Raw genomic sequence first — 72,089 nt, 5'->3', positions numbered from 1 at the left:
TGTCTCTGGCTCTGATCATTGTGATTGTGAGGTGTTCTTGTGCTTTCCCTGGTAGAGCATCAAAGGCAACTCTAGTGGATTGCACATGGCTTATGGATCCTCATCTTATGTTGGTTGTGCCACACCCGGTTGTGGGTTTTGCGTGTGATGCCAATTAGCGCGTGAACCTCCATGTGAGTGAATCGCCACAACGAGGACTAGCTTACCGACAAGCAAGTGAACCTCAGTAAAAAATCATTGTGTCATCTTTTGATTTCGAGGTGATTGGTCTTCATTGGTATTCATTCTTGTGATTAATTGGCTCTTTTCATGATTGGCTCATTCCTCACACGATGGTATAACACTCCATCCTTCCTACGCATTTACACTTCTTAGTGTAGCTTGGCCCTTTAGTGTAGCTAGTTTTGAGGACAAGCAAGAGTCATGTCTAGTGATTAGTGAGGCTCTTTAGTTAGTCTTTGAGAGCTCACTAATTTAGTGTAGTGACATAGCCTTTGAGTGCTTATAGACAATAGCAACTAGAATTGTGATAGGTGGCTTGCATTCTTAGTAGGCAAGCGCAACATTTGCTTCGCCTCATATTTGTCTAACCGCTTTGCGTAGTGTTGTTGTAAAAATTTTTATAGGCTATTCACCCCCTCTAACTATTAGGACCTTTTAAGTGGTATCGGAGTCATGGTCACCTTGATTTGAAGCTTAACAACTTTCAATGTCAAAATGGCTCAAATCAACAACACCAAGAAGCTACCCCAATTTGATGGCTCCAACTATCCCTATTGGAAGGCTAAGATGACAACATATATCAAGTCAATTAATAGGAATATTTGGACAGTGGTGGAGACCAAGATTGAGATTGCCAATGAAGAGGCTCCCACCGTCGTGAAGAGGTGCTACTCCAAAATAATGACATTGCTCTTAGTGGCATTCATGATGCTCTAGATGAGAGAACATTTGAGCAAATCAAGAATAGTGAGAGAGCTCATGAGGTATGAAAAAAGTTGGAGGAGTCATTTGAGGGCACTCAAGCCGTGAAGGGTGCTAAGGCATACATTCTCAAGGAAAAGTTTGCAAGCTTCAAGATAAAGGAGGGTGAGAGTGTGCCAGAGATATTCTATAGGCTTCAAGTGCTTGTCAATGATCTCAAAGCACTTGGAGAAGAGGTGAAGGACAAGGACTTTTCCTATAAGTTCTTGAGATGCTTACCTTCGAGATTTGGCACATTGATCACTATTCTAGTGAGGAGTGGTTTGGACACCATGACACCAAACTAAGTGTTGGGAGATGTGATGACCGATGATATATATAGAGATGATGATGAGAAGGAAGAGAAGAAGAAGAAGAAAGATGAGAAGAAGGATGAGAAGAAAAAGAGTGTGGCATTCAAAGCCACATCATCTAAGGGCAAGGCAAAGCAAGAATCATCAAGTAAAGATGAAGACTTGAGCTTTGATGAGATGGATGATGAGAAGATGGCTTTCTTTGTCAAGAGATCTAGCAAGTTCATGGTGAAGAAGGGCTACCGTGCTAGAAGAAAGAAGTCTTCATGCAAGAACAAGGAAGAGTCAAGGAGGTGCTTCAAATGTGGAAGCAAGGATCATCTTGTTGCTCAATGTCCATACAATAGCGACAATGATGATGATGACAAGAAGAGCAAGAAGAAGGACAAGAAGGACAAGAAGACCTTCAAGAAGAAGAAGAAGGGTGGTTCATATGTGGTCACTTAGGATAGTGATGCTTCCTCAAGTGATAATGATGATAGTGATGATGACAAGACCACCAAGAAGAAGGCTCTTGCAAGCATTACTATCAATGAGAAGACTTCTCTCTTCGACACTCCATCATGCTTCATGGCTAAGGCCACTAAGGTACAAACTTGTGATGATGGTTGTGATGAGGAACATGATAATGAAATTGAAAGTGAAAGTGACAATGATGATGAACCCACTAAAGATGAACTAATTGACATGTTAGAATATGCTAAAGAATATTATGACATTAAGAGAAGGGAATGCAAAGACTTGCGTAAGGAACTAAAAGCCCTTAAGCAAACCTTTGATGAGCTCAATGCATCTCATGAGAGGCTAGAGGAAGCGCATGAGAAGCTTGGCAAAGCTCACAAGAAGCTTAAAAAAGCTCATTACTCTCTACTTAATGAGCAAAATGAGAAGAGCATGTTGTAACATGTGACAAAGGCTTAACTTATGATATAATTGATGAATCATTCTATAAGCCTATCATTGTGGCTCCCACTAACCCTTCTTGTAGCACTTCCACTCCGACCTCATCTATTAGTGATGATTTCACTTGTGATGTCTCACTAATGGTTGAGAATGAGACACTCAAGAAGGAGGTAAAAGAGCTCAATCACACATTGGCTAAGGCCTATGGTGGTGAGGACCGCTTGTTTATTTGCTTGGGTATCCAAAGAGCTTCTCTCTACACAGAGGGATTAGGCTATACCCCCAAGAAAGGCAAAGCGGCCTTTGCTCCTCACAAGACTAGTTTTGTGAAGAACAATGGTCAGTTTTGCACAAATTGCAAGCAAGTTGGTCATGTAGAGCAAAAGTGTATGAAAAAGAAGTCTCAAGCCAATGTATCCTTAATTAAGCTTGATTCTTTCTATATGCTTACCAAGAGTACTAATGATGTGAAGGCTAAGTTCATTAGTGCACCAAGAATGGGCTCAAAGAAGAAAGCCATTTGAGTGCCAAAGAGCTTAGTAACTAACCTTTAAGGAACCAAGCAAGTTTGGGTACCTAAAAAGAATTGATCTTCTTTTGTAGATCAATTACAAAGCCATAGGAAGGCATTGGGTTCTTGATAGTGGGTGCACATAATACATGACTGGTGATGTAAGAATGTTCAACTCAATCAATACCAATGGCAATAATGGTTATGATAGTATCATATTTGGTAACAATGGCAAAGGCAAGGTCAAAGGGCTTGGTAAGATTGCAATATCCAATGACATCAGCATTTCTAATGTGTTGCTAGTTGAGAGCTTGAACTTCAATTTGCTATTCGTGGCTCAAATGTGTGATCTTGGATTCAAATGAATATTTGGGGTAGATGATGTAGAGATCATAAGTGTAGATGGCTCAAATTTGATCTTCAAAGGCTTTAGATATGAGAATCTATACTTGGTTCATTTCAATGCTAGTGAAGCTCAATTGTCAACATGCTTGTTCACTAAGTCTAGTATGGGTTGGTTGTGGCATAGAAAGCTTGGTCATGTTGGAATGAAATAATTGAATAGATTGGTTAAGCATGACTTAGTTAGGGACTTGAAAGATGTTGTATTTGAAAAAGGACAAACTTTGTAGCTCTTGTCAAGCTAGCAAACAAGTTGAAAACACCCATCCTAAAAAAACATAAAGAGCACTAGCAAAGCATTTGAGTTATTACACGTTGATTTGTTTGGGCCAACACAATACACTAGCATCGGTGGAAACAAATATGGATTTGTGATAATGGATGACTACACTAGATACACTTGGGTATTCTTTCTAGTGGACAAGAGTGATGTGTTTGCAACTTTCAAATCATTTGTCAAGGGCATACATAATGAGTTTGAAACAACCATCAAGAGAGTTAGAAGTAATAATGGTAGTAAGTTTAGGAATACTAGAATTGATGAGTTATGTGATGAATTTGGAATTAGACATTAATTCTTGACCAAGTACACTTCACAATCAAATGACCTTGTTGAGAGGAAGAATAGAACACTCATTGATATGGCAAGGTCTATACTTAGTGAGTATAATGTGAGTCAATCTTTTTGGGCTGAAGCTATCAACACGGCTTGCTATTATAGCAATCGCTTATATTGTCACCCATTGAAAGAGAAGACTCTATATGAGCTCTTGAATGGTAGAAAGCCCAACATTGTATATTTTCAGGTCTTTGGTTGCAAATGCTATTTCTTGAAGAAAGGCACTAGAATGGAAAAGTTTGACAAGAAATGTAATGAAGGATTCTTACTTGGATACTTCACTACCAGCAAAGTATATAGAGTTTGGAATTTGGCAAGTGATACTCTTGAAGAGGTGCATGATGTTGAATTTCATGAAACCAAGGGTTCCCAATATGAGAATAAGAACTCAGAAGATGTTAGAGGCATTTAACTTTCAAATGCCATGAAGAACATGGTTGTTGATGAATTAAGATCTAGGCAAGTGAATGATGAAAAAGATGATCAAGTGCAAGTGCTCTCTAACTCAAATGTGCAAGATGAAACAAATCAAGCTAGCACAAGTGACTCTCATGACAATGTACAAGATCAAGTGACTAGTACATTATCTCCACCCAATGATCAAGCAAGTGCAAGCAATCAAGTTCCTATTCTCCAACCAACTCATATTCAAGAGATCATCCATTGGACACTATTATTGATGATATGTCAAGAGGTGTGCAAACTAGATCAAGACTAGCTTTATTTTGTGAGCATTTCTCATTTATGTCATCCATTGAACCAAAGAAGATAGATGAAGCATTGTAGGATGTTGATTGGGTGAATGCTATGCATGAAGAATTGAACAACTTCACAACAAATCAAATATGGGAGTTAGTGGAAAGACCAAAGAACCATAATGTGATTGGAACCAAATGGGTCTATAGAAACAAGCAAGATCAAGATGAGATAGTAATAAGGAACAAAGCAAGATTGGTAGCACAAGTCTATATACAAGTTAAAAATCTTAACTTTGGAGAAACATATGCCCCGGTTGCTAGATTGAAAGCAATTAGAATCTTGCTTGATGTAGACTAGGCCCGATCTTCCGAAAGGTATGATAGCGTCGATTGGTGGAGACTCGATGTTCACGATTTAGGCTTCGAACCAAGACTAATTCGGACCCCCGCAACCATTACACCACTGCTCCATTGGTTATCAACCACGCGAACGCGATTGACCTCGCCGAGAAGGTTTTCCTGCAAGCGAATCGAGAACACAAGCAAGAACGGGATGAACGCAATCTGAAATTGCAAATAAATATAAGGCTTATGATAAACAAGAGTTCAAGTCTTTATTCAAAAGGACTAATCGCCACAGGCGAACAAGATCAAGAACTGGGGCCCTGGTTCACAGCAAGTAGCCTTGGCGGCATAGTTGTAGCAAAACGATGTATGTTTCACGAGGAAATCAAGAACTAAACAAAACCCCAAATCCTAAGGAGAGCGACGACTGCTATTTATAGAGTCTTGGACGTCACCCCCTGGATGCGCCCCCTAATTGGCCAAACACGATACACGGTCCAACGGATCAAAAGATGGTGTCGCAGCACCCTGGCAGATTCTGGAGGCTGAATTGTTTTGACAATTCCCATTGATTCTGACGGTCTTTTGACGTGAGACTAATTGTATTGACTTCCTTATCAAATTAGCTTTCCAACCATATGTGGATCATTGAAAACGGAGTCCGGATGCGTCCTGGGTGACCAGTTTAAGGCAGACTGGTCCTGGAACCTGAGATGGGCTCCAACTTCAGTTGGACTGGGCCTCCACCATGAAAAAGATGAATTGGACGCCCATGCTGGACCTCCTCCTCTCCTTGGCTTGTATGTGATGAAGAAGTGATGTCCTCATCATCCTCCCTTTCTTGAATTGAAGTCGTCCTCGACTGAAGTAGATCGTCTCCTCCATTGGATGACAGCAACGATGGCTCTAGAAGAAGACGTTCATCTTGGCACCCAATCCTTCGCAAAGGCGGCTGCCATGGTGGTTTCCACGGTTGGGAATTCATCCTCCTCCTACAAAAGGTTAGTACCAACAAGAGGCATAGCACTAGAAGCAGGACCAGGTGGACATATAGACGATGTACAAGTTAAAGCATAACAAGATTCATCATGATCAGCAAGAACAAATTTAAGAGCAAATAAAACTTCTTTCATGCTACTTGATGGTTCAATTGTTGGTTTGCTAAAGTCTTTAGCATGGTCTTTCTTTTTCTTTTCAGCAAGTTCCTTTTATATTGCACAATTTCTGTAGGAGTTAAAGGAAGTAAAGCGATGGTCTTTCCCTTAAATATAAAAGTATATCTATTTTGCCTACCATAATGTAGAACATTATTATCATATTGCCAAGGGTGGCCTAACAAAAGTGAACAAGCTTGCATAGGCACGACATCAAAATCAGCATAATCATGGTATGATCCGATAAAAAAATGCACACGAGCATATTGTGTTACCTTTGCCTTACCATGATTGTTGAACCACTGAACATGGTATGAATGTGGAAGAGCACGTGTAGATAAACCAAGGGTCTTGACAAGCTCAGAACTTACCAAGTTATTGATGCTCCCTCCATCAATTATAGCACGAACACGAAAATTATTGACAATGAGGAACATTTGAAACAAATTATGGCGTTGTAGCTTGTCTACTGACTCAACTTGTGTACTCAAACACGTTGAACAAGGATTGATTGGTAGTTTGCAGTGCATGTCACACTATCAATTACCTCATCAGGATCTTCAGCACTATCCACAAATTTATCTGCATAAAGATCAGTTGCAAGTGCAAATTCATTCTCTTCATCACTAGCACTAGCATACCCACCATCATCAGTAGCAATATATGCGCATTTGCTAGGGCATTCTTTAGCAATATGTCCCATGCCCTTGCAGCGGTGGCAAACAATTTTAGAAGTGTTGCTAGAGAAAGGTGTAGCAGATTCACTGGAAGAAGGTGTGATAGAAGAACTCTTCTTTACATGCGCTGGTGGTGTCTGCACATCAGAAAATTTACTCACCTTGGTTGGACGTGAAGGAGTGGACGGATTCGTGGAACGCCTAGGTTGTCGTCCCTATACTTCCCTTTCAACTTTAAGAGCATAATGATATAACTAGGAAAATCTAGTCCATTCTTTATAGTCAAGAACATCATGTATTTCATGACGCAAACCTCCAAAAAATCTAGAACACTTATCCATTTTATCCTCTTGTATGTTACTATGTGCAAGACCAATTAAAGCTCCTAATAATATTCCTCAACAGTCTTACTACCTTGATTTAAAACGTTGTAGTTTTAATCGCAGATCACGCTGATAGTATGGAGGAACAAATCTTGATTTCATTCGTCGTTTAAGTACAGTCCAGGTTTGAGGTATTTAAGCATTAGCATTAGCATTAACATTATTGCAAATATCATTCCACCAGAAAAGAGCAAAACTAGTAAACTCACTAGTAGCAAGTCTAACTCCTATATTCTTCAGGGACTTGATGGGAGCTAAATTTTTAATCTACAACCATCTCCCAATCTAAATATGCTTCAGGATCAGCAGAACCAGAAAAAGGAGGTATCTTAAACTTGGTTTTAGAGAAAGGATCATTATTACCTTGGTTATTACCTCCCATACCGTGGTGGTTAAGTTCAACTGATTACGGTTACATGCATCCTCAGCGTGTCGTTGAGCTTCGGCTTCAGCCTCCGCATCGCCATCCTCCTTCTCAGAGAGATCATCTTCTTCTTCTTCATGACGTGGTTCAGGATGTTGTTGTTCAACATCTTTAATCCTCTTGGCCAAGTTGGTGATTTGTTGAAGGATCTCATTGAACTTGTCATCAAGAACGGCACGAAGCTTATTCTTAGAAACACAGTCATTGAAATTTGTAGGTGTGTCCTCGTTTCCTTTGCCGTTGCCTTCCGCTTTTCCTGACATGGTTAGTAGAAAGATGAAGACAACACAAATAGTATTATCCCTGCCAACTACTTAGGTTGTGGACAAGGAAAAACAAGGCACTTAACTCTCAAGCGTCTTACCACGGTCTTACAAGTATTCTTACCAAAGCAATAGGCGGTGCAATCGGTCGTTGACTGTGATACCATTGTAGCTTGAGTGTAACAGTTGCAAGGTGAACCTGTACTTGGTTAGAAGAAAGTGGAGCTTGGACATGCACAATATAGTAGCAAGGAATAGCAAAATTCGCAACTGAATGGCAAAGCTGAATAAGTATCCCAAGTACTTGTCTTAGTTGCTGGCCTACTCACGTTCCAAGTACCAGATGTATGAGGTGATGTGAACAATAGGAATAAGATTAGGAACAAGGCAAAAATTAGCACACGCAAACATAGCTCAAATGGCGCTCTCTACGTGCTCCTCTAGATATTGTTCCATTTTTGCCTCTCTCTTTTCTCTATTTTTGGGCTGTCGTTGTTTTTTGGGATTCTTTGACTTTTTATTTTTATTTTTTTTATATTTTTTCTTCACTTAGGAGCACAAAAGAAGTAACCATAGAAAATATGAGCTTAAACAAGTGAAAGGCGTGGCCTGTGGAATTTTCAGTAGACGTGCTCAAAATCGACAAAAAGCTTGTGACCACGAAAAGAGGATCTTGTGACTAGTTTTTGACCAAAATAAAAATCTCCGACCCTGACAAGGCAGGGATGGACGGATCCAAAAAAAATTCTGATGGATTTTGATATATGGAACGTCGAAATTCGAGTTCGTATGCGAAAACTAGACCAGTTTTACGAACTGACTCCGAATTAGAGGACAAAACGGGAACAATACGCGCAAAATTGGTCACGGCGGCAAGGATTTGATGGAAATAGTAAAGACAAGTATAACAAATTAGTTGGCGTGGACTAGGGTTTGATGGATATAAAGGAAACACAGCAAGACTTGAACGTGTTCACGGATTATGATGAAAAACAAAGGAAAAAACATAAACTGGACTAAAAAACGATCTAAAACCAGCAACCAGAGCTTGACCTAGGGTACAAATTCAACCACGCGACACAGAGACAAAATTGCACAGCACAATGAGGGTATAGGATAGGGAATATGTGGCAGTGTATATTTTTTTGGCTTTTTGTGGACTATAGGTAATGCAAAAACAGTAACAATCTAAAGGGAAAAACAAAGTTATACCTAACGGGCAACAAGGTCTATGATACTACTTGATGTAGACTAGGCCTGATCTTCCAAAAGATATGATAGCGTCGATTGGTGGAGACTCAACATTCACGATCTAGGCTTCGAACCAAGACTGATTCGGACCCCCGCAACCGTTACACCACTGCTCCGTTGGTTATCAACCACGCGAACGCGATTGACCTCACCGAGAAGGCTTTCCTGCAAGCGAATCGAGAACACAAGCAAGAACAGGATGAACGCAATCTAAAATTGCAAATAAATATGAGGCTTATGATAACGAGAAGGAGTTCAAGTCTTTATTTGAAAGGACTAATCGCCACAGGCAAACAAGATCAAGAACTGGGGCCCTGGTTCACAGCAAGCAGCCTTGGCGGCACAGTTGCAGCAAAACGATGTCTGTTTCATGAGAAAATCAAGAACTAAACAAAACCCCAAACCCTAAGGAGAGCAACGGCGGCTATTTATAGAGTCTTGGATGTCACCCCCCTGGACATGCCCCCTAATGGGCCCAAACACGATACACGGTCTAACGGACCAAAAGATGGTGTCGTAGCACCCTAGTAGGTTCTGGATGCTGACTTGTTTTGATAATTCCTATTAATTATGAAGGTCTTTTGACATGAGACTAATTGGATTAGCTTCCTTATCAAATTAGAGTTCCAACCATATGTGGATCGTCGAAAACAAAGTCCGGATGCGTCCTAGGTGACCAGTTTAAGGCAGACTGGTCCTGGAACCCAAGATGGGCTCCAACTTCAGTTGAACTGGGCTTCCACCATGAAAAAGATGAATTGGACGTCCATGCTGGACCTCCTCCTCTCCTTGGCTTGTATGTGATGAAGAAGTGATGTCCTCATCATTGCTAGCCTATACTTGTGCCCACAACATCAAGCTCTATCAAATGCATATCAAGAGTGCATTTCTCAATGGCTACATCAATTAAGAAGTTTATGTTGAGCAACCTTCCGGTTTTGAAGATGACAAGAAGCCTGTCCATGTGTACAAGTTGAAGAAGGCATTGTATGGCTTAAAGCAAGCACCTAGAGCATGGTATGAAAGATTAAGGGACTTTCTCCTCTCAAAGGGATTCATAATGGGCAAGGTTGACACTACTCTTTTCACCAAGAAGATTGTCAAAGACTTGTTTGTGTTGCAAATCTATGTTGATGACATCATATTTGGATCAACCAATCAAGACTTTTGTGAAGAGTTTGGAAAGATGATGGCTAATGAGTTTGAGATATCCATGGTTGGAGAGTTGAGTTACTTCCTTGGACTTCAAATCAAGCAATTAAAGAATGGTACATTTGTGAGTCAAGGCAAGTACATCAAAGACATGCTCAAGAACTTTGGCATGAATGAGAGCAAAGTCATAAGTACACCAATGGGAACAAATGACAATTTGGATAGTGATGCAAGTGGCAATATGGTGGATAAAAAGTTGTATCGGTCTATGATTGGAAGCCTACTCTATGTGACCGCATCAAGGCCAGATGTCATATTTAGTGTGTGCATGTGTGCAAGATTTCAAGCCTCACCAAGAGAAAGTAATTTGAAGGCTACAAAGAGAATATTGAGGTACTTGAAGCATACACAAAATGTTGGTTTGTGGTATCCCAAAGGAGCAAAGTTTGAGCTAGATGGTTACTCTGACTCAGATTATGCAGGATGCAAGGTTGAAAGGAAGAGCACATCGGGCACATGTCAATTGTTAGGAAGATCACTTGTTTCATAGTCATCAAAGAAGCAGAATAGTGTTGCATTATCAACCACCAAAACCGAATACATATCCATCGGTAGTTGTTGGGCACAAATTCTTTGGATGAAGGCCACATTGAATGACTTTGGAATCAAGTTCAAGAAAGTGTCATTGCTTTGTGACAATGAGAGTACAATCAAGCTAACCAATAATCCGGTTCAACATGCAAGGACAAAGCATATTGATGTCTACCATCATTTCATTAGAGATCACCAACAAGGAGACATTTGCATTGAGAGTGTGGACACCGAAGATCAACTTGCCGATATATTCAACAAGCCATTGGATGAGAAAAGGTTTTGTAATCTAAGGAATGAGTGGAACATATTGGATTTCTCAAATATGTGTTGATGCACCCCCCCCCCACTTATATAACATACCTCTCCTTCGAGCAACTAAGGTAAAAGTTGATTGGCATGTCATACATCCTTGCTAAGGACATGTCTAGTCATTCCTCATGTCTTTTAGTCTCATTCATGAAAATCAAATGAATTTGATGCTTGTATGGTACCACTATTGCTTCTATGCTTGACTTGATCTAGTGGTAGTATATGACATATTTGTGGGCTTTGTGAACCTAGTGTTTGATTTAGAAAATGAGCTATAAGTGTTTAACTCAACATGGTACAAGATAACCCTTATTTGGAGGTGTGAAGAAGCTTGTCCTCGGATCAAACCAAGTTAAATATCTTTGGCAAGTGTTCTAGATTGGACCAAATTTGGGAAAATGATCCTCACCCCATTGATTGACATTGATAATCTTAACCCATCTAAAATTGAACATTTGTGGTAATTGATGACAAAGGGGGAGAAATTGCACAAAGATAAGGTTAAATGACAAAGGGGAGAACTTTGACATAGGGGGAGAGATATGAGAAAGTAAGGGGATCAATTAAAATTTTGAGCACACAAGTAGGGGGAGCAAGCTCATAAACTTGATTGGTGCATTTGGATATGCATTTCATATGTTTGCTTGGCACAAGTTTTAAATTTAAAAATTCCATGCTTGTGTGGTGTATGCTAGTTGCATGTTTGAATGATGAAACAAAAAACTAGCATGCTTAGGTTGAGTAACTAGACTTATGTTTATTTTGAGAAACTAGACCCTTGCTTCTAATGTTGATCTCACGGGGTATTCTAGTTTTTGTGTATGTCTAGTTATTAATGGTGCTAAGGATGGTATATTGGTGCACTCCGATTGGTATCACGCTTTAAAGGTCCATCTCTTATACCTTAGCATCATTTGGTAGACATTACTCTCCTACAACTCAATTCCATGCATATGTGCAAGCTTTCAATCCAAACTCTTAGCACATATATAGGGGGAGCTAATGCTACCATTTGGGGTTCATAAAACTTGTCCATATCCTTTTATAGATGGTAAATATGCTTGGGCAAGCAACATGAATTCAATTGAATTTCAATTCATATCTTTGTAAAAAGGGTTGTCATCAATTACCAAAAAGGGAGAGATTGAAAGCTCTAGTTTGGTTTTGTGAATTGATGAAACCCTAAGTGCTAACCTAGTTTATCAAAGTGATCATGAGATAGGTACCACCATTCCAAGTGATGGAGCAATGGTGAAGATCATTATGATGGTGTGGTGACCATGATGATCAAGTGCTTGGACTTGGAAAAGAAGAAAGAGAAAAACAAAAAGCTCAAGGCAAAGGTGAAACTTAATAGGAGCTTTTTAGTTTGGTGATCAAGACACTTAGCGAGTGTGATCACATTTAGGATAGATGGTCGTACTATTAAGAGGGGAGCTATTATCGGAAAACTCGATCATCTAGTGCCACTAGGTGTTAGAAAACTTGCATATGCATTTTAGGCCTAGTGCACAATCGGTGAGAAGTGAATAACCTTTGAAAAATGATTGTGAAAATGCTAACACACTTGCACGTGATATTAAAACACTTGGAGTGTTAGCACATTTGCAAAGATGGCGAGAAAGGTGAAGAAAAGGAGGCATTGCTGGGCTCGAGGGGGTTGCCATGGGGGGCACCGCCACCCCCTGTCCGGTGGCACCACCACCCTTAGGTCGGTGCCCACCTGGACGTGGCCGAGAAGGGCTGGTGCTAGGGCTAGCACCGGAAGTGGCGGTGTGCACCGCCACATGTGCGACGGTGCACCACCGTGGGCACCGTCACCCTATTCGATGGCACCGCCCCTTTTCAATAGAGTGTGGGTGAACTAGAGTTGGGCACCGCTGCAGGCACCGTCACCCCTAGGCGGTGCACCGCCCAATTTTTCTAGAGAGCATGAATTTTGGGGTGTTGGCCGGGGTGGCACCGCCACCCCCTATCTGGTGCCACCATCGCCTGTCCGGTGACCGCTGACAGTCAAACTAGCCATTGGATTCAACCATTGGGGGCCACCGCCACCCCATGTCCGGTGTCACACTGACATGTCCGGTGACCCCCGCAGAAGCTGACTCAAAGGGGTAACTACTCTATTTGCTTGTGGGCATATAAATAGAGCTAGTGGCCAGTCTTGGCCACTCTCTTGGCACTTCTAACAGCTGCATACACCCTTTGAGAGCTAAGCACACCACTCCACTCACTTGCACACTTGATTTCATCATCTTGAGTGAGATTGGAGAGCCTCTAGTGCATTGCTTAGTGTTCCAACATCTTGTGGCATTAGTTGGGTGATTTGGGCTGGTGGAGATCTTGTTACTCTTGGTGTTTGCTGACACCTAGATGGCCTAGTGATTGGTGGATCGTCGAGCGGAGGAAGGTGATTGTCTCCAACTCCGATCATTGTGATTATGAGGGGTTCTTGTGGCTTTCCTGGCAGAGCATCAAAGGCAACTCTAGTGGATTGCGCGTGGCTTGTAGATCCTCATCTTGTGTTAGTTGTGCGGCACCCGGTTGTGGGTTTGGCATGTGATGATAATTAGAGCGTGAACCTCCAAGTGAGTGAATCGCCACAACGAGGACTAGCTTGTCGGCAAGCAAGTGAACTTTGGTAAAAAATCATTGGTCACCATTTGATTATGAGGTGATTGGTCTTCATTGGTATTCATTCTTGTGATTGATTGGCTCCTTTGGTGATTGGCTCATTCCTCTACACGGTGGTATAACACTCCATCCTTCCCGCGTATTTACACTTCTTAGTGTAGCTTGGTCCTTTAGTGTATCTAGTTTTGAGGGCAAGCAAGAGTCGTGTCTAGAGGTTAGTGATTGAAAGGTCCTTGTGTGGTTTTGGTAACTGAGTGACAACCTAGGTGGACTAATTGTGTTTATCTAAGATACACAGGTGATTAGTCCACAAGTACATGTGTGTGAGCAACATATGCCATGAAGGTGGAAATGGCTCAAAGATGTTGTAAAGCTGACACATGTGATGATGAAGGAGCTCATTGCACATGAGACATGACATTGAGTCATGTGATCAAGGTGGAGAAGATCAAGACAAGACTTAGCTTGATGGACCAGTTGCAAGCGTGAAGGGCAAGTCGGAGGCTTTGGAGCGATGGACCGCATGGCAGTGAAGCTTGAGCATGACTTGGCATGGATGGACGAAGGTAATGGTGAAAAGCAAGTGTAGTCAAGATCGATGAACCAATATGGTCACATGATGATATGAAGTGGCGCACATCATTGTTGATCTTGTTGGTGCATGTGTTGCATCGACATTGAGGAGATGGAATGGAATGCACAAGGCAAAGGTATAACCCAGGGCATTTCACCGGTCATAGGTGTGTAGAGAAGTTGATGACCGAGTTTAGGATAGATGGCCATACTATCAAGAGGGGCAAACTTGTTTGCATATCGGTCATCTAGTGCCACTCGAGTGGTCTAACTTTGCATCATCGCTAGGATCAAGTGGCAGTTTCGGTCTCATGACCGGACGCTGGCACAAAAATTGACCGGACGCTCAGGGCCTGAGTCCAGTCAGTCTGATGTATGATGACGTTGAGTGACCGGACACTGGGTGTGTCCGGTCAAGCATGACCGGACACGTCTGGTCATGATTTCTCGCTTTGGGATGCTTACTGGAAACGATCGGACATTGAGGTCCAGCGTCTGATCACTTCTTAGCAGCGTGTTTGGTCTTCACTTGACCATTAGGATCAGGCGCTCAGTATTTGAAGAGAGGGGACATGTGGCATGCATCGCACGACCGGACGCTGAGGTCCAGCGTCTGATCAATCTGACCAGCGCGTCCGGTCAGCCCGTGTTCAGTGCAGTGAGGAGCCCAACGACTCTATTCATGGGGGCTTTCTATTTAAGCCCCATGGCCGGCTCAAGCTCACTCTCTTAGCCATTTCCATTGACATAGCAACCTTGTGAGCTTAGCCAAAGCTCTCCCACTCATCTCCATCATTGATTCATCATCTTTGTGAGATTGGGAGAGAATCCAAGTGCATTGCTTGAGTGTTTGCATCTAGAGGCACTTGGTGTTCATGTTTCGCTTGTTACTCTTGGTGGTTGCCGCCACCTAGATTGCTTGGAGCAGCGAGGATCATCGAGTGGAGGTTGGTGATTATCTTCGGCTCCGATCATGGTGATTGTGAGGGGTTCTTGACCTTTCCCCGGCAGAGAGGCAAAAGGTACTCTAGTGAATTGCTCGTGGCTTGTGTGATCCTCATCTTGTGTTGGTTGTGCGGCACCCTATTGAGGGTTTGGCATGTGATGCCAATTAGCACGTGAACCTCCAAGTGAGTGAATCGCCACAACAAGGAGTAGCTTGCCGGCAAGCAAGTGAACCTTAGTAAAAATCATTGTGTTTACCATTTGATTCCGAGGTGATTAGTCTTTATTGGTATTCATTCTTGTGATTGATTGGCTCCTTCCTCGACACGGCGGTATAAACAAATTGCTCACTCTCTTTACATTACCGTAAACTAGTTGTCAAGCTCTTTAGTGTAGATAGTTGTGAGAGCTTGTTAGTTTGGTTAGTGTGGCTCTTTAGTTAGCCTTATAGAGCACACTAACTTAGTGTAGTGACATAGCTATTGTGTGGATAGAAACTATTTAAACAAGAATTGTGGTAGGTGGCTTGCAATTTTAGTAGGCTAGCACAACACTTGCTTCGCCTCATAATTGTCTAACCGGTTTGTTAAGTGTTGTTGTAGAAATTTTTAATAGGCTATTCACCCCCCTATAGCCATTAGGACCTTATAGGTACAACTGCTCTATTTTCATGGGGGCTATAAATAGAAGGTGGTTTTGGCCATGGCAGGTGCTAAGCACCTTAGGGGACTTTGTGTCCATGCTTGAGAGTGCTTGGGAGCCCTCCATCTCACATATGCTTGATAGTGATCATTTGATTGTGTGAGAGAGCGATTCTAGTGCAATTGCATCGTGAGGTTGCATCGAGTGGCACTAGGTGATCGAGTTACAAGCCGGTGATGCTTATTACTCTTGGAGGTTGCCACTCCAAGACGGCTTGGTGGTGGTCTCCGTCGAAGCCCGTAAGAAGCTTGTGCAGTGCTCCGGAGAAGAGCTTTGATAAGGGCATTGTGCTCGCCCCGCAGGAGCCATGAAGAGCAACTCTAGTAAAGCGAGACATGAAGGGCGACAAGTGCTAGAGCTTGTGGTAAGCACTCCATGTGGGAGAGTGTGACTTGTGGGTCACCACTAGCAAGAGGACCGGCGGCAACCTTAGAGCTTGTCTCAATGGGGATTAGCGTGTTGGCAAGCACGTGAACCTCAGGAAAAAATCATCGTGTCATCCTTGTATTCCCATTGGTTTGCATCCTCGTCACACAAGATTGTAATTACTTTCATATACATTGCGCTTGTGTAGTTGCTCTTGTGATTAGCAGCTTGTGTAGCTCACTAGTTACCTTCTTGCTTGTGTAGCATAGAAGTAGCTCCCTTACGTGGCTAATTTGGTTTGTGTAACCTTGTTAGTCATATTGCTTAGTTTGTGTAGGTAAGTATTTGCGCTCTCTAATTTGACATTGGTTGCCTTGTTATTGAGCATTGCTAGTGAGCTTAGGTGGCTTTATGCTTTTGCTTACTAGCATGTGTAGGAGCTCTCTAGTTGCTTGAAGTACTAGTGGCATACGTTTGTGTGACCTTGCTTCTAAAATTGGATAGGTGAGCTCTAGCTAGCCTGGCACCTTTGTTGCCTAATTAGGATATGTAAAAGGTGCTTGTAAACTTCAATAGAGGGGGTATAGTCTTGGCTTGACCAATTGTATTAATTCCATATTTGTTTCGATTAGCCGACGCAATTAGTTTTAGTAATGACTATTCACCCCCCCTCTAGTCGCCATCTCGATCCTACAGTGAGGCTCTTTAGTTAGTCTTTGAGAGCTCACTCATTTAGTGTAGTGACATAGCCTTTCAATGCTTATAGACAATTGCAACTAGAATTGTGGTAGGTGGTTTGCATTCTTAGTAGGCTAGCGCAACATTTGCTCCACCTCATATTTGTCTAACAGCTTTCCATAGTGTTGTTGTAGAAATTTTTATAGGCTATTCATAATTCCTCTAGTCATTAGGACTATAAGAAAAATGGACCCTAGGCCCATTTACTTTGGATTTTGGTGTTTGATGACCAACACAACCAAATTGGACTAATGAATTTGCAAGTAATTGCTTTGTAGTTCAATAGGGTGCAAGACATGACTTGGACGAAGGCGACATAATGATCCCACGATCAACACCATAAGCAAGACCCTAGAAGCATAAGAGAAGACCCAAGATATCAAGCAAAGTCCAAGCACAAAAATAGGAACCAAGCCGGACGCAAGATCATGAAGAAACCATAAGCAAGACGCGGTCCTTATAGCGACCGAACGCGTCCGATCAAGATGCTCGGCAACGGTAGGTGGAAGTAGCAGTGATCAGACACTGAGGATTCAAGTGACTGGACGCGATGATGACACTGTTCACTGTTGCAACAATAGCTTAGTACTGACTGGACACTGGAGGGTGATCGACTGGACACAGAAACTGCAATGTCCGATCAAGTCCAGAGAGGTTCCAAAGCGGTGCCAATGCGACCGGACGCGTTCAATCGACAGTTACCGGACTCGGCCTAGAGTTCGATCAACGCACATACTCCAATGGTCAGGACGACTGGAAGCGTTCGGTCAAGACGATAGCAGCGTCCGATCAGTAGCAGAAAGGTGGGTTTCGTCCCCAATGGCTACTTTCTCAGTGAGGCTTATAAATAGACTCCCCAACCAGCCATTTGAGTGGAGTGGAGCTGAGGAAACATACCAAGGGTGTTAATACACTATTTTAGTGATCTTCGCTTGCATAGTGCTTAGTGATTGTAGGGGACCATGACGCCTAAGAGGGGGGATGAATTAGGCAACTTAAAATTCTAACTCTAAACTATGGCCTCTTTTTCTAACCTTAGCAAAACCTATGCAAAAGATAAACTATCTAAATATGCAACTACGGTTTTGCTAGTGTGTTGCTATCTCTACCACAAAAGGAGTAATACAATCAATGTAAATGCGGAAGCTAAAGAGCAAGGTAGAGATATGCAAACTCCCATCGACGACTCTGGTATTTTTATCGAGGTATCGAGAAGCACGCAAGCTTTCCCCTAGTCCTTGTTGGAGCCCTGTCGATGCGGGACCCACATGATACCCTGCAAGAGAGAGAGAAGATCTAGTCCAACTAGGATTCTTCCCATGTAATCTTAGTAGTAGGACTATTAAGTAATCCTACTAGGAAATCTCATTGTAAACCGACTAGGACTCTGGCCTCCTGACTATATAAAGGAGGGCAGGGCTCCTGAGACAGGGAGACAACAATTGTACAACACAACACTTGACAATCAATCCAACGCAAAGGCTAAGGCCGACTGGACGTAAGGTTATTACTCGATCTACGATCGAGGGCCTAAACCAGGATAAATCGGCTGTCTCTTGCGTTAACCATCGAGTTCGGCATACGCCGAAGCCCGAACATACTGCCCCGGGTACCCCCGTGATAGGCTATCGGTGGTAAAACATCGACAGCTGGCGCGCCAGGTAGGGGATTTCGGCGACTTTGCTTCCAAGAGCTCGATGGACCTCGACAACATGATTTTCTCGATGGGATCAACTTTCATCTTCGGCTCATGGATCTGCGAGGCAGACAACAACGGCAAGCTTCAAAGCCATCTCCTCGAAGATCCAGATCATCTAAAAGAAGTTCCTATTTCAACAACTACAACGGATCAGCTCACCAGAAGATTCGCGCAGCTCATAGTATCCGAATCAAATCAGATTTCACGACCACTCGTATCCGATTCGAATCCAAACTCCAAGACGAAGTTTTATCCGAGTGCTTTCAAGAAACCGAGTTCTTTTTTGGCAAGATTCCAGAGCATAACCCAAAACAACTCGGATTACCCTCAGAGTTCTTTCAAGAAGTTGAGTTCTTTTCCATTTGGGCTCGACAACATGGCAAAATCCTATCAGGGACAGTTCGAAAGATCTTTCAATCCAAGATTCGGGATACCACTGATAGGAGCTTAGGAGGGGCTCGTGCTAACAATAACATCGCAAGACTGTATCATCCACTGGCCAGGTTCTGTTCCAGAAGGTAGCGGAACCCAACTAGTCGGCACAACAACAACTAAGAAGGAGACTCGATCTACGACACCGAGGCATCTACTAAAGTTATCAGCGACTCCGACAGCATGAAAACTAACGCCAATAACATAACGACTCACGCACGAGAAGTGCTCATGGTTCGACGTCCGCGGTCACCATTAAATCCCCCAGAAGCACCTGATGTCAGATCATCAGATGAATCAGAATCCAACATATCACCCTTTGCCCAGGGCTACGATGGAGAAACCGAAAGTCAGAAACAAGCTAGAGAAAGAAAAAACAAGTTGAAGCAAGGGCGCCAACACCGTGCTAGGTAGCGTAGGGAAGCTTGGATCAGATATGAGTCAGAATTGGCTGAGTACGACAAAAGAAAATCGCAACGAGAAGTCGAAGGGAGACGCACGGCGAATACGCCTTAGGATAAGATTCGAGAAGCATTAGAAGAACTCGGAGCAACTTCGCATCCTGGTGAGAAGTATGAACAGCTCCAGGACTTGCTCCGATCGACAATCCCGAGAACGCATGAAGAGAAAACTCGATCAAGACCACCCGCCAGATCAACAACCCACCGGCAAGAAGATCAAAATCAAAGGAAATCTGCTTTCGAAAGACTTGGGCCGGGTGGAAGCCATGACGGAGGAAGTAGGAAGGAACATAATCAAGGCCACTGATTTGAACAACTAAGGAAGAATAGGAGCAGGGTTCCTACCCAGACAACCTCGCAAGATTGTTCCCATCAGAACGACAGTTGGCCAGAGGAAGGCGCCGAATCTGAATTCAAAGAAACCAAGGCACACGACAGGTTCCCCTGCTTCGCAAACAGGCTCGCACTAGTGCGATTACCTCACAAATTCAAACCATCTAATCACTCCAAGTATGATGGCAAAACTGAACCAAAGCAATGGCTCAGAATATATTCACAATCGATTGAACTAGCCGGAGGAGACGACGATATCAAAGCCCTTTTCTTCCCCATGGCACTGGAGGCCATGCCCCTCTAATGGTTCGATAAACTAAATCCAGGATCTATCAGAAATTAGGAGGATTTGCAGAGAGCTTTTTGTGAGAATTTTGCATGAATCATCGCACACCCAATCACTCATGCAGAACTAAAAGGACTCAAGCAAAGGGGAGGTGAAAGTCTCAGAAACTACTATCGACGATTCGGCAAACTACGAGCTCAAGTGCATGACATAACCGAACGAGAAGTAATTGAAGCTTTCTCTCACGGAATCATGGCTAGATGGCAATTTCAAGACTTCTGCAAAGAAAATCCGAGAAACAATGAAGAATTCAGATGGACAGTAGAAAAGATGATTACTGCAGAAGAAAAAACGCGAGAGAGGTTCCCGGACAGAAGCAACCAAGACAACCCGAACAAGCAAAGTCAACGAAATAGCAGACATCAAGAAAGAAAATGTAGACCAGACAATACTGTGGCAATGGCCGACAAATCAAAGAAGTTTCCCAAACCCAGAAGATATGACGACATTGAAAACATACGTTGCCCATTGCACCCTAGTGGGAGGCACACCATCGGAAATTGCTACACTTTCAATGATCGATACACAAGAAAAGATAGTAAGGAAAACACCAAAGAGGACAATCAGAAAAGAGAAGAAGACAACCACGAGGACAAAGGATTTAAAAAACCTAGGGGAACGGTAGCAGTGATTTTCTCAGGGGCTCCGGATTGCAGAAGCAAACATCAAGAAAAACTAGCACTGCGGACCATTATGACAGCAGAACCGGCTACACCAAGATACCTCAATTGGTCACAGTATCCTATCCAATTTACCAGAGAAGACCAATGGACTAGCGTAGGAAACGCAGGCCATTATCCATTGGTTCTGGATCCGACTATTGCTAGTATGACCGTCACCAAAGTACTAATCGATGGAGGAGCTGGGCTTAACATCATCTTTTCAGAAACTCTAAGGAAAATGGGACTACAACTCACCGGGATGATTACGCCAACAAGCACACCTTTTTACGGAATAGTACCCGGCAAAGCAGCCATGCCACTCGGACAAATTACTTTACCTGTTACCTTTGGAACTCCTTCAAACTACCGAACAGAGTTTATCAAATTTGAAGTCGCCGACTTCGATTCATCATATCATGCAATCCTCGGACGTCCAGCACTGGCCAAATTCATGGCAATACCACATTATCCGTACTTACTGCTTAAGATGCCAGGACCCAACGGTATCCTTTCTCTTCGAAGCGATTTAAAGCGCGCTTTTGACTGCGATGTTTAGGCGATCCAAATTGCAGCTAAAGCGCAAGCCGACAATGGAAGAAAAGAAATAGCCGCAATCGCTGCAGAAACAAGCCAAGAAGAATTAGAAATACCGGCTAAAAACCCAGTATCATCACACCACCAAAAGAAGCCGACGTCAAGCAAATCGACTTAGGCACAGTCGATACCTCCAAGACAGCAACTATCAGTGCTCACCTCTCGGCAAAATAGGAACTCGCGCTCACCAACTTTCTTCGGGACAACAAAGATATCTTCGCTTGGAAGCCAGCCGACATGCCAGGAGTCCCAAGGGAGTTGGCTGAGCACAGAATTGATGTTAACAAAAGCTCCAAACCTGTAAAACAATGGCTACGACGATTCTCACCCGACAAGAAGGCAGCAATTAAAAAGGAAATAACAAAACTGATGGCAGCCGGATTCGTCAAGGAGATCCTACACCCAGATTGGCTAGCAAACCCGGTTCTCGTACAGAAGAAAAACACGAACGAGTGGCGTATGTGCGTCGATTACACAGATCTCAACAAACATTGCCCAAAAGATCCGTTCGGGCTACCACGCATTGACCAGATAGTTGACTCGACAGCAGGATCTGCGTTATTATCTTTTCTCGATTGCTATTCAGGATATCACCAGATCGCACTAAAAGAAGAAGACCAGAGCAAGACATCTTTCATCACCCCATTCGGTGCCTACTGCTACAAGACCATGTCGTTTGGACTAAAGAACGCTGGCGCCATGTACCAAAGAGCTATCCAGACTTGCCTTGGGAATCAAATCGGTGAAAATGTGGAGGCATACGTGGACGATGTGGTGGTAAAAACAAAGAACCCAGACACTCTAATTGAAGATTTAAAGCAAACCTTCGAAAACTTGAAGAAATGGAGATGGAAATTGAACCCAAATAAATGTGTATTTGGAGTTCCCTCAGGACAACTACTCGGATTTTTGGTCAGTCAGCGCAGGATCGAAGCCAGCGCCAAGCAAATTTGAGCTATAATAGAAATGGGCCCACCTAGAAGTGTCAAAGATGTGCAGAAACTAACAGGATGCATGGCGGCCCTCAACCGTTTCATATCAAGACTCGGCGAAAAGGGGTTACCTTTCTTTAAACTACTAAAGAAGACAGACAAGTTCGAGTGGACAATAGAGGCCGATGAAGCTTTCAAAAAACTTAAAGAATACCTCACTTCATCACCTATCATGACACCTCCAAAGAAAGATGCAGATATGATGCTATATATCGCGGCAACTCCTACCGTAATCAGCACAGCAATAGTCATAGAAAGAGAAGAACAAGGGCGCGTGTATAAAGTGCAACGTCCAGTATACTACATCAGCGAAGTACTGTCAGAATCAAAAATCCGGTACCCGCATGTACAAAAACTACTCTACGCTCTACTCATTACCTCACGGAAGCTTCGCCACTATTTCGAAAGCCACAAGATTACCGTAGTGACAGATTTTCCACTCGGAGACATCCTACACAATAAAGACACCACAGGGCGCATATCCAAATGGGCAGTTGAAATTGGAGCTCTTGACATCAATTTCACCCCACGGAAAGCAATCAAATCTCAAACCCTCGCCGATTTCGTGGCTGAATGGACAGAGATTCAACAGCCCTTATCAGATACAATCCTCGACCACTGGAAGATGTACTTTGATGGATCACTCAAACTAAGCGGGGCCGGTGCAGGCGTTCTCCTCATTTCTCCAGAAGGAAAACAACTCAAGTACGTCCTTCAGATATTATGGCAAGCTACAAATAACGAAGCAGAATATGAAGCCCTCATCCACGGGCTACGAGTCGCGATTACCCTCGGAATAAAAAGATTACTCGTATACGGCGATTCAGCAGTGGTCATCAACCAAGTCAACAAAGATTGGGACTGCACCAAAGAAAACATGGGTGCTTATTGTGCTAAAATACGAAAACTTGAAAAACACTTCCAAGGATTAGAAATTTTACACGTCCTACGCGATTCTAACATTGCAGCAGATGTCCTTGCCAAGCTCGGATCAGACAGAGCAAAGGTTCCACCCGGCGTATTCATAGAAGAGCTATCAGTTCTCTCTATCAAACAACCCGGTGAAATAACACATGAAATTCAGGCTAAAGGCATTCAGATCTTGATAATCAACACTTCATGGACCCAAGTTTTCATCGACTATATCAAAGAAAACAAATTACTAGCAGATAAGGCAGAAGCCACACAAGTTGTTCGCAGAAGCAAAAACTACGTTCTAGTAGGAGATAAACTTTACAGAAGAGCAGCATCATCAGGAGTACTTCTAAAATGTGTCTCATTTGAAGAAGGTAAAGAGATCCTAGACGAAATACACTTAGGATGCTGTGGAAATCATGCCGCCTCAAGGACACTGGTTGGCAAAGCATTTCGCACCGGATTCTACTGGCCAACTGCTTTGAAAGACGCAGAAGAGCTTGTCATAAAATGCAAAGGTTGCCAAATGTTTGCAAGACAAGCCTATGTACCAGCTCACAATCTTATCTGCATCTCACCTGCTTGGCCTTTTTCCTGCTGGGGGCTAGATCAAGTAGGACCCCTGAAAAAAGCAAAAGGCGGCTTCGAGTACATCTTTGTAGCAATCGACAAGTTCACCAAGTGGATTGAATACAAACCACTCGCGAAATACAGCGCAAGCAAAGCAGTCGAGTTCATCCAAGACATTATGCACCGCTTCGGCATGCCCAATCGAATCATCATAGATCTAGGCTCCCCCTTCACAGCTACAGAATTCAAGAGCTGGGCACAAGACTGTGGTTTCAGTATAGACTATGCGTCTGTTGCACATCCAGAAGCCAACGGACAAGTAGAAAGGGCTAATGGACTCATACTAGCCGGATTAAAACCAAGGTTATACGAAGAACTAGTGGACTATGGGTCCAAATGGATTGAAGAATTACCGAAAGTAGTATGGGGGCTACGAACTCAAATAAGCAGAGCAACAGGCCACTCACCCTTCTTCCTAGTTTACGGGTCAGAGGCCGTACTACCCACCGACTTGATCTGGACATCCCCAAAAATAGAACAATATGATGAAGGAGAAGCAGAACACACAAGAAGATTAGAACTCGACAGCTCAGAAGAAGTCAGGATAAATGCTACCCTTCAATCAGCCAGATACCTACAAGGTTTAAGACGGCACTACAACAAGAGTACCCAACCTCGATCACTACAAGTTGGAGACTTAGTGCTAAGAAGGATACAAAAGACTGATGGACGACATAAGTTACTCAGTCCATGGGAAGGCCCGTTCATTGTCACAAAAGTCACCGGACCAGGCACATACAAGTTAATGACCGAAGATGGAAAAGAAGTCAGCAATACATGGCACATCAGCCAGCTAAGAAGATTCTACGCGTAAAAACAACTCAAGAAAAAACAGATATGCAAGCCACAAGGGACCTACGTTCACAATCAACGAAAGACAATACTCTTCAACAACATATGTATTAGTTTATACTCATGATCAATAAAGATGATATTCATCCATAGCATGTCTTGTCATGACTTCCAACGAGTTGTTTTCACGAAACAAAAAGCAAAATGGCTGAAAACATGCCTGAGCATCCCGGCCGAGAGCAAAATAGCTGAAAAGACGCTTGAGCCCGCCGATGAGGGTAGCTAAAAGCTAACACCCAAAACAAAAAGCAAAATGGCTGAAAACATGCCTGAGCATTCCGGCCGAGAGCAAAATAGCTGAAAAAACGCTTGAGCCCGCCGATGAGGGTAGCTAAAAGCTAACACCCGAAACAAAAAAGCAAAATGGCTGAAAACATGCCTGAGCATCCCGGCCGAGAGCAAAATAGCTAAAAAAATGCTTGAGCCCACCGATGAGGGTAGCTAAAAGCTAACACCCGAAACAAAAAAGCAAAATGGCTGAAAACATGCCTGAGCATCCTGGCCGAGAGCAAAATAGCTGAAAAAACGCTTGAGCCCGCCGATGAGGGTAGCTAAAAGCTAACACCCGAAACAAAAAAGCAAAATGGCTGAAAACATGCCTGAGCATCCCGGCCAAGAGCAAAATAGCTGAAAAAACGCTTGAACTCGCCAATGAGGGTAGCTAAAAGCTAACAAAAAGCAAATTGGCTGAGTCGACCGAAACTTAACTTCAAAAGACCCTCCAGCACTTCGTTCCAAAAATCAAGAGGCTCGGGGGCTACATCCAGATAGGAATACTTTTTCCTCACAAAAAGCACAAGCACCACTCAAGAAAGCACTCGGATGCCGAAGTTTGTCGAGGCAACATTCTATACCGAGTAGTTTTACATAGCGCAGGCGAAAGGTTGTTAACGCAAAGATCTACATCTAACAAGTCATAGCACGGACAAAGCACTCGACGGATCACAAGGGAGGAAGAAAAGAAAAGTACTCGACAAATCGAGGGGCCTCGTCAGAATAACACACAGAGTTGTTTTACGGAGCAGAGACGGGAACAGGACAAGGTACTCAGCAAGTCAAATAACTTCAACCGCACCCAGGCAAAGAATACATCAATAAAAATAAAGAATCTTCATTTAAAAAGGAGTGTAATATTACAAGGGGATGCTCAATCGAGTCAGGCATTGTCATCAGAAAGGGAAATGTCAATATTTAGACTATCTACAACCCTACTGGCCAGATCTTCGACCTCAGGCTCCATCCTTTCAACGGCGTCAAGATATTCTTGGCTTTCAGCTTCTTCTGCTATCTTGGAGAGAGGCGCCTCTGGAGCAAGGACCCGGACCTGGGCCAGCACATTCTTGGTACATACTTGGGCACACCTCTTCGCGAACTCTTGGAAATGAGTCGAAATCCGGGGAATGAACTGCGCCCAAGATTGCCCGTCATCCGCCGAAGTTCGGAGGACATCGGCTACTGAACGAAAAGATTTCCACAAAGCATTCCAATTCTCAGTAGCCGTCGCCAGCTTCCCGGACAAGCCTTCAATAGTTTTTTGGGCCTGCACAAGATCTCTGTCAGCTCTGCGCCTAATCAGCTTAGCAAGGGCGAGTTCTTCCTCAGCATGAGTAATTACCTCCTCAGCTCTATTATGGCTAGAATGGACAAGGGCCCTCATTTCATCAACACTCTCCGAGAGCTTTTGCTTCTCAACTCGGAGAGCTAGACAGGACACCCAAGAACAAGTCAGCGGAAAAAGAAGTCAAAATACAAGAAAAAACAGGCAGAACCCGCCGCACCTTTGCATTCATTCTTTGCAGACTCCACCGCAGCATCTCTCTGTTTCTCCGTCTCCACTACCCGGGCGCGAAGAGCTTTCTCCTCCTTTTGGTGCATTTGACACTCCGTCTCCAACTCAGCACGGAGGAGGTCAAGATCGGCTTTCAGAGCGTCCACCTCCGAAGACAACTTCCTCTCATTTTTAGATGAGAAAAAGAAGCCAGAATGATCACGAGAAAAAGAGTGAGCAAAAAGAGGCAAAGAGAAACAAGGCGTAAGGATAGAAGAAAAACAAGCATAAAAAAAGGGAGTGGCAGTAAAACCTACCTAGAGCTTTTCACCAAAAGAAGTCGCGAGGGTTGACAAGCTCCCCCAGGCTGTGGTCAGCTCCGATAACCGATGAGTGGCATCGAACTGTTGCACCACGTCACCAGAAAAGGAGGGGCCGCCGGAGACAAGAGAAGGGGAAGGAGAAGCCGGCTGGGGCAAAGGAGGAACGACCAAAGCAACATCCAGGGAAGCTGGAGCCAAACCCTCAGAAGAACCCGGCGCGACGGCCACAGTTACCTCCGGAGCGACTAAGTCCGCAACTCCACCAGGTAGTTCTAAAGCCCCCGCGGCGACTTCATCAACATAATGTTGTGAGTCTCGAGGCTCGGAACTCATTGGCACGGCGGGAGGCAGAGAAGAAGTCGATGAAGAAATTAGAGAAGACGAAACACTGAAAAGTGATAAAAGGAAGCACCAATAAGAACCAGAGGAAGGAAGATAAAAGCCAAAAAGATAAAGCTAGAATCTACTCACCCGGCTACTTTTTTCTTCGCAAAGCCAAGAGAAAGCCTCGCAGGGGGAACCACGACGGCGAAAACGTCCCCACCACCCGGCGACGGGAGCGGGACAGCAGACAACGGAGCCGCGGAAGAAGCCGGGGCTGGAGCTGTGGAAGAAGCCGGGGCTGGAGCCATGGAAGAAGCCGGAGCTGGAGCCGTGGAAGAACTCCGCACCGGAGGAGCGGTACAGCTCGGGACAGAGGCAACCAAAGAACTCGACACCAGAGCTTCAGAAGAAGTCGGCGCGGGAGCATCGGAAGAACTCACACCCGACCTCCGATTACTTCAAAAAGTTCAAGACTAAAATTCAAAACAAAAAGGAGAAATTCAATGCAACAAGAATATGAAAAACAACTCACCGCCGCATGATGAGGGGGACTTCATCATCCTCTTCTCCCTCAGCCAACGAAACCAGAGCACCTACTGAAAAGGAGATGAAAAGTACTCGGTTCAAGAGAGAAACATGAAAATAAAAGAACAAAGAGTATTAAATGTGCTCACCTAAGAGCATGCTAGCAACAACTGGAGTACCTGAAGGAGTACTTGGTTTGCGATGCTTCTTGGAGATAGGCAAGCCAGATGAAGACCCATCCATTCGCCCCCTCTTTGGGACACTGCGAGGACCGCGAGGGACTAGACGAGGAACATACTCTTCATATACATCAACAAATCTGAAAGAAACCCTAGGAAGGGCTGTAAAGGTTTGAGACTTACTAATTGCAGAAGTACCAGCTAGACGATCCCCAGTCTCCACCACGGCAGGGAGAACATCAAGGGGGATCGGATCGACAAAGTTCCGCCCAAGCTCCTGCAAAAAAAGATAAAACACCAAGACAAGAAAAAGCTAAGCAAGAACGGATGCAGCAAGAGTACATAAAGAACTCAAATAAAAAAGATAGACAACTCACAGCTGGAGGCGGGTTGATGGCCGAGAACTCAGAGACGGCAGGAGGAATGACGCTCACTCCTTTCAGCATCTTCTGGAGGCGCTCGAGTACCTCCTCACCGGTCAGCTCAAGAGCTGGGACCATGCGTGAAGGATCCTCGGCCCCAGAATATTCAAAGCCGAGATGTTCCCGCTCCTTCAAGGGCTGAACCCGGCGACGAAGGAAGCTTGAAACAATACCAAAGCCGGTCAAACCCTGCTGTTTCAGCATGCTAATCCTATCAAGGAGTGGCTGGATCGCTTGAATCTCAGCAGGTGACTCAAGCTTCTTGTCCCATTGGTCATTCACCACAGGACCGGATCCGGAGTGAACGACAAGAGAAGGGATCAAATTGACAGCGTAAAACCACTCGGCACACCAATCTTTGACAGAATCGACCAGGTCATAATCAAAAAACTTAATTTTGAGACTCTGGCGAAACTGAATCCCGCAACCGCCGAGGGCGCTGGTTTCTTCACGGCGGGGTTGAGGTTTCAGATGAAAGAAAAAGCGAAAAAGAGATAGAGAAGGAGGGATCCCAAGGAAGGCTTCACAAAGGTGAACAAAAACAGAAAGATGGAGAACAGCATTGGGGGTTAGATGGTTCAGACTAACCCCGAAATAACCAAGAAACTGATGAAGGAAGGCGGAAGCAGGAAGACAAAGTCCAGCGCGGACAAAGGAAACAAAAAGGACAATCTCACCAGGACCCGGAGCCGGAACCCGATGCTCGCCCGGAACTCTCCATTCAGCGATGACTTTGCTTTGGATCAAGCCGTCACTAACAAGCTCGCGCAGCTGGTCTTCGCTTGTTGTTGGAGCCGGCCAAACCTTCTGAGCTGCCCTCATGGCCACGAACTCCTGGTTTTCAATCAAAGACAGGGATGACTCCTCGTCCACGAAGGTAGCCTGAGACTTGCTTGCGGTTTTCTTCTTTCCCATGAACTGGCTGAAGCAAAAAAGGCACTAAGGAAGATGAAGCTAGAATGATGGTGCTCGGGTGATGGCGACAATGACGGCGGCGGATTTCTGAGAGCTAGGGTTTAAAGGCAAGAGCTGGGCGACAGGGAAAGGAAGATAAAAGGTCTTTAAATAGATTTTTTCCAATAAAAACGGCCCACAAGGCCCGTTAAAACGCGGTGTGAGAACACAACGGTCCATTTACCGATGCAGCTAAAACAACGGAGGGCACAAATCCACACAACGGTACAAACCAACGGGTAGATTTCAGACTTATCCGCACAGCACCACAGCAGGGTTATCAGATAGCCACAAGAACAACTCGTCGAATCAAGAAGAAAGAAAGGGCTACCTCATGAGGAACAAAAGAACCCGGTTATGTAAGAAAGAACTCGGTAGTCTCATGAACAACAGGGATCACAACAGAAAAGTCAAAGACAACTCAGAAGACAAGATTCGTTACATTACAAGCGACTTCAAAAATAGAAGATTACAAATCTTACAAGACCCAACAAACTTGGCACCACGAAAAGCAAAGTAGCAAAGAGGAACACGGACACGACTAGGCTCTGGAACGACTACATGTCCCAAATTGCTACTCGGAAGGACAGACCGCCATCAGTTACACTGTTTTCTTCAAAGGACGGACGCAGTGCATCCAAAGCAGAAATCGACAGCACGGCAGGGCAACATGGAGCATAGAAGGCCAGCAGGCATCTGTCTACCCAAGACCGATGTGATGCTGGATATGGTGTTGATCTGCACCGGACGGTCTCAAGACAGGCGACGAGGATCAACCCAGAACTACCGGATGAAGGAACGAAGCCCACATCACAAGACTTCCTCTAACTACCACCACGTACATCCTGGCACAATGCTGTCGCGGGATTAGCCTACCTCTAATCCCTATCACAAGACTTCCTCCAGCTACGACAAGACACACAGGAACTACAAAATATGCCCGGGGGCTGCTCTACTTCACAAACAACCATGTTCACAACCGCGAAGGTTTCAACAGAATGTCCAATGGATGAAAACAAGCACTCCGGGATAGTATTTATAGACCAAAGGATCGGCGCACATGGACCAGGAGTACCAACGAAATAAGCCTAACAAAGGACACAGTGAAAAGACAGGACTCAATAATGGATGACTCAGGTGAGAAGAAACAGTACTCGAAGACGGGTATATTCGGAAGAATATACCAGCACAGTACAACCCGTGAACAAAAGGCATTTACACTCAACCACCACCATACAACTACATCTGACAACAGCAGACTATCAAAGAATACGCCAAGACCTTGCATCTGAGTTCTTCCTGAACAAAACAACACGGATATACGCTCGGGGGCTCGGCCAGCATCATAGCTTAATCAACACTAAGCTAGGGAGCTCGGCCTTCATTTCAACTACTCCCGGAGGCTCGGAACCAAAGACAAAGGACCAAGAATACAAGAAACTCAAGACTACAATGACGACGACACATCAAGACTCTTCATCCGACTTCTTTTCTAAAAGAGAAGAACTCAGAGAAAGCGGAATACATAGCCATAGAATTTTTTGAAGACAAGAATCTGGACCCTCCAACTTTTGCAAGCAAAAGCAAGAGGCTCGGGGGCTACACTCAGTGAGTGCAATTTTTACGAAAAATTGCACCCAACCAAAAAGAACCCGGACATAAGCTCGGAGGCTGCATGCCGCGAAACTACTCGGATGATGAAATAATCCAAGTCTCGGGGACTACTTCAGAACACAAATTTTCAAACAACATAAAGGATCAAGACCCTCCAACTTTTTGTTCCAAATAGCAAGAGGCTCAGGGGCTACACTCAGTGAGTGCGCTTTTTCGACGAAGACCACTTCAAGACATTACGACAAAAAGAACCCAGAACGAACCATATTCGAGTTCTTTTTTATAAAACTTCAACGAACAATCAGAGCAACTTCAAGACAAGATCCTCCAGCTCCTTGTTCCAAATAGCAAGAGGCTCGGGGGCTACAACCAGATGGATGTACTTTTTCTTCAAAAAGCACTCACCACTCGAAGATCCCAAGAAGCGCTACAAGGTTTCACTCCAGAAAGCACTCGGATGACATTTTGTTCCTACTCAACAAGACTTGAAGGAGCAAAGCGAGACTTTCAGAGCTCAACCATGAAGTGCTCGGGGGCTTGTCGATGCGGGACCCATAGGATACCCCGCAAGGGAGAGAGAAGATCTAGTCCAACTAGGATTCTTCCCATGTAATCTTAGTAGTAGGACTATTAAGTAATCCTACTAGGAAATCTCATTATAAACCGACTAGGACTCTGGCCTCCTGACTATATAAAGGAGGGCAGGGCTCCTGAGATAGGGAGACAACAATTGTACAACACAACACTTGACAATCAATCCAACGCAAAGGCTAAGGCCGACTGGACGTAAGGTTATTACTCGATCTACGATCGAGGGCCTGAACTAGGATAAATTGGCTGTCTCTTGCGTTAACCATCGAGTTCGGCATACGCGGAAGCCCGAACATACTGCCCGGGTACCCCCGTGGCAGGCTATCGGTGGTAAAACATCGACAAGCCCCTCATAAGGAATCACTCGCAAGGGCCAAGCTCCCGGTCGGGTAACTCCATGGATAGCCTCGGGCCTTTCCCACATGCAAGTGCGTCTCTGACGTGCCTTCCGGCAAGGCTCTCTCGGATGCTCTCTGCCATCTTCACTATCAAGCTTCTGGCCGAAACGCTATGGGCCTTGTTCCCACCAGTACACGGTGGCGCCCACACCACAACCACAGTTGGTGTGATCTTGCAAGACTACAAGCCTCTCCGATGTACAACAATGGTGCGCGCAAGCACCGAGTGGTAAGAGGTATGCAAATCTCACTAAACACTAGGCCTAAACCTAGAGCAAGCGCATAAGTGGTGGTCTAATCAACCTAAGCACTTCACAAAGCACCTACGCTAATCATCTAATGAATCACTAAGCACTATGCAAGTGGAGATCACTAAAGTGGTGTATCAACACCCTTGATATGTTTCCTCAGCTCCACACTCTTCAAATGGCTAGTTGGGGGGGTCTATTTATAAGCCCCACTAAGAAAGTAGCCATTGGGGATGGAATCTCGCTTTTCTGCTACTGACCGGACGTTGATCATGTCCTGATCGAATGCGTCCAGTTGTCCCGACCGTTGGAGCTATGATCAACTGATCGGACGCTGCCACCGTCTGGTCGCAATTTCGCCGCTCTAAAACCTTTCTATACTCGATCGGATGCTGTAGTCCTATGTCTAGTCAATTTGCTGCTAGCATCCAGTCACTACAGCTGACGCCTTCTGTTGTCGAACCTCTTGATTAGAGTGTCTGGTCCAGCATCCGATCACCTTGTGAGCTCGTTTCTTTGCGATCTTGCGTCCAGCTTGGTTTCTATCTTCGTGCTTGGACTTTGCTTAATATCTTGGGTCTTGTCTTGTGCTTCTAAGGTCTTGCTCATGGTGTTGATCATTGGATCATCACGCCACCTTTGTCCAAGTCACGTCTTGCACCCTATTGAACTACAAAACAATCACTTATAAATTCATTAGTCCAATTTGGTAGTGTTGGTCATCAAACATCAAAATCCAAAGTAAATGGGCCTAGGGTCCATTTTCCTTACAGTGATTCATTAGGTGATTAGCGTAGGTGCTTTGCAAAGTGCTTAGGTTGATTAGACCACCGCTTATATGCTTGCTCTAGGTTTAGACCTAGTGTTTAGTGAGGTTTGTATACCTCTTATCACTCGGTGCTTGCGCCCACCATTGTTGTACATTGGAGGGGCTTATAGTCTTGTGAGATCACACCAACCATGTTTGTGGTGTGGCCGCCACCGTGTACCGAAGGGAACAAGGCCCATGGCGGTTCGGCCAGAAGCTAAATAGTGAAGATGACGAGGAGCGGTCTAGGAGAGGCTTGTCGAAAGGCACACCGGAGACCCACTTGCGCATGGGGAAGGTCCGAGGCTATCCATAGAGTCACTCGACTAGGAGCTTGGCCCTTATAAGGGATTCCTTGTGAGGGGCTCCAACAAGGACTAGAGAGAAGCTTGCACGCTTCTCGATACCTCGGTAAAAATACCAGAATCGTCGACGGGAGTTTGCATATCTTTACCTTACTCTTTAGCTTCCGCATTTACATTGCAATCTTGGTGTGTGCTTTACTTTCCTAGCTTAGTGATAGGCTAGTTGATAGGTTTGAAACCTAGGATGCATAACTCCTTTTACGGTAGAGATAGCAACATACTAGCAAAACCATAGTTGCACATTTAGATAGTTTATCTTTTACATAGATTTTGCTAACGGTAGAAAAAAAGGCCATAGTTTAGAGTTAGAGTTTTAAGTTACCTAATTCACTACCCACTTAGGCGTCACGGTCCCTTTCAATTGGTATCAAAGCCCGGTTGGCTCAATTTGGACCTTTGGCTTCACCGCCGTTGAGCCGACGCTATTTAAAGTGGTTGGGATGGATACCTCTAGGCCTCCACACTTTGATGGCACTAACTTCCCCTACTATAAAGCTAGAATGGCTTGTCACCTTGAGGCGGTAGATTTGGGTGTTTGGAGAGTCACTCGTGACGGGATGACCAATAAAAGCTCTAAAAACCTCATTCATTAAGCGCATGAAAGTGCTAGGTGCATTGGTCAAATCAAAAGGCATTACTAACCACTTATACAACCCAAATGTGGTTTTAAATGCGGTTTTAAATGCGGTTTTCCATTCATCTCCAAGTTTCATTCTAATTTGGTGGTAGCCACTTCGCAAGTCAATCTTGGTGAAAATTATAGAACCACACAACTCATCAAGCATGTCGTCTAGCATAGGAATAGGATGACGATACTGAATAGTAATATTATTGATGGCTCTACAATCAACACACATACACCAAGTTCCATCTTTCTTAGGAACCAAAAGTATAGGAACAACACAAGGACTAAGGCTTTCACATACATACCCACGGTCCAAAAGGTCTTGGACTTGCCGCTAAATTTCCTTAGTCTCTTCGGGATTGGTTCAATAGGCAGCTCGGTTGGGCAAGGTTGCTCCCGGAATTAAATCGATTTGATGTTCTATCCCTCTCATAGGTGGCAGCCCCGGGGGTATCTCAGCTAGAAAAATATCCTCATACTCCTGCAAAAGGTTAGTGACAGCAAGAGGCACCGAGCTAACAATATCATCAAGCGAAAACATAGCTCGTTTGCATACCAAAGCATAGAAAATATCATCATCTGAAATTTCAGCAAAGTCACATTTTGTTGCAAGCATAACACCACCCTTCAATTTAATCCCCTCGGCCTTAGAATTAGATGTAGACTTATCCTTTTTAGGTGGGAGAATAGAATTAGCAACTTGCTGATTTTCAGATTGAACATCATTCAAACTAGCAGCGTGTTCTCTATCAGCTTGTACAATTTGAGCAGGGGTCAAAGGTACCAAAGCAATTTTCTTTCCTTTATGCACAAAAGTATATTTATTACTTCTACCATGGTGTGTAGCATCATTATCATGCTCCCAAGGACGACCCAATAAGAGTGAACAGGCTTGCATATGTACCACATCACAATCAACAGAATCAGCATAAGAACCAATAAAAAATGGAACTCTGCAAGTTTGTGTTACCTTTGCTTTTCTAGAATCATTTAGCCACTGAATATGGTATGGACGTGGGTGCCGCCGTGTGGTCAAGCCAAGCTTCTTGACCAAATCAGAACTCACCAAATTATTGCAGCTACCTCCATCAATAACGACATGTGCTCAACGGTTGCTAATAACGAAAAAAATCTAGAACAAGTTATGGCGTTATAGCTTCTCAGGTTGCTGTACTTGTGAGCTGAGCACCCGCTGTATAATGATGCTCCTATAGGCCGTCGTGGCCTCATCACCAAGGACTTCGCCATCCTCCTCATCTACATCTTAGTCTTCTTCATCGTCAATGTTGGAGGTGCTGATGTAACCATCTTCTATAGCAATATATGCCCGCTGACTTGGGTAGTCCTTCTACACATGGCCAATGCCATGGCAGCGGTGGCACTGAATGCCCGAAGTGCGTCCCGTCGATGCAACAGATGAGACACTCTTGGTAGGCACCTGCAAAGAATTTTTACCTGAATCTGAAGGTTGTGTGGGAGGTGCCTTAGGTGTAGCAGAAACTCCAGAGGCTATTGGTCGCTTGCTCGCTGGTGGAGGCACCCGAAAAGTGGTTGGCTTGGTCAACCCCGAAGATGATGCCGAGCATGGCGTGTATGTGGTGCTGACCTTGCTCTTACTCTGCTGTTCACGCCCCTACAATTCCTTTTCTGCAAGCGTAGCAAACTAAAACAACTGGTTGACAGTGTTAAATTCTTTATAATCAACAATGTCCTAAATCTCACGCCTCAAACCTGAATAAAAACGATAGATGACATCTTCGTTCCCCTCCACAACACTACAGCGCATCAATCCCTTTTGGAGCTCACCATAGTAATCCTGTACAGATTTATCTCCTTGTTCTAAACATATCAATTTCTTACGCAAGTCTCTATGATAAGAAGGGGGAACAAAACGATCACGTATAGCTACCTTAAGTTCTTCCCATGTACCAGGTAAAGCATCCTGTGCAGCTAGCCCATTCCACCAAATAATGGCAAAATCCTTAAACTCACTAGTAGCTTGTCGAACTCTATGATGCTCAGGCACGAGGTGGGCACTAAACTTTTGTTCTACTATCATCTTCTAATCAAGATATCCCTCAGCATCATAATGACCTGAAAAAGATGGTATTGTGAACTTAATCTTAGCATAAGGATCATCGGGCATACGGTGATTATTACCTTGATGGTGGTGGACGCCACCCATATTTGTTGTGTTGCGGCGAAGACGTCGTCGTAATCTTGCTTGACAGAATGCTGCTTGATCTATGTTCCCACTAGCATCATGCACCGTGTCTTCTAGCAAGAGACCATCGGTGTTGCTGCTGGAGACGTCGTTATTGCCCGCCACAAAGGTTTCCAACTCAGTAACCTTGTCGGTTAGCGTGGAAATTCATTTGTTCAATCTCTCCATACTGTTGCCAATGTTGAGTTCAATGAGTGCGTCAGTGACGGCCTTCCTGATGGCCTCATTCATCATTTTTTGGACATCCTCTACAACAACTTGCAGTTGCTCTTGGCTGACACACTCGTTTAAACCCTTAGGATTGCTATCTCCAGTCTGTTCATCTTCTGCCATTGTAAACACAAAAATAGGAACAAATAGTGAAAGTTATCCCTACCAAATGACTATGTGGTTGCAGTTGTAGTGGTGTCACTTTTCACAGCAAGTGGAAGCATCTTACCAAGCTCTTACAAAGTTCTTACCAACACAAGCAGTGGGCGGTACAACCGATGGCTGATTCGTGATACCTATGAGGCAGTGGTACCGAGATTGCAAGGCCCTTTTTCTGTACTGGTCTGAAGAGTTTGTAGAGCTTGGAAGACACACAAAGAATAATATGTATATCTGGCACACAAGTCAGAACAGAAAGTAATGCTGAATTATAGTCTAAAGTACTTCTTCTCGTTGCTGGTCTAAAATGTTCTAAGTACCAGATGTGTAACAAACAAGTATGGTGGATAGCAAGGTGACAGGGGTGTGAAAAATAAGTATGGTGGATGACAACAGTAACACAAACAAAAAACCAGACAGCACAAGCTAACATAGTCACTTTGGTCTTCTCTATGTGCTCCTCTAGATATTGTTCATCTTTTGCCCCTTTTTTTTCTATTTTTAGGCTGTCGTTGTTTTTTTAGGAAATTTTGACTTTTTCTTTTTATTTTTTTGATATTTTTCCTTCACTTAGGAGCACAAAAGAAGTAACCACAGAAAATATGAGCCTAAACAAGTGAAAGACGTGGCCTGTGGAAATTTCAGAAGATATGCTCAAAAACGACAAAAAGCTTATGACCACGAAAAGAGGATCTTGTGACCAATTTTTGACCAAATTAAAATTCTCCGACCCCGGCTAGGCCGAGGATGGACGGATCTAAAAATTTTTTTCTCATCGATTTTGATATATGGAACGTCAAAATCCGAGTTCGTATGCGAAACCTAGACCAGTTTTAAGAATTGGCTCCGAATTAGAGGATAAAACGGAAACGATGTGCGCAAAATTGGTCACCGAAGCAAAGATTTGATGGAAACGATGGGGAAAACACATGAACTGAACTCTAACACGACCTAACCAGCAACATGACCTCGACTAGGACACAAACTCAACATGACGGACTCTGAAACTAAAATATGCAAAGGCTATGACGTGGAAAGTTCTAGGACAGGAAAAAACAAGTATGACACTGGACTATGGGACAAATGCGAAACACTCAAAACTAGGGAATAAATGTGAACCTGACGGTATACCTTAGCTCTGATTACCACTTAATGGGGACGGGGGTCCCGATCTTCTGTCAGGTAGAGGTAACTATCGTTGTGGCGGAGAATGACACACCGATCCGGCTTCAGATCGAAAGATCGAACCCTGCAATCTTAGCACCACAGCTCCTCTGGTTATCAACCAAGTCACGGACTAGGTTAACCTCGCCAAGAAGGTTAATTTCTATCTACGCAACGAAGAACACAAGCAAGAACAAGAAATGACACAACCAAATTACAGATGAATGATTAATCTCACGAAGTTGGGGTCTCACAAACCGATGAACGGCGAAACTGTTCTTGACAGAATAATCTAAGCAAACCCCCCAAAACATAATAGCGGCGGCGGCATATGATTATAAAGGTCTTAGGGTCGTCGCCTACCCTGGACGCGCCCCCTAATGGGTCCAAACACGATACACGGTCCAACGGACCAAAAGACGGTGTCACAACACCATGGCAGATTCTGGACGCTGGCTTGTTTCGACGATTCCCATTGATTCTGAAGGGCTTTTGACGTGAGACCACTTGGATTAGCTTCCTTATTAAATTAGCTTTCCAACCATATGTGGATCGTCGAAAACGGAGTCCGGATACGTCATGGGTGACCAGTTTACGGCAGACTGGTCCTGGAGGCCGAGACAGACTCGAAATCATGTTGGATCGAGCCTCCGGTTTCTGTTGGACGTCCTTGCTGGTCATCATCGCCTCCACCACGTCCTCTAAGTCCCTCATGACCCTCTCCAACGTTTCTAAGCAAGATAACATCATTAGGTAGTAGTCTATTATCAAAAGTATGAAAAGGATCGCTTAAGAACGAGCTCACCTCTAAATTGAGTTGACGCATTCGAGCCCGGGTCATTGGACCTTGCATGACGATTGGAGGATCAACGGGTACATCCGAAGGAGTGATGTCCTCATCAGGCTAGTTGATAGGTTTGGAACATAGGTTGCATAGCTCTTTTTGCGGTAGAGATAGAAACATACTAGCAAAACCGTAGTTGCACATTTAGATAGTTTATCTTTTGCATAAGTTTTGCTAAGAGTAAAAAAAGAGACCATATTTTAGAGTTGGAGTTTTAAGTTGCCTAATTCACCTCCTCTTAGACGTCCCGGTCCCTTTCAAAGACCTTTCAATGGTCAAGAAAGCATGATGTGTAAATTATTGAAGTTTTTCGTATGATCTCAAGCAAGCGTCTATGAAATGGCATGCGAGGTTCGACGAAACCTGAATGTCTATTGCTTTATTTTGAAGGAAGCTGATAAATGTATGTAGTATCACTATAGCGTGTAGAGTATGTTGACAATATACTCATCTTTCGGATCGCCCTCCATACAATTAAGGAGGTTAAGAATTTATTCAATATTTTTGAGATGAAAAACTTAGGAGCTGATATTATTCTTAATATCAAACTATTAAGAAAAGACAATGGCGAGGTTATACTCGTACGATTCCAGTATTCTATAAGTCATATTATGTTAAGTTTTAGATCCAAACGAAATAATCCAACATTAGGGCACAGTCACCGGTACATACTTCCGTCTGCATCGTCCAACTCCCATTGGCTCAATTTCCAGATACACAAGGAATCCTCCATTTCAAAATAGGTATTGCTATGATATTAATGGCAACATTTATATCTTTAAATAAGTCTATTTAAAAAATAGATTCAACAATATATTTTATAATAATAATTATATACTTTCTTGTATATATATTTGGTTAACCTTCTCGGGAAGTAAGCGCGTGTTTAGTTTCAGGAATTTGGAATTTGGGGCTACCGTAATACTTTTGTTTTTATTTGGTAATTAGTGTTCAATCATGGACTAATTAGGCTCAAAACGTTCGTCTCGTAATTTTTCACCAAACTGTGTAATTAATTTTTTTTCATCTACATTTAATGCTCCATGCATGAGCCGCAAACATTCGATGTGATAGGTACTATAGCACTTTTCAGAAATTTGAGGTGGAACTAAACGATGCCTAACCATTGTTTTGGGTCGGAGGGAGTATCCTCTTTTACCATTCGGGCCACATCGTCCTGACCCCACCGTTCAGTCAATGTGCCGTGAACCTCTCCCGGAACACGCTCTCGACCCGCACGGTTGGTCATCGTGTCGACTGGTTCGTCTCCATCCGCCTCTCCTCCCCTTTTTGCTCCATCCAGCGTCCCTCGCGATCTCGCCTGCAGTAGCTACTGCCTCGCGCGCCGGCGGCGACTGCGCGCGCGGTCGGTCAGTCTCCGGCGTGCGCGCGAGATCTCCTCAGAGAGGGAGGGAGGGAGCGGAGCGGTGAGGGTCGGCCGGGGCCGATGGGCGGGGCGGTCTCCGGTGGCGCGGCGGTTGGGGATGCGGCGGGGGCGGCGACGTACCCGGTCGTGCTCAACGTGTACGACCTGACGCCGATTAACAACTACCTCCACTGGTGTGGGCTTGGCATCTTCCACTCTGCCGTCGAAGGTAAGCGCTGGGTCCGAAATGGCAATTTTGTCCGGATGGGATTGTTCGGGTCCGTAGGTTGTAGTGTTTTGTGAACTTAAAATTTTGCAATTAGATGCAGTTTTATTGGAACTCTACGATTAGATGCAGTTTTATTGGAAGTCATGCATTTGTTCGGCGAGTTGCTTCTAGGAATGGTGGGTACAACAGGATCTTGAATGCTGTTGCGTACTTTCTAGTTGAGATAAGCTAGATGAGAGGACCTTGGATGCAGTTGGGTACTTTCCAGTTCAGTTAAGCTAGATGACAGATTCAGAGGATTCAGAAGGGAAAGATTAAATCCCATAAGCCATAGTATGCATAAGGCTGCGACTGGACATATCAATTGTTGCTTAGAAGTATCACAATAGATATTTTATGTTTTTCTAGTATTTCCTAGTATCCATAAGGCTGAGACTGGACGTATCTATTGTTGCTTAGAAGTATCACAATAGATATCTTATGTTGAAGGAGCCTTTTTCAGTTAATGATCAAAGCTACCTCAATAGAACTTTGCCACTCTTTTTCGAAAAAAATGTTACTTTCCTAGCTTAGTTATATGATTACATCACATTTCTTGTGAATGTACGGTATGATCAATCCTTTTACAGTTACAATTTTCTGTTAAAAGTAGCAAACATGCCTGTGTGTTGCAATGGAGCGTACAACTTGCTTCACGATTAACTAGATGACTTGTTGCTCGGAGATTTATGCAACGATTGTGTCAACTTTTTCAATACATCTTGGAATCGAACGTTGTGCTGTGCATGGACTCCTGATGCTTTAACTCATATGGGTACGGGAGTTTTAGAGATTTATCAATGATAGCATCATGTGTTCTAATTTGTTTTGAGATCGGACTGCGTGCTGCGCCTGTACAGTCTGCTCTAACTCAATAGGTGCACAGGAGAGAGTGGCAACCATGGAAACACTCCGTATTCTAATTCGTTTTGGAATAGGACTCCGCCCAGTGCTTAGACACACTACTCTAACTTGTATAGGCACGTGAGAAATTGGATCCATCGGATGATTGTGAGCGATAACGGAACAAGAAATCATCCTCTCTTTAATATTAGGTAGAGAAAAAAGAATTGCAAATAACTCAAGTGTAGTTTGCAAAACATTATGTGGAATTGCAGTTCTTAGAAAGTCAGTTTAGAAGTGTGGTCTTGTGCTAGTTTGAGCGATAATGAATCTGTAGTAAATTATACAGTTGAACTTTTTTATAATATAATACACCTTTGCTGGTTTATCAATAGATAGGGTTATAATTCAGTCCACTTACTTGAAAGCACCCAAAAAACTTGTGTCCTTTTATTTTTGCCTCTTATGCTCGTGATTTCATCTTCTTAGCACTGTTTGACATGTAACTACTTAGTTACATGCTTTAATGGTAATATTTAAAATTGTATACTTTGTTTGTCAAGGTGCATGTTCTTGAAAAGTGCATCACTCTCTAAGTATTACTATCTGCAATCCAGTTTACTTGGGCATTGCTATATTTCATGTAGAGAATTAGGGGAACACCACACACCCAATAGGGAGGGGTGGATTTTATATATATAGTCAAGATACAGCTTGGAGTACAAGTTACATGATATACATGTGTTAGACTATACATATCTCTAATACCAAGGGCGTCAAATTCGATACAACAATGATTATCACGTGTAAACTGACGAATAGAAAGAAGATTGCGCACAATTGCAGGTGCAACCAGAACGTTATTGAGATGGAAGGTGGTGTTGGCTGTGGGAAGGATGGAAGTGCCACGACTAACAATAGGTATAGAATGACCATTGCCTACAGTTATGGATGAAGAAGGAGGAAGGCGGGTGAGTAATATACCATTCGAAGAAGCCATGTGAGATGTGGCACCGGTGTCCAGAACCCAGGGACTAGCACCCTGAAGTGCCATCTGTTTCAAGGTCGTGATGAGACCCTCCTGGTTCCATCCACCTGCGTGAGGACCCGGTGGAGGAGGAAACTGTGGCTGCTGGACGCAAGCCAGAGTGGAGAACTCGGCTGGAGCGAATGCCGAGTGTGCCTGTGGAGGAGGTCCGAGCAGCCCCTGCCCGCGCCACGTCGACTGCTGCTGCGGCGGACGAAACCAGGGCTGCTGCTGCTGGTGGTGGCCGGGCAGTGGGCCATAACAGACCCACGGATCGGACTTAGGAGGTGCGCGCGGACCACCTTGCTGTTGCTGCTGCCATCCACCTTGTTGTTGCTGCCAGCCACCACCACTGCTACCACTGCTGCGTCCGCCCTTCTTGTTGTTGTTGCGGTTAGAAGTGCTGCCACCACCGCCACGGCTACCTTGTCCTTGTGCTGCGCCAAAGCAAGCAGAGGCAGAACGACACGTAGAGCCGCAAGAAGATGAGCCAGAGGCATGAAGGGCGGTCTCGGTGGAAACCTTGCCTTCATTAGCGAGGCGAAGTTCCTTGAGGACAATAGTCGTTGATAGAGAGGTCCCCCTGTCTCATGGAGGAAAATTCCTCGTGCGGGGCTCCTTGTTGGAGAGAAACAAGCCCTCGACGGCGATCCAGAGTTGGCGTGCTATCTGTTCATCCTCCCTGGCGAGGTCCTGGACGTCAGGGGCAACGGACCCAAGGAGCCAACTGTGGACACAGGCGTCATCCATGGCCCATTGGGGATCAGTGGGGTTGGCCGGAACAGTCCCATCGATGTGGCCGCGAAGGCCGAACTTCCCGACTAGGGACTTGAAGAAGGGCGCCCACTTGTGGAAGTTTGGGTGTTGCAGCTCGAGAACGAAGGGGACATGAGAGTGGACGTTGATCGTGGCGTAGGTGGCGACGATCGCGCCGGCAGGGGCAGAGCCCAAGGCACCGCTGGTGGCCGAGGAGGCGGAAGACTCAGATGTCATCGGGTGGAAGCAGAGTCGGGCAGGGGAGGGAGGGCAGAGCAGAGTCGCGTACGCGGGCGGGCGTTGCGTGCTAGCGTCACGCGAGAGAAGCGGCGCGCAAAGCAAAGGGGCGTGCGGGAGGGAGTTTCTGCGAGCGGAAGCGGGCTCACGTGCGAGCGGAAGGGGTGGACGCGTGGCTGTATAGTTGGCGGCGCCGGAGATCACGGCGGGGCTGCGAGGTGGGGTGGACGCGCGGCCGTGGAGTTGGCGGCGCGGGTTAGGGCAGAGGAAGGAGCCAGAGGGGAGCCATGTAGAGAATTAGGGGAACACCACACACCCAATAGGGAGGGGTGGATTATATATATATATAGTCAAGATACAACTTGGAGTACAAGTTACATGATATACATGTGTTAGACTATACATATCTCTAATATTTCAGATGGAGTAAAATGCACCTGGGGTCCTTAAACTTTTCATGGATTCCCAGTTGGGTCCTCAAACTAAAAAAGTGACTATCTGGGTGCTCTAACTACTGATAATTCTCCCTTGGGTCCTCAAACTAAAAACGCAACCATCTAGGTGCTCAATCTACTGATGTGTTTGACTAAAGGTCCAAAACCCGCCACACCACCGCCAGCTGCCTACGTGGCCATGCCGATTAAAGTTGCAAAAAAAAACCTCCTTCTTCATCTCTCTCCCCTTGCAACCCCCTTCTTTCTTGCAGTCCACCTCTCTTTATTTGTTCCATGGTTGCTGAGCGTGTGCCTCTGGGGCGTAGGTGTAGCCGCAAGGCTGGCGGGCAGCATAGGCAAACACGTAGGCTCAGCCGTGAGGTGGGTGCATGACCGACGGGAGACAAGAGGGAGTGGACATGGAGGAGATGGGGGAGGCCGGGAGGGAGTGTTTTTTCTGCGAGTTTCACCTTGCCTCATCCACGCTGACACAACACAACCACATAGACATAAAGAGGTGACATGGTGGGATTTGGACCTCTACTTGGGCTATGTATTACTCCCTCCGTCCTTGATTCAGGGGCGCGCTGGCCCTGGAAAAGTTTTCTGAATTTACATGCGCCTAAGCTGTTGGCTGCATTGGAGCCAGCGTTCACCTCATGTATTCCCGTGCGGAGTTATTGTGACGCCTCGTTCCATAGTTTCCAGCTGCATGCATGCATGCAATTTGCTCTCTACCTCACCCTTTTCATCTGCGCTCCCTATTTTAATTCTACCGCGAGCAGCTTCCGCTCCAGTGTACCTTGCCTGTCTTCTACAGCAGGCTGCAACTCTAGCTTGCGAAGAAAAGGCACCGGCCATGGATGAAGTGCCTCTCTCACCTGAAAAGGACGCGGCCGCCTCGCTGGCCAAGGGCACAGCTGCTTCGTCGGTGCTCATTCGTGGTCTCGACTGGGTGCTGGACTCCGTGCCCGCCTCGCCGGCAAAGGACGCATCTGCTTCGCTGGTGCTCATTCGTGGTCTCGATTGGGTGCCGGACTCCGCGCCCGCCTCACTGGCAAAGGACGCATTTGCTTCGCCGGCAATCACAGCTGCTTCGTGGACTACCTCAAGTGCAAATCTTGGGGTGGCTCTTGGTTGAGATCAAAGCCTAATGTTGCCATGGATTGGAGAGGTAGGGAGAAGAGGTGTGAAGGAGTGGGTATATATAGAACTGTGGAAGCTTTACAGGTGCGGGTAGAGTGAAAATTTTAAACATCCTGAAGGAGTCACGTGCAGGAGAGCACGGGCACGGGCCGTGGGCGTTCCGGGGGAGTCGAGCCGTGTATGCGGCCATGCAGGGAGTCGAACAATCTGCCGGCATGCAGCGTGGGATACGAAGGATTTTGCGGCGTTTGTGGATGGAGAGTTACGGTAGTTATGGCTTCCTTGGCCTCGGTGAAAAATTCTAGTGCGCCTCTAAATCAAGGACGGAGGGAGTAGTTGAAGAACCCAATGGCCACTTTTTTAGTTGGAGGACCCAGGTCAGTAGATTGAGGACTCAGATGGTCACTTCTTTAGTTAGAGGACCCATGTGAGAATCCGCGAAAAGTTTAGAGGCGCACTAGAACTGTCGACAAAAGATGCTCGACAGTCCACCGAGGGGTATCCTACGATGGTAGATTTGTCGTAGAGGTGAGCGAGATCAGAAGCGAGATGGTAATACAAGCACCAAGACACAAGATTTAGACAAGTTCGGCCGTCAGTATGACGTAATACCTACATCCTGTGTTCTAATGTATTGCATTGAGATGTATGGATCGTGTCCACTAGGGGACCCCTGCCTCTCCTTGTATACTCTGGAGGGGTAGGGTTACAAGGAAAGTAGCATATTTGGTACTATACAATATCTTGCGGTGCACGCCGAGCAGCGCCGTGCACGTCTTGATCTTGTGGGCTGGGCCACCTCTGATGGTGCGGCCCATGTCTTGTCTTGTGGATACCGGGGGCCATACCCCCACAGCTAGTCCCCGAGCCTGACAGTAGGTGACGTAGTCACGTGGTGCCAGGGTCAGAAAGTAGAAGACCAGCCGAGCAGGCAGCCAGTCTCCGGGCGTAGCCACGAGATGAGAAAAGCGCACATTCACCGCAAGGTGAAGTGTGTCCACTTAGTCCCCGAGCCTGCTGGAAGATGATGAATGAATCTTGTAGCAGGGTCAAAGAAAAAGAAGTCTGAAAGCTTGCCGACGTCGTCTGACATGCGCGTATCAAGACCCAGACGTGCTGCCCAAGATCAGCACCCTGATCCGAACAATATGGAGCAGCTTGATAGCGCACCGATGAGACGTAGCAAGATCCAAGCACCGAGGAGTCCCCGACGTAGCTGGCGATGTTCGAGCATCGAGGAGCGAGGAGTCCCGACATCGCTGGCGATGTCTGAGCACCGAGGAGCGAGGAGTCCCCGGCGTCGCTGGCGATGTCCGAGCACCGAGGAGCGAGGAGTCCCCGGCGTCGCTGGCGATGACCGAGCACCGAGAGGCGAGGAGTCCCCGGCGTCGCTGGCGATGACCGAGGAGCGAGGAGTCCCCGGCGTCGCTGGCGATGACCGAGCACCGAGGAGCGAGGAGTCCCCGGCGTCGCTGGCGATGTCCGAGCACCGAGGAGGGAGGAGTCCCCGGCGTCGCTGGCGACGACCGAGCACCGAGGAGGGAGGAGTCCCCGGCGTCGTTGGCGACGACCGAGCACCGAGGAGGGAGGAGTCCCCAGCGTCGCTGGCGACGACCGAGCACCGAGGAGTGACGAGTCCCCGGCGTCGCTGGCGATGTCCGAGCACCGAGGAGCGAGGAGTCCCCGGCGTCGCTGGCGATGTCCGAGCACCGAGGAGCGAGGAGTCCCCGGCGTCGCTGGCGATATCCGAGCACCGAGGAGCGAGGAGTCCCCGGCGTCGCTGGCGATGTCCGAGCACCGAGGAGCGAGGAGTCCCCGGCGTCGCTGGCGATATCCGAGCACCGAGGAGCGAGGAGTCCCCGGCGTCGTTGGCGATGTCCGAGGAGCGAGGAGTCCTCGGCGTCACTGGCGATGTCCGAGCACCGAGGAGCGAGGAGTCCCCAGCGTCGCTGGCGACAACCGAGCACCGAGGAGCGAGGAGTCCCCGGCGTCGCTGGCGATGTCCGAGCATCGAGAAGGGAGTCCCCGGCGTCGCTGGCGATGTCCGAGCACCGAGGAGCGAGGAGTCCCCGGCGTCGCTGGCGACGACCGAGCACCGAGGAGCGAGGAGTCCCCGGCGTCGCTGGCGATGTCCGAGCACCGTGGAGCGAGGAGTCCTGACGTCGCTAGCGATGTCCGCAAGGTGAAGTGTGCCCACTTAGTCTTCGAGCACGAAGAATTCGAGCGCCGAGGAGTAACCGACGTATCTGGCGATGAAGCACGAGCGACAAACAGTCTGGTCAACTGATCGGCGGCGAAGTGAGCATTGAGCAGAAGCGACCGGTGAACAGTCTGATCAACTGGTCAGCGACGAAGTCGATGATCCTAGTGGCCCGACCAGTTGATCGGTGGTGAAGTCCGAGCACCAGGTGATCCGATCACCTGAACGATGATCCTGCAATACAAATATGTAGAATAGGTAGTACATGATGTACAAATATATGAACTCCGGAGAAAAATCAGCAATGGCGATGAAATAACGCAAGTAGCTCGGCGATTAGTTGGTGTGAAGATGTATTTAATATAAACCGCCCCAACAGTTAGTGTGTAGCTGAGTCTCCAGCCCTAGCTAGCCCATAGTCCATAACGTCGAGCGCGGAGCCCGTGCACGTGTAGGAGGAACAGGCGTCGCTAAGGAGCCGCTGCCGACCACCCATAACGCAGAGGGCAGACGCTCGTGCACGTGTAGGGAGGAGCCGGAGACAGGGCCGTCTCTGGAGGCGTCCGAGCATCAACATGACTGTTCAGGGGTTTGGAAAATCGTTTGGAGAGCAAACATGGAGAAAACAGCTCGGAGAAACATTATGGCGATATACGGAGATTGGAGAATATTTAGAAGAATATTAAAGCGTGACTTAGCTTTAGACAGAACGTCTGGTCGGCGGCGTATGGCGCTATCTGGTCGGCGAGAGGATGGACGTCTTCAACCTGGTCGGCGAATTTGCCCCTCAGGGCATGTTGGTAAGCGGCGGCGGCGTTGGTGAACTCGAAGGGTAGGGCCGTAACCCCTGGAGTTTCCCGAGCAGCCTCCGATAGATCTGGATCGGAGGGTGGTTGGCGCTGAACCAGAGTGTCCAGAGCCGATTCGGCGATGGAGAGGCAATCGGCGAGCTTCAGACCGACCCGATCGATGGATACGATCAGATCGTCGTTGTTGATCTGCCTCCTCTGGTAGCGAGGAAGCGGGCGGCGAGTTGTTGATGGAGGTGACCTCGGAGGTGGTTCCGAGATCGGATCTGCTGTTGCGGGGGCTGATGTAGCCAGCGATGAATCGTCGTCGTGGACCGGCATGGATCTCCACGAGATTGATGACGAGAACGCGCTGTTGATTTGAGGTCCATCTGGCTCGCCATGGATCAAGCGCACACCCCTACCTAGCGCGTCAACTGTCAATGAAAGATGTTCGGCAGTCCACCGAGGGGTATCCCACGATGGTAGATTTGTCGTAGAGGTGAGCGAGATCAGGAGCGAGATGGTAATACAAGCACCAAGACACAAGATTTAGACAGGTTCGGCTGTCAAAATGACGTAATAATACCTACATCCTGTGTTTTGATGTATTGCATTGGGATGTATGGATCGTGTCCACTAGGGGACCCCTGCCGCTCCTTATATACTCTGGAGGGGTAGGGTTACAAGGAAAGTAGCATATTTGGTACTATACAATATCTTGCGGTGCACGTCGAGCAGCGCCGTGCACGCCTTGATCTTGTGGGCTGGGCCACCTCTGATGGTGCGGCCCATGTCTTGTCTTGTGGATACCGGGGGCCATACCCCCACAGTGAAAAATTCTAGTGCGCCTCTAAATCAAGGACGGAGGGAGTAGTTGAAGAACCCAATGGCCACTTTTTAAGTTGGAGGACCCAGGTCAGTAGATTGAGGACTCAGATGGTCACTTCTTTAGTTAGAGGACCCATGTGAGAATCCGCGAAAAGTTTAAGGACCTATGATGCATTTTACTCTTTCAGATGCCTGAAATAGTACATTTGTTCAGGCAACGATCTTAACCGTTGGATTAAGATTTTACAGCTACATCTGTTTGTATAGCTAAACTGTTACAGGCCACCTAAAAAACCCGTTAACTCTATATATTTCTTAACGGGCCTGCTAAACATACCAGAAAACTGTTTGGTTACCTGTTTCCCCTCGTTCATCTCCTTTATTGTGTAATGTACGACCTGGTAGCTAAAATTGGATTCAAAATGTGTATTGGACCATTTGTTTGTGAAGTACCAATAAGTGCTTCATTTGTGTTTAGTGACAAATGTTCAGAAAAAAATTGCATCCATCATACTTCTCTTCCTTTAGAATCACAGTTGCATAGAGGAGCAGAGACTCATAGTCTACACGACGTGTAAACAAATCCAAACACATCACGTCTCCAATTAATGACAAATCAGATGTACCATTATGGTGAAAAATCAATGCATGTGTGGCTGTGTGCTTATTTCTGCAGGAGAGTTTATTACAAACAATATTCCAGTACCTAAGAAAAATGCACATTTCAACTAGTGTAACTTTTGTTAGTTAAAACTGTAATTATACAGGCATGCCACCACTAAACTACATAAATTCAGCACTAGACTTCAAAGTTAAGTAAATCGGAATCCTACGTTTTCCTTTTATGTATTCTATAGTTGTACACTTTTTTTCTATAGCCAAACAAGGACCAAAGTACCTACACAATCCACAATCTTTTTTGTATAGTCAAATAATCACAAAGTTGCCTTGTGTTTCCCTGCAATTACACAACAAAAGATTTGAGTAGTCTATTTTGCACAAAATATATGATACAATAAACATTTTTTTCTATTGACAAACAAGGACAAAAGTCCCCTAGTGTTTCCGACTTGAACTAAAAAATAAGTCACAAGACACAATCTACAGTTTTTTTCTATAGTCAAACAAGGACAGAAGCACCTAGTGTTTCCATTTCAACTTGAACTAAAAAACAAGTCACAAGACACAATCGACATTATTTTTCTATGGTCAAACAATCACATATTCACATTACCTTGTTTTGGCTGGGAATAAATACACAAAATACAAGATACAATCAACAGCTTTTTCTATGGTCAAACTAGGACAGATTTTATGAGTGTTTCTAACACAAAACAGTAAACAAAATTACAGGAACTTCTACAAGGAGAGTGGGGCGCAACCACACTCCAGACCTTCACCAGAGCTCTGTCAGAACAGCCTCAACAGGCAACAGCACTTGCTCGGGATCAAGGGCATTCGCTGGTACACCACGGCCTAGATAAAATCGACCTTCACATGCGATCAAGATAAATACAAAATGAACGGGTGGAATAGGAAGGAGAGGAGGCATCGCCATTACATGTTAGAACTTAGCAGGTCTTGGTTTGAGCGGATCCAACTTCAAAGTAAAAACAACCTGAGATTCAGCTTGATGGAGCACAAAAACTGAAGCAAGATCAATGGCTAAGGTGTTGCCTGAACAGAAACCAAAACTCAGGCGTCTGACATATAGGAAAAGTGACTTTATATTTATTTGGGCCATGGAAACTATTATCATTTTGCTTTGTCTGTCAACCAACTTAACTGTTTCCAGTGTGTTTGGTAAAGGTAAATTTGTAAAACTGTTGGTAGCTTTTGTTTGCATATCCAAAGGTTAGAGTGACAAACTTGAAGTTAGCACTGTTGATCTTTTAGGGACAATTGACAAATAGTAAAGAGAGTAAGTGTACTGCCACTGACTGGTCATCTCTCTTTTTCATTTTTGAGGGGAAACTCTTTTTTTCTTGGATTCCTGAGTAGATATTCCTGAATATGCATGTATCCTATGATGCAATTTTGACCATTTTGTGATGAGGACCAAAACTTACAAATCATTTAATCCTGTATTTAGAACATTTGGTTCATCATTATACTTTATCATTTTCTGTTCAAGTGTCCAAATTGTTTATGTTTTATGTTACTCTGTTGATTGTTCAACAGTTCATGGATCGGAGTACAGTTTTGGAGCACATGATCACCCATCCAGTGGTGTTTTTGAGGTGGAACCAAAGAACTGCCCAGGGTTCATATACAGATGTACGGTTTTCATAGGCCACACAACTCTGAATCCCTTGGAATTTCGAGAATTCATTCAGAGGATGGCCTCAGAATACCATGGAGATACCTACCACCTCATTTCCAAGAACTGTAACCACTTTACGGATGATCTTAGCACCAGATTAACAGGAAAACCAATTCCTGGTTGGGTCAATCGACTTGCAAGGCTAGGTAATAAAACATGTGCTCCTCTATATATTGTCATTGAAAGTTTCTGTTGATTTATACATCCAAGAAGTATACAACATGTGCAGTTCAGTGTACTAAGTTGTATGTGATTAAGATTGTTCAGGGAACACAGAAATTCATCTTGTAGTATCTCGAATCCTAACCACGAGATTATCTTGATTATAAATAAAAATTCCTAGTTAAGAAGCTGTAGATGGGAGAAGATGGGCATGCTAAACTGTAGAAGATGGGCTTGCTAAACTTTAATTAGCTAGAAGATGGGCATACTCAAGCTGTAGGGAAATGGATGGAGTAGTGTCTGTTATCATGTAATGACATGAGGAAGTTGTGATATAGATGCCTGAAGCAACTGTGGGATTATTTTAGTGCTCATGAATGGGAGGAAGCTGTTGACTTGTAGAGGAAGAGAGATGGGCTACACAGAGTACATTGATTATTCGTAGGATGATAATTATGAGTCACATAGAACTAAGAAAGGGCTGGCATCATGAACATAAATTATTGAATGATCAAACTAAAGAATGTTTATTAGATCAATAGATCACTTCCTTAATGTGTATGGAAATCTCGATGCCATTGCTTTAACTATGATTGAACACACAGTTCTAAATTTAGGATCACCATGTTACTGAGTTCTCGGTGTCCATCTGATTTAATGTATTGAATTTGAACACAGTTTTTAAATCAAATTGTTCAACCATTCTCCAGCTGTGCAAGCAGGGCCAGTTCCTTGAAGCTGGCAAGTTTCGAACAAAAAGTTAGATGGATTCTTTTTTTTCCCCAAAGGAATATTGTGAAACTCATACATTATCGGTTGTGATCAATGATAACTAGTTATCCTTGCCACATGCAATACATTATTACATTTCTTATTAGTCTTGTCCAGATTGTTATATGTATGTTGACCAAATAGGCAAATACCCAGAAATACCAGAATTTTCCCTCATGGGGCATGTATGGCCCCATTATAAAAGTGAAAAACATCGGAAGCATAAGCCTTAATTTTTTATGTCAATATCTCCCATGATTTGAATTGCATTTTTGGATGTAACTGAGTCACTGACAAATGAAACACATGGATGTATTAGGTTGGTTTGTAACTTTGTATCAAAACATATATATATTTTTTTGTTGCAAAAGACACACATATTGGGATGAAAATTCGCATAGCTTACAATGGAGGATGATCCAAACTATTTTCAGGCGCCTTTTGCAACTGCCTTCTACCAGAAAGCATGCGGCTTGAGTCAACTGAGACAAAGCATCTTGCAGACTGTCGTTTCTCAGGTAGATTCTGGTGTTCTCTATTTCCTCTGTCATAACTGGTGGTTTCTCTTGCTATTTAGGACTGACAATATCATGTCACCCTGTACATGGTCCGGTTTATCCGGTTTCTGGGCAAAACCCAGCCCAACCCGTGTAAGATGCTGTGCCCACGGTTAGGAACCAGCGGGTTTCATGGTTTCCACGGGTTCAATTCGTTGGATCGGATGAGCAAGCCGCAGCTGCGGTCCTTTATGTGCAATTTAGTTCACGGTGGAACCATAGTACTATTGCGGCTGCGGCGGCTGCTCGTGCTTGGTCACCGCCGCGGTGGCCATGGATGCCTCTTCGAGGATCAAGCTCGAGTTTGGCGTCTCCGTCGCAGCTGCTGTGCCGTTCCCCGCAGCGACGACGAACCCAACGAGGATGATGTGGCCACGCCGCTGTTGGCGAAGCGAGGACGAAGGGGACGACGACGGCTCTGCTGTTGTCGTTGCTGCCACAGTCGACCTTCTTTCCTCGAGCGCCTTCTTCGTCGTCCACGTTATCCGGAAGTTCTTGATCTCGTTTATGGATGCGCCCCAGGAGGCTTCTGGCCATGCGCGGCCACCTACTGCTCACTGCGCGTGGATCTGGAGGATTAGGTGCTTGTCGTAGGCGGCGATGCGGTGTCGCTGGTGGTGATGCTACGATGGCCATCGTCTCGCCAGCGGTGGCTGTTCGCGCGGTTCCTTGAGGAAGAAGACGGGTATAGCGGTCTAGACCGTAACCAAGCCAACCCATACGTGGTCTCCAGATACGGTTTGTGACGGGCTGGTTCCTGGGTTGGGCCGGTTTGTAACCGAACCATGTACAGGGTTAATGTCATGTATATAGATCTCCTTGCTGTCATTTTTCATGTCTATACATTGTACTGTTGTCCAATCTGGTGTGTTTATGCCCTATTGTTATCCAGTCTCATGTTGTATTGCTGTATGTGAATTTAGATGGTTCCAACACCACCAGCAACGATAACTTTGACGAAGATGACTTGGAAGACAAACACCTGCTTCCGACGTCTTCTGTTGGTGAAGACACAATTGTAAAAGAAGTTCACAGATAAATGTCTGGTGAAGCCTTGCAGTGAGTTCTCTCTGTATTCTAAAATGTAATTGGTTTCAACAATCAATGTGCAGCTTGTTGTTCATTGTGTACATTGTCATTGTATTTAAAAAATGTAATGAGCTCTTTCTGTTGTGCTCTGAAATTTTGTGTATATTCATTGGGTAGTCCACATTCATGATCGAGTTCATTTCACCTGTACCACAGTCCACATGTAATTCGTACTGCCCTGTTTAGATGTCTGTGATATGGCATTTTGCATGGAATCTTAATTTTTCTTATTTTGTTAAAATTTAAGTCAAAAGAGCAGGTGTTTGCATAAACTTTTGGATAGTCAATGATCCATGCATTGTTTTGGTCTATCCATATTGCTGTTGCTAACTGTGAGTTTTCTTTTGAATTGATTAACTCAAGTAGATTGGTGTCCATTGTAAATTTCAAAATTTGTTATACAAGTAGGCAATGGTGTGGTCCTAATAGTTAAGGGTATTAGTGTAATCTTGTAGTCTAGGGTTTCCCTCTCTTAGTTTCTCATGTACTCTATGTATACTCCCTATATGGCCTCAATACAATCATCCAATATAGTCCCCAATATTTGTAACATGGTATATATCGACATTGTTCAAGAGTTGCACGCTTTGATGACATCTTTGAGAGGGGTTGTTAAGGTATAATAGTGTCAGCTCTCCTAATGCAATGACACTGCATTCATGTTGCATATGAGAGGGGGTGTTAAGGTATAATAGTCAAGTGTTTTAGTGTCTTAGGTTTCTCTGTGTCTCTATTGACCCTCAGTAGAATTATACATCTCAGTCCCCAATATTTGTAACAGTCCTTTTAACTCTCTTCTTGTATAAGAACAGGACATCGCTGGTTGCAATTTGCTGAATATTTCCACAGGTGTTGATGTGTTTTGCGAGACCTTCACAACAGATTGTTCTCGTGCCAGAACCGTGCACTAGCACGGGTTGCTAGCGGAGCCGTTGTGTTTGCTGCCGGCGTGAGTTCGATTCCTAGGAATCACACTCGCATCTCTCACCGGGACCTGTTCCCAATAATAAGTCTGCAATCTTTCTCGCGTGGAGCTATAAAGGGATTGCGACGCATCTGTCGTCTATGATGCGGTTTTGCCATGATGGTCTAGGTTTCGTCATGATGGTCCACTGATCTCTGGAAGGACACGGTTCTACTGACTTGGACGTGTGTTCGTGCATAAACAGATGCTATAGTTGTAGCTAGATTAGAGGCTTAAAAAAAGATTGTTCTCATGCAGAAGGTCATCTTCATGAGGTGCTACCCATCGAAGATGGAAAATGTCAGATTTTGTTGGTACCCTGCAGTTTCTCGTTTTGAATTGACTTCAGTAATCGTTCATTGTCAGGGTCCCGAGTTGAAAACTTTATAATATTATGTTGAAAGTCGAAATCCTCGAGGTTGTAATATGGGGCTATTACCATGTCAATTCAGTTTAACCACCTGGTTGAAGTACCTGAGAGGTAGAATGTGGAAGTAGTTGAGAGCTGCTACATATGGTGGCCAACCTATCCTATTTGCATCTCTGTAATCATCATGTGGTCTCGGGAGGATGCAGCTGCCCTGCCCACCCAGCTATCCATGTCGGAACCCTGATGTATTCACCTGCATCCACACTGTCAAACCCTAAGAGCAACACGTGCATACATGTCATCTTAATCTGTAATCTGCGACTGTGGTCACCAGTTATCACAGGTCAGAAACTAGGTTATCAGTCACTTGCTATCGAAACAATTCCTGAAGATAATGACCTCTCCAAGCAAGATACTAGAAGTTGAATCAGCTGCCACACAACTGTGATGGCGAAAGATGCAAATATAAACTTTATTTATGAGGAGGCGGGACGCCTCATCTTTTAAATATGCGCGGGCCCACTAGGATCAGGTTGTGCACAAGGTTAATGGTTGCTTGGCATCAACTATTTAATTGTGCTGTGGCACCAATAATGACATAAGCAAGATAAACACATAATAAAAAACGCCATTCACCAATTGCGTATCTCTATTCCAGATATGACATAATTAATGTAGTAACAGAAACTCACCTTGTAATGCAAAATATACTTAACTAGAAGAATATCCACGCGTGTTGCTGTAGGAAACGTAGATGACACTATACTAATAGTTATTTATATGAATAAATAAATATCATAATACATATTATATTAGTGAATGACTTAACAGACAAGTAAACATGCCAGTGAATGATGTGGTATGGTTATGTGAATAGCTTAAACGAAAACATAATTGCATGTGCTAATGGATGCTGACGTGTACAGTTTACATGGCGAGATAGAATGCTTTTTTTGTTGTTGTTGTTGAAACAAGCGAGATAGAATGCTAGTAGAGATATATATTAGGACACATCAAGAGGTAATGGAAGCTATATGATTATTTTGCTGTCCGAATTGAAGTAGGATCTAAGCGTGCTTGATAGTTGCTGCGACCAAGCATCTGGTGGAACCCGCCATGTTCTGTGAAGTTTCAGTCAAAGCAAGCTACTGTTACCTAACACACATAACCTTTCGGAGGCATATTTTTGGATAAACTGTGGACAAAATGTTGTGATAATCTGTCAAGCCAACTCAAATGATCGATAATGTGGAGGAAATTACTGGAGTTAGTTAGTTATAGGCATACCGAGAAACATGCCTTTCCGAATTATATAAAGTAGCAAGTATTATTGTGAACAAGTGTTTTAATTACTTACAAACGATGAAGCCAATTAAAGCAGGGCCCACGTACTAGTATAAGTTGAAAAACAGTATCATAAAATTATACGCCACCCTTGTAATACTCTATTCCAAATTGTAAGTCATTTTGACTTTTCTAGATATATATCTTTTTGCTATGTACCTAAATATATATTATATCTAGATACATAGTGAAAGTAAAAAAAACTAAAGTGACTTACAATTTAGAACATATAGAGTACAATATATAACATATAAACAATGCAATATTTGAACTCTATACACCACACACGGACGCACGTACACCCTAGACCTACAACGTATACACAGCAAACTTCCTTCTAGGAATGAAGAAAGCTGCACAATGCCTCGTAGACGAGGTCCAGGACCTATACGCGCCACGTGTTCCTGAGCTGAGATACCAGCGTTGAGCACGGGGTTCGAACGATGGCGGGCAGGAAGCCAGCCCCAGGCTCCCACCACTCGTGCTACTACGCTTGGTCCTCTGCTGTATTATCTCATAACAATATGTACTGCAGTGCTCTTTATTGTAGCACATCTTAAATTTTGAGAATCCAAGAAAAAAATATTTCGGTGTTACTAGCACGACGCTTTTGTCAACTACTCTTTCCCAAAATATCACAGTTGGTAAAAAACATGTCATATAGCTAGACTATTGTACCAATTGGTTTATATTGTATATCTATAACCAACAGGAATTTGCCGTAAATAACATACAATGTCATTTGTAGGCCTGGAGCACAATAATATGTTGTCACAAGGTTTAGTAGTGCAATAAGTATTCTTATAGAAGATCTACTGGCAAACTTACATTTTTTAGTCATAACAACCATACCAGAAACACATGGAGGATTAGCTTAATTTCTTGTTTGAATAAGGCTAAAATTTGATCTAGAGTTGAAAGGAAGGAGATATGCATGGATGGCTTGCCATGAGCTTTAGTGGGCCAAAATCTTTAGGAAACTGACCGAATGAATTATATATTAGAAATATATTGCATGCCATCGCTCAATATATCGCTAGTTCGCACGACAAATATTTCTTGGTATCTTGTTTGCTACAGTTAACACCACCAATTTATATATATTCACATTTATACTTAAGATTAATACCAAGGCTCCGTTCGGCTTGCTGAAACTTGGCTGAAACTGACTGAAAAACACTGTTCTGGCTGAATTGTTGTGAGAGAAAAACATTGTTCTGGCTGAAAAAACAAGCCGAACAAGCCGGTTTCTGGATAAGCCGAACGGGGCCTAAATCACCATATGCTATATTTGTTCATAATTCTATGTTATAAATGACACTATATCCTAATTGTCACTATTTATTCCCTACTACTTGATAAATTAAACCTTGTGCGCATTAGAATTCTATTTCTTTTCACATCCTTACGATCATATAGGTACTGCTATATTGACGACCGTTGGTATTAGAACAATAATGTATTGTCATCATATCACTTCTATTTATAACCTTATGAGTATTAGAAAAGTTGAGAGCGAGGTCTCCTGAGTGGGTCAAAAATGGATTTTCAGGGAGGATTTCTAAAACCAACACTACGCCATCGATTGTAAAGGTGTGGCCTTTGTAGTGTCGAGCTTTCAACCGCCCTTTGAAATACTTTTTCAAAGACGAATGCGATAATGAAACCATCTCTTCAAATCCATTTTCAAGAGCGGTTGTGTTAACAAAACCACCCATAGAATTCCATTTCTATGCCGCCTATAGAAGTCCATTTCCATGGACGGTTGAGTTAAGAAAACCGTCCATAGAAATCTATTTTCAAGGGCGGTCGAGTTAAGAAAAACATCTCTGGAACGATTTCAAGGGCAGATGCAGTGCACCGGTGCTCCTTATCCTAGTTAGAAACGGTTTCTTATGTGAGCAATATATGTAAGAAATCATATAAAAAATATCTGTAAGAATCGGAGCCGTTCGAAAAAAAAATATTGTGCAGTAGTGATAGGTGGACGGAGGGCGAGGGACAGCATGGTCGTATAGCGTGTGTCCAAAGGTGTTTCGTGTGTACATGGGTGACCTTTTTCCTTTCTCTCTCTATCTCTTCTTCAGTTAAAGCCATCAGCACATGGAATTCCTGTCCCCAAATCTTCATTAATTACTTCCCCCCCTTCTCTCCTTCCTCCTCTTCATTCCTTTCCTCTCGATCTCGTTCTCTCCAGGCTCCGGCGGCAGCTCGGTGCATCCCGTCTCCCTCTTCTCCAGCCCTGTCAACCACTTGCATGTGATCATGCACGGGATGACAAGGTAAGGGTGCGGTGCTACGACTCATATGGGATCTTGGCAGCAAGGAGAACTGCAGGGAGCAGCCATGGATGGTGCAGCGGCGGCAGCAACCGGAAGCGGTGGCGGCCACCGCCGCATGGACTCAAGGATCGAGGAGCATGGGAAGTACCTGTCGGAGTCGAGCTGCTGCCCACAGTGCGGCCACAAGACCGACCGGAAGCTGGTATATGGCTCACAAGCACGACTAGCGACAACTTTGTTAGGTTTTGATGTAGATTGATGAGCTTCGCTGTGTGACGATGCATGCATGCGTGTGTAGGACTGGGTGGGGCTGCCGGCGGGGGTCAAGTTCGACCCGACGGATCAGGAGCTGATTGAGCACCTGCAGGCCAAGGTCCGGGCTGCTTCGGCGGCGGCGCCGTCGCACCCTCTGATCGATGAGTTCATACCCACCATTGAGGGGGAGGACGGCATATGCTACACCCATCCTGAGAGACTGCCAGGTGATCCAATTAATTTTAGCTAAATTGATCATCGGCACAGTTCCATTCCATGGATTATTATTGATATCAGTATGTGTGTGTGTGTGTGTATGTGGTGATGCCAATTTCTTCAAGAGGCCGGGGATTCTTCTTTTGTTCCCCTATCTCATTATTCTTGATCAAAGAATTTTCCTCTTCCTTTCTTCCTTTCTTCCTTTCTTGGGATACAGTGGTTTTGTTTTTTAGTTTTGCGTTTGCTGTTTTTCTCCATTTCAATTTAAAGTAGTTTCAGTTTTCCATATTTTTCGGTTACGTTTCGAGTATTTTACGCTTTGCTATTTCTGCATTTGTTATATATAATTAAATATTGCTTAATCGCTACACAATATGCGTATAATTCTCATTCACCATATATACGCGTATAATTCCTATTTATTGTGCACATTATCAATGGTGTAGATTTGCATATTGACGCACACTGTCTATATGAAGAAATATATATATTGCGCGCATACAAATCTTCTAGCTAGTACTGAATCTTCATGTATGACATTAATGTTTTGTTGTAGCGCATCACTCTCTCCTCCTATCTTCTAGCTAGAATGAAACGTGACATGGGATCTGCCCCTATCTTCCAAAGTTAGGTTTTGTCATCCTCTCAAGGTTGTTATATCCTCCAACGAACAGCCAATGGCTGCTTGCATCATCATCCCTCCCCTTGTCCCAAAGTGAAACAACCAAACAGACATCTGTTGGCCAGCTCTCTCTGACACTGAAGGTCTATGCATTTGCACCTACATATTCATGCATGCATGCGCTGACATCGTGATGTATCCATGGCCATGCATGCAGGTTTGACAAAGGACGGCCGGAGCAGGCACTTCTTCCACCGGCCGTCCAAGGCTTACACCACCGGCACTCGCAAGCGCCGCAAGATTCATCAGCCGTGGGCCGCTGAGTCCTCATCCTCCTCCTCCGCCCTGCCTGCGCAGCAGCAACAGCAGCAGCGGAGCGAGACGCGGTGGCACAAGACTGGCAAGACGAGGCCGGTAGTGGTCGCCGGCCAGCAGCGTGGGTGCAAGAAGATCCTGGTGCTCTACACCAACTTCGGCAAGAACCGCAAGCCGGATAAGACCAACTGGGTGATGCACCAGTACCACCTGGGCGACAAAGAGGAGGAGCGCGAGGGCGAGCTCGTCGTGTCCAAGATCTTCTACCAGACGCAGCCCAGGCAGTGTGGCGGCGCGGCGGAGCCTGCCGCCGCCGCCGCCTCCTCTGACACAGTGGAGGAGGCTGCTGCTGACACACCGGTGCCGGAGGGCATGGTAGCACCACCACCAGATGTCGCAGGTGCCTTCCACGGCTCTGCTAGCATTGACGAGTTCAACTTTGCGCAGTTCAGGAGCAGCTTCGAGGAGGTGAGTTTTTCTAACAAGCACCATTGCGTTTTAAAGGGCCTAGCTCTAGCTCACTATTCTGTTGAGTTCTTTTCCTTACGTTAAGCTTGCCAAATCAAAAAAGAGAGGAAGTGACTGGCCAGTGAGCACTGGGTCAGATCTTGGATGTATTGAATCTTACTAGTAGCTAGGCAAGCGCACCGGAGCGCACTTACCCACCACACGTCGGTTACTGTTTCTGTGTAGTTTCGTCTAGCATTTAACATTTGAATAGCTAGCTGTTAATTATTCAACTCGTGTTTAATTGAGATAAATATAGGCAAGTACAGATTCCACAAGAAAGCAGGAAAAAATCATAAAATCATGCTCACATTAGTCTTAGCTTATATAGATGTCAGACGACGCTCTTTCAGCTACTGACGATGCAGCTTTTTTGTGCCTTCACAAATAATGTCACTTCTGAGGATATATATATGTGGTAGAAATAGGATGTGATCCTTTGTTTTGGGAGGGTGTACGTTTTCAATGCAAATGTGCTTTCAGCTTGGTCCGATCAATGAATGGTAGGGTGAGAAAAAATTCTGCAGGATTAGCTAGATGATTGAGAACTGAGCTGAGGTCTCACCTAAAATTGATGGGCGTGTCTGACCAGCATATGAGATGCAGAAGTAATTAATAACCAATTATTTCCATGTAATTTATTTTGTTGAAACAAGAATAAAGTTGACAAGAAAGCTCTATATATACAAGTACTCCATGTGTGCACTATCAAATTCTGGAGTGCTGTACCGTGTCGGTTTTTTTTTTCAAAAAGCAATCAACCTTGACTGAGGTAGTATGATCACCGTAGCATCTCCAAAATTAGCTCAACACGTAATCTACTTTCCTAATTGGGCCACCTTCCCTATCTACCGATGTCCAATAAAACAGTTGTGACTAATAAACCAGGATTATCTACCGAGTGAACTAAATAAGAAGTTATTAATAAAAGTTGTAGCTGATCTAAACAGGTCGGCTTGGCCCTGTTTGGATCCCTTCAGTTTTTGACAATTTTTAAGAATCTGGCTTTTAGAAACTGGGTAGGATCCAAACAAGCTAGTTTTTGCTGTCAATTTTTGCTAGATTCTTAAAAACCAGGAAGCTGTCTTTTACTAGTTTCTTGTGACACATAGAGCAATAAATGAAGACAGATTCTTAAAAACTGAGAGATCCAAACACCCCACCAATTTTTGCTCAGAATCTATATTTTAAAAACTAGAGGCAAAAACTGGTTTTTAAGAATCCGAAACTAATTCAAACAGGGCCTTATTGCTCGGCTACAACCCAACTAGCAATTAATAATCTATTATCCTCAACCAGCTAATATTAACTAATAATAGGTCTGCAAATGATCCATAGTTACATTACATATATATAAGCCGAGTGATCAACTGTCTGCCCATGAATTTCTCGTCAATTTTTTAGTATCAGTATGCATAGAACATGAACCATAAAGTTAGCACTATGTGTCTATGTTCATTGTAAAAAGCATTTCCCCAACGTGTATAGAGCTTGGAAATACAGTGCACAAGGTTGACTTGTAACTACATATTAGTGTATTACCATAAGATCAGACCATATGGGAATTTTCCTGATTGGAAAATAATTCCCCCTAGTTAGGTTACTGAATTTCTTGCTGTACTCTAGTTGAATTGTCGATAGGAAAAAGAATTGAAGCCAAATCAAAAGTCGATTCTTGATTGTGTTAGCAATTTTGGTTGCATTTGGATTTACTTCTTTCGTTTATATCTACATTTTTTATATTATTTGAAGAATTTGAAGAATATTTTAACATCTTGTTCGTCTAATAAAAAAAATCAAAGTATCAAAAAAAGGTTTGAATGTCTTTAACATGCTATTGGTAATATGATATCTTGATGATGACCTCTAGTTTTTCCTGCTGTTTGGTATTTTCTTATCTGATTTGGTATGTCAATAATTAATACAACCTACATTGGCAAAAGTAATCTGTAGAAAATTACTAACTATAGTTTGCAAATATTAACATGAACAAAGTGTACACAGGTGGACGTGGGAGCATCAGTTCAGGTTTCAGTGAGGGATGATGAGGAAGTGCATACAGGGCATCTTAACCTTCACCAGGAGCATAATCTTCACCAGCATCAATTTGGCAACCAGGAGCACCGACAACGCATGGCTGCAGCTGCTGCAGCATTCCACATCAACACACCAGCAGAGCCTATCACCACGATGATCACCTCGTCGCCGGTGGTGCACCATGGTTCTGTCGCACTTCAACATCCAGAGGCATATGGCCATGGCACGACCTATGGTCATCACCAGCAGGTTAATTAATTGGCATAATAGTAAAAAAAGTCATGATCAATGTTACATTTTCACATTTTTGACAATTGATGTTATTGTTTAGTGAATATTGATCCTATTATTTGGTTTGATTTTTGATTAATGAACTAGGAGGACGAGCAGCTACACCAACAACCTCAAAATTTTGATGGACGGTCAACTTCTGGGCTCGAAGCGGTGATCATGGGATGTACTTCAAGGAGGTCCAAAAGAGGGGTAAGCATACACACACATATCAACAATGGCTAACAAATTGATGGAAGCATATTTATTTTCTTCTTATATATTACTGGTGCCGTGTTTACCTTTTTTTTTCACAACGTAGTATGGACGTAGACATACATATGCACACCCACATGCTCTTATGCATGCATGCATGCATGCACATTAACGTCTATGAATACTTATGAGTGACTAGTGTATATATGGAGATTATTATTAAACAAAGTAACCACACCAGGCTGGCATGTTACCACTAAAAAGAAAAATAATTAGACAACTTACAGGTACCTTTGCCGAGTTGGAGAGTTCAACTTAAAGGGCAGACTTCATAAGGAACCTAATAACAATCTTAATTAGCTAGCTAAGCTCAGTTAGCATAAGTGTACCTATTCAAACAATACGTGAAACTCCTATGGGCACAAGGAAGTGTTATTGTCTCTATCCAAGTCTATGAAAGAAACACTAGCAAACCATTTGTCAACAAATCAATAAAATTTAGTTGCTACCCTCAGTGATTAAGTATAATATTTTTGGATATGTGTACTTTAGCTATCCCTATATTTATAAAAAATTTGGATGTTCATATACAAATTATATATATGTGCATTGGTCACAAATGGTGTTTTGATTATATAAAAATAACATGTTAAATCTTTATAAAATAAATTAAATGATCATTCTTTCTTACGTTAAATTGAATCAACCAGAAAAGTAAAACCTACTACCCATGTGTGTATTTCAGGGATCATTTTGAATTCGAAAGCTTCACTTTTTGTAAGCCTAAGAGAGTACAAAAGTGTGCTCTCCTTGACACACATTAAGAAAAATTTACTATTGTCCGTGGTAGTATTACTATATGCAATTTGAGGATCGGAGAGGGAGTAAGGAAATCAATTTGGCTCCTCTTTTTCTTTTTCTTTGTTTGCAGAAGAAGTTGAACATTTATTTATATTTCTACGTTTTTTTTCATACAGGAAGCATCTGGTTCAGGTGGTAACAAGGAGAGCACAGGATGGCCGTACCCATCCTTCTGGCCATCTGACAGCCAGGATCATCATGGGTAGAAGAGCAGCAACATCCCTGCCACCACCTTGAGTTGCTGCATGCAGCCAACCTTGGAGAGGCAACCAAAAGCAAACCAGAGATCCTGACATCATCATTACTACCATGATATGATCATCATATATAAACCTCAACCGTCGTACCATATATAGGCTTACAATACTTTAGCATGACTGGCTTCCAAGAAGCAAACAAAAGGCAAAGTTATACCGTCAAAACAAAATACAAACCCAGCTTCTTTTGCCCACCCCCCCCCCCCCCTCTCTCTCTCTCTCTCTCTCTCTCTCTCTCTCTCTCTATCTCTATCTCATATGCTTCTTTCTCTTCAATCAATGCGTATGGATAACGTACGGGGTGTAAGTTTCATTTGAGTGCTCAAATTTACATGCATGTCTCTAAAGAGACAAAGATGATATTGGAGGCTAGGAAAAGCAAAAGGGAGAGAATCAGGAAAAGGAAAGCAAGGGGACATAAAACAAAGGTGACGTCACATGAGAACGGTCAGTTAACCGTCGGTTGTGCACAGTGATCGATGCAAAATCATTACTACAATCATGGTTCATCCTGGCCTTTCCTTTTCCCCCCTTAAAAAATGTTGTTACCATAGTTTAATACTCCGGCGTCAGAATATATACCTTTATACAATTAATTATTCATTGCTTTCCTGTTGTAGTTTTGTTTGCACTGATTGCTTACACCATTTCCTTTTTCTTTCCTTTTTGTTGTATACTGAGCAAGAGCAACTTGAGGGGCTATTTAATTTCCTTCGGGAAAATAATTTACAAATTCTTAAGGGTCCAATTGTAAAGCAGCTTATGTTGTTATGGGATTTTGATACCCATTTTCTAACTACTTCAATTATTTGAATCCATTTTTTGGGCACTATTTCATTTTTTTTGCATTTCTGCCAGATATAATTATTCCATTTTCAAGAAAAATTCCTTGTGCATATGGTAACTATAAACACTACTGGAAACAGAGACTTTGCCGAGTGCAAAATTCTTTGCCGAGTGTCAAAAATCGGGCACTCGGCAAAGACCTTCTTTGCCGAGTGATGTACTCGGCAAAGAGTTCTTTGCCGAGTGCCGGGCACTCGGCAAAAAATACATTCGGCAAAGGACTTCTTTGCCGAGTGCCAGACTCTCAGCAAAAGCGCGGCACTCGGCATAGGATGACCCGCGTAACGATGTTCGGCCACGTCCTTCTTTGCCGAGTGCCTGCTGTTAGGCACTCGGCAAAGTTTTTTTAAAAAAATTTCTTTGCCGAGTGTCCCAGATCTGGCACTCGGCAAAGATTTAAATTTTTTTTAAAAAAATTATTTGCCGAGTGTCCCAGATCTGGCACTCGGCAAATTTTTTTTTGAAAAATACTTTGCCGAGTGCCCCTGACACGACACTCGGCAAAGATTTTTTTTTTGAAAAATACTTTGCCGAGTGCCCCTTGCACGACACTCAGCAAAGATTTAATTTTTTTAAAATGTCTTTGTCGAGTGCCCTGTAAAAGCACTCGGCAAAGACGATTTTTTTTAAAAAAATTCAAAACCCTCTTTGCCGAGTGCCTTATTCGTGGCACTCGGCAAAGACCCCCTTTGCCAAGTGCCATGCCCCGGCGGCATGGCACTCGGCAAATTTCTTTTTTGTTTTTGGCCTCTAAATTTTTTGTGCAGCCCTTTTAAAGCACCAGAAACTCCTAGTTAGAATTTGGGGATTTTTATGGCTTTTTGATATATTTAGTTACTTTATTTCATTTACTTGAATTTTTTCGAAAAATATAATTTTGAACTACACGTGGTATGAATAATGGAATTTAATGATTCAAAAAATGATAGTCATGTTACTGAGTGTAGTGTGAGGCCGTATCCAGGAACGGACCAGAAATTTCTGACATCTTGTTCACAAAACATGACCGCGAACTTGCGTGCGAAGTGTTTTTAAATTCTATAAAAAGCAAACGAAGTCCGAAAATCATGAAATTTGTTGAGATGTCGAGATATCATATGTGGAGGCTATGATAAAAATTTTAGAAGATTTCGTGCACGTTGTCATGTACGATGCTTACAAACTAGGACACGCCCGCGCGCCCGCGCGCCCGTGCCGCCCATGTGCCCGCGCTGCCCACGCCGCCAGGCCGCCCACGCGCTCGCGCGCCCACGCCCTATCCCTGGCCACCCCAGACCGGCCCTACCCCTCGGCTGGCCTTGCCCCCGGTCGGCCCTGCCCCCGGCCCCGTTCCCGACTCCAACGACCCCGACCCCAACGCCGCCCGCCCCTACCCCCGGCGCCTGTCAGGTATGCCTTCTCTCTTGTTGTTGTCGTGGTAGTGATAGTTGTAGTAGTATTAGTTGTACTAGTAGTGCTAGTGGTAGTAGTAGTATTAGAAGTAGTGGTAGTAGTAGTACAACTAGTGGTAGTAGTAGTAGTAGAATTAGTGGTAGTAGTAGTAGAAGTAGTGGTAGTAGTAGTAGTAGAACTAGTGGTAGTAGTTGTAGCAATAGTGGTGGTAGTAGTAGTAGAACTAGTGGTAGTAGTAGTAGCAATAGTGGAAGTAGTAGTAGAAGTAGTGGTACTACTTGAATATATTCTTCTGCATGGATTGATATCCAAATTACATGGCTTCTCTTGAGACATATGTGCTTGTCGGCCATCGTGCCGCTGTTTTTTTGCAGGTTTTAGAAACCTCACCGTGCAAGGGAGGTTCTGCCGAATTTTTTTAAATGATAGTATTTTGTTCCATTTTTGTAGAGAAGAGCCCGTCGAAGCCGAGTTGGAGTTCCCATCGCCGTGCCGGTCTGCCTGCATCGTGCCGCCTCGCCACTGCACCGACCCGCCACGGCCCCGCTAGCCTGACTCCGCCACTACCTTAGGTATAACCCCTCTTTCCGTATCATGGTCGTAGATTGCGTAACCTAGTTAGGCGTCTCCCATTCGAAAGAGATATGGTTGGAGGTATGCAGATATTTGCATATCTATGACCGTATCTATTTCGGATTGTCCACGTTTTTTGGACAGCCCGCGGATGCGTAGATGGGTTAATTTCCATGGTCTGCTCCGGTCCGAGACAGAGTTTCGGCATCACCTCTCTGTTGTTCTCTGGATACGCACTCTTCTTTGGCAGGACATGTATCTGGAGAACAGCGGGGAGGTGCTGCCAAAATTCTGTCCCAGATAGGAGTAGAGCATGGAAACTAACCTCATCTACGCATCCATGGGTGGGATTAGGACCTATCCTCACCTATTAGATAGTAGGAACACCATGTAGATGCAATTGATGGTTACATTACTCGCTGATACATATGTTAGAGGATGGATGTCCGTCAGTGGATGTACACGGGCTGGAGAAGTCAGAGTGATTACACCACGGAATGGATGAACAAGACCAATGCTTTCTTGAACAGTGCATTTGGCAAGGCTGCTAAAGGACATTGCCTAGTTTTGTGTCCCTGCAGCAAATGTGGAAATAGGAGGAGGGTAAACAAGGCACAAATAGGTAAACATCTTGTGAAGAATAGATTTACGCCGGACTACACCCGGTGGGTTCACCATGGTGAAGCCCATCGTATGAGAGAGGAGGTGGTGAGACCACGGGTGGAGGCTTTTGATGCTGATGCGGGGGTACCAGACATGTTAGATGACTTTCACCAAGGACAGTTCAATGAGGGACATGAGAAGGAGGAGATGGAGGCAGCCGCATAGGCGTTCTACGACATGATGGACTCGGCATAGAAACCCCTTCACGATCGGTCAACGGTGTCTCAACTGGATGCCATTGGACGCTTAATGGGGTTGAAGTCCGAGTTAAACTTGAGTCGACCTGGCTTCGATGAGATGTTGGCCGTGATTGGCACCCTGCTTCCGGAGGGCCACATTCTGCCAAAGAGCATGTACAAGTCATAGAAACTCCTTCGAGCACTTAAGATGTCGTATGAGTAGATACATGCTTGTCCGAAGGGGTGCATCCTGTTTAGGAAAGAACACGAGCATGCAAAGTTCTGTCCAAAGTGTAAACCCTCTAGGTACCTGGAGGTAGACTCTGATGATGATCAGAAGAGGCAACTTACGATCCTCGTGAAAATCCTATGGTACCTTCCATTCCTACTGAGGATCCAACAGCTATACATGACCGATGAATCCGAGAAATAGATGACATGGCACAAAAATGGCAAACGGTACAATCCTGACAAGATGGTACATCCATCCGATGGTGAAGCTTGGATCCGCTTTAAAGACAAACATCATGACAAAGCAGATGAGGCTCGTAATGTACATGTCGCGCTGGCAACAGATGGGTTCAATCCTTATGGAATGATGGCTGTCCCATACACATGTTGGCCCATCTTCGTTATCCCCCTTAATCTCCCCCCAGTGTCTCCTTTCAACGACATAACGTATTCTTGTCATTGATAATTCCTAGACACCCAGGGAGTAATATGGGTGTGTTCATGGAGCCCGTGTTTGATGAATTGGTCCGTGCTTGGGACGAAGGGGTATGGACATACGATCGAGCTACAAAGACAACCTTCAAAATGCACGTTTGGTACCACTACTCCCTGCATGACTTCCTGGCGTATGGGATATTCTGCGCCTAGTGTGTTCACGGGAAGTTCCCATGCCCAATATGCAAGGAAGGTGTGAGGTTCATTTGGTTGCAGAAGGGTGGCAAGTATTCATCGTTCGATAGACATCGTCAATTCCTACGTCTTGACCATCCATTCAGACAAGACATCAAGAACTTTATGAAAGGTGTCAAAGTGACAAACCCTGCACCGTGGATGATGACTGGTGCCGAGGTTCATGCTCAGATAGATGCTCTCGTGCCTAATGAAGGTGGTTTTGTGGGATATGGTGAGCAACATATGTGGACTCATATCTCGGGCATGACGAGGCTCCCCTATTTCAATGACCTTCTTTTGCCACATAATATTGATGTAATGCACACTGAAAAGAATGTCGCCGAGGCACTTTGGGCAACACTCATGGACACTAAAAAATCTAAGGACAACCCTAAGGCTAGAGTGGACCTGGCAATATTATGCGATAGACCAAATCAAGAGATGCAGCCTCCTGGTCGTGGTAAGACCTAGAGAAGGCCTAAGGCTGATTTCATCTTGAAAAAGGACCAAAGGAGGGAAGTACTTGAATGGATCAAGACACTAATGTTCCCTGATGGGTATGCAGCGAATCTAAAGAGGGGAGTGAACTTAGGCACTCTACGAGTAAACGGGATGAAGAGTCATGACTACCACATATGGATTGAGCGGCTTCTTCCAGCGATGGTTCGAGGCTATGTCCCGGAGCATGTCTGGCAAGTGCTGGCAGAGTTGAGCTACTTATTCCGCCAGCTTTGTGCCAAGGAGCTCTCTTGGACCATCATTGATGACTTGGAAAAAGCGGCACCCGTGTTGCTTTGTAAGTTGGAGAAGATCTTTCCACCCGGCTTCTTCTTGCAGATGCAGCATTTGATTGTGCACCTCCTGTATGAGGCACGGATGGGAGGGCCCGTGCAGAACCGTTGGTGCTATCCAATCGAGAGATGTCTGAAGACTCTTCGCAAAAAATATAGAAATAAATCCAAAATTAAGGCTTCCATTGCAGAGGCATACATTCTAGAAGAGGTGTCGAACTTCACAGAGAAATACTACACTGAGGACACTGAGGTGGCGAGGTCGCTCCATGGGTCAGACCACGATCCGAGCACGCAGGACTTCGATGGAGAGGCCGTCATGAGGGCGGAGCAAGGCAAGATGCATGGGCGATTCTGGCTTGGCGACGGCATCATCGACACAGCCTCTACTCCCTCTCTCTCCCAGATCCGAGCACGGAGCACGAGCGAGAGCCCGACCATTCGCACACGGTCGACCGCTGCATAGCACCGGGTCGACGCACTCGAGGTTATTCCTATTTTACTCGTCATACATTGATCTTTACACACCTTAATTAGCTTTGCATTACTGAAACATTAGAGTGAAATATTGCTGGCCCGTCTGGAACAAGAAATGAGGTAACGTCAGGAGCTGGAGGCCGGGCAGCAGAGGATGGCGGCCCAGCTGGAGGCTGAGCGGGCCGAGCGGCAGGCCCAGGCACAGAGGCTAACGGACATTACGGAGTTCCTACAAGGACTTGGGCAACATGTGGGCTTCTCTCTGCCACTTGGGCTGTTGGTTCCACCTCCGCCTCCGCGTCCTGCAGCTACAACTACTCTTGTGAGTATAAAAGTTTTTTACTTTCGCTTGTGCTTTGCTTGTATGGCCTCTACCTTCCTAGATTAGCTATCCAAATAATCTTGTCTCACATGCAATCTTTTCTCCTTTGTGCAGTCTCCATCTGATGGTGGTTCAAATAATCCACCTCATGCACCTCCGAATGATGGAGCTGGGCCTTCACCACAGTCGCCTTGGCCGAGATGAGTGCACGTTGTATTTTTTTTTCATTTGTTGTTCACTTTGTGATATACTTGTGATGCACTTGTGGACTTTGATGGACTTGTGTATTTATTTGGATGGACTTGAGCACTTATTATTATATATGTGATATATATTGTGATGGATGTGATATGTGCGGATGGATGTGTGGATGGATGAGATATGTATGTGATGGATGAGATATATATGTGATGAATGAGATATATATGTGATATATGTTTGTATGAATTTATTTGTCATGATAGAATGTAAAAAAAAATTAAAAATTGCAGTTTTGGGTCACTTTGCCGAGTGTTGCACTCGGCAAATGACCCCTTTGCCGAGTGCAATGGTCACAGCACTCGGCAAAGTTGGAAAAATTGGTGTCCAGAAAACCATTTTTCCAGCTTTGCCGAGTGCTGTGACCATGGCACTTGGCAAATAATTTTTTTTTAAAAAAATTCAAACTTTGCCGAGTGCCGGACAGAGGGCACTCGGCAAAGAATTTTTTTTTAAAAAAATTCAAACTTTGCCGAGTGCCGGACAGAGGACACTCGGCAAAGGAATTTAAAAAAAATTCAAACTTTGCTGAGTGCCGGACAGAGGGCACTCGGCAAAGAAATTAAAAAAAATTCAAACTTTGTCGAGTGCCGGGCAGAGGGCACTCAACAAAGAAATTAAAAAAAATTCAAAACTTTGCCGAGTGCCGGACAGGGGCACTCGGCAAAGAAATTAAAAAAAATAAAAAATCTTTGCCGAGTGCCTGAAGGTTGGCACTCGGCAAAGAAATTTTGTAAAAAAAATAAAAACTCTTTGCCGAGTGTCTGAAGGGTTGGCACTCGGTAAAGAATTTTTTTTAAAAAAAATAAAAAATCTTTGCCAAGTGCCTGCCGGGTTGGCACTCGGCAAAGTGACCGTCAACGGGACCGGCGCCGTGACGGTTGCTTTTCTTTGCTGAGTGCCCGATAAAAGACACTCGGCAAAGAGGGCTTTGCCGATCAATTTTTTGCCGTGTGTTCTTTGCCGAGTGTCGCACTCGGCAAAGAACCTGAATCCAGTAGTGAAAGATTGTAAGGTAAGGCGATGGCTTTAGATTCAAAATCTTCCTTTTCCATGGGGTGTTCCAAAAAACTCCTGCATGCTATGCATGAGAGAATAAATGTCACCGTATTCTTTTGTGATTCTGTTACATGCAAAAGAATAAAAGCCGGGCCATGTCTCCCCTACTGTAAACAGAAAAGCACGATCTCATCTCATATTCCTATATCTCCTTTCCCCCCTCTTTTCCCTTTTGTAAATAAAACAGTAAAAGATTTCGATTGGACCATGCATGGCTGGGCCATTCTAGGTAGAATTGCATCTAGTAGTATTCTTTTTTGAAAACAGACGGCACTTTCATTACCTTAGAAGATCATTACAAAGTAAAACCCGAATGGACTCCGGGGCTTCATTTAGACACATCAAACCAGCCGTCTGGTTAGCCGACTTAGCTAATACATGAGCTACCTCATTACAATTTCGACTAACAAAGACAAAAGAAATATCATCAAAGTTGTTTTCATCATCTTGATGTCTTGGACGATTGCTCCTATATGAGACCTATCCAGACTTTTTTGCATGAGCTTTCGTACCAAGTTTAAGTAGTCCGAAGCAATTACCACTTTCTTGAAGTGTTGATCACAGATGAATTTTAAAGACCATCGGACAGCCAAAGCTTCAGCCATTTCTGGTTCAGAGACTCTGCAAATCACTTGGTTTGTTGCAGCCAAGAAATTTCCATTGTGGTCCCGTATCACACATCCAGCTCCCATTCTTTCTGATTCACTAAAAACAGCAGCATCAACATT

At 44.5% G+C, this 72,089-nt stretch overlaps 2 protein-coding genes across 2 annotated transcripts; both read left to right on the top strand.

The window, feature by feature from the left end:
- The first annotated feature begins 39,806 nt into the window (after positions 1-39,806).
- LOC136529458 (deSI-like protein At4g17486) lies at positions 39,807-53,649 on the top strand. Its single transcript, XM_066522537.1, has 4 exons — positions 39,807-40,176; positions 50,659-50,946; positions 52,168-52,251; positions 53,214-53,649. The coding sequence occupies exons 1-4, from the start codon at positions 40,029-40,031 to the stop codon at positions 53,327-53,329; spliced, it is 636 nt and encodes a 211-aa protein (XP_066378634.1). The 5' UTR covers positions 39,807-40,028; the 3' UTR covers positions 53,330-53,649.
- A 4,566-nt stretch (positions 53,650-58,215) lies between these two features.
- On the top strand, positions 58,216-64,073 carry LOC136529136 (NAC domain-containing protein 75-like). The gene is made up of 6 exons (XM_066522202.1): positions 58,216-58,541; positions 58,638-58,821; positions 59,653-60,218; positions 62,262-62,543; positions 62,673-62,777; positions 63,758-64,073. The coding sequence occupies exons 1-6, from the start codon at positions 58,365-58,367 to the stop codon at positions 63,845-63,847; spliced, it is 1,404 nt and encodes a 467-aa protein (XP_066378299.1). The 5' UTR covers positions 58,216-58,364; the 3' UTR covers positions 63,848-64,073.
- The last annotated feature ends 8,016 nt before the right edge of the window (positions 64,074-72,089 follow it).

Source organism: Miscanthus floridulus, chromosome 19 (assembly GCF_019320115.1).
Source record: "Miscanthus floridulus cultivar M001 chromosome 19, ASM1932011v1, whole genome shotgun sequence".
NCBI lineage: Eukaryota > Viridiplantae > Streptophyta > Magnoliopsida > Poales > Poaceae > Miscanthus > Miscanthus floridulus.
This window is presented reverse-complemented; position numbering and strand designations above follow the sequence as displayed.

What these genes read in the sequence shown, in the direction of transcription:
- LOC136529458 (XM_066522537.1), top strand. Translation starts at nt 40,029, where the DNA reads ATGGGCGGGGCGGTCTCCGGTGGCGCGGCGGTTGGGGATGCGGCGGGG. An exon ending in CTTCCACTCTGCCGTCGAAG is followed by an intron (nt 40,177 to 50,658) that starts GTAAGCGCTGGG and finishes ATTGTTCAACAG; the next exon opens with TTCATGGATCGGAGTACAGT. An exon ending in CAATCGACTTGCAAGGCTAG is followed by an intron (nt 50,947 to 52,167) that starts GTAATAAAACAT and finishes AACTATTTTCAG; the next exon opens with GCGCCTTTTGCAACTGCCTT.
- LOC136529136 (XM_066522202.1), top strand. Translation starts at nt 58,365, where the DNA reads ATGGGATCTTGGCAGCAAGGAGAACTGCAGGGAGCAGCCATGGATGGT. An exon ending in TCAGGAGCAGCTTCGAGGAG is followed by an intron (nt 60,219 to 62,261) that starts GTGAGTTTTTCT and finishes AAGTGTACACAG; the next exon opens with GTGGACGTGGGAGCATCAGT. An exon ending in CAAGGAGGTCCAAAAGAGGG is followed by an intron (nt 62,778 to 63,757) that starts GTAAGCATACAC and finishes TTTTTCATACAG; the next exon opens with GAAGCATCTGGTTCAGGTGG.